The 70,667-nt window shown below is 50.5% G+C and overlaps 1 protein-coding gene across 1 annotated transcript; it reads left to right on the top strand.

Annotated features, from left to right (window-relative positions):
* The first annotated feature begins 2,836 nt into the window (after positions 1-2,836).
* On the top strand, positions 2,837-42,992 carry FAM174B (family with sequence similarity 174 member B). The gene is made up of 3 exons (XM_061159591.1): positions 2,837-3,180; positions 25,624-25,755; positions 41,316-42,992. Exons 1-3 carry the CDS (start codon positions 2,837-2,839, stop codon positions 41,317-41,319), a joined length of 480 nt encoding a protein of 159 aa, XP_061015574.1. The 3' UTR covers positions 41,320-42,992.
* Positions 42,993-70,667: the final 27,675 nt, after the last annotated feature.

A 70,667-nucleotide genomic window follows, 5' to 3' on the forward strand; every position in this document is an offset into this window, starting at 1 on the left:
TCACCTCTTCAGAGCAGTTCTCCCAGGGTCACTTCAGATGCTGTCTCCTGGGCTTGAAGTCCTAAAAATTCCCACTGAATAAAACATAACTCTCAACTTTTAGGTTGTGAATATTTTTTAAGTCGACAGTTGATTCAAAATGTTTAAGGAACTTTGGGGCAGTTTATAAGTAAGTTCTTCATTGTGATGATTTGCACAGTAAGTAATCAGGAAGAAGGAAAAGTTCTAAAGTTTCACTTTACTAAAATAATCTAACATTTATGTACATTCTTGGTGGTAAGTTATGTACATTCTTGGTGTTAAGTTATGTAATTCTTGGTGTTAAACAATTAAGCAAGTCTACCCCAGTCCATGAATTGTGGCAAAAGAAAGATAAGGAGACAAATGTTTTCTCCCTTCTTAGGGACAATTCCAGTGACCTTTCTGAGCTAAGTATGACAATCATCACTTTAGACATTAAAGACTTGGATTCTGTGGGTAAGTTTTCAGCCAAGGCCACTCAGTGGTCAAACCTCTTATCCTGAATAGAGGCTCCAAAACCCAGGACTTCTTTAACTCTCCGTGCAGGGATTTCTGATAAGGACAAAAATCTAAGCCTGTGATATCTGAGGTTTATGTCTTAGAGGGCAGTCCTGTAAAATCATGGACATCAGTGGTTCTTTAAGAAATTTCTTTTCTGAATTCTGTCATGATGATATGATAAAATGCTGGCTCTCTATCAGCACAACATTTTTTGACATGAAGTGGTATTTTAGAGTTGGAAGAGACCTAAAGCTTGTCATCTGTCCAAATTTCTCACCACTGGGGCATGCTGGACTATTCAGTATGCATTTCAAATAGTACCTCCTGGGTGTTGACTTCTGATAACCTGCTTGCTGTTCATCCCAGTAAATCAAAATGTACCACATTATAAGTGACAGGCAGCTTCTTGTGTGTGTGTGTGTGTGTGTGTGTGTGTGTGTTAGTCATTCAGCCATGTTTGACTCTTAGCAACCCCATGGACTGTAGCCCACCAGGCTCCTCCGTCCATGGAATTCTCCAGGCAAGAATACTGGAGTGGGTTGCCATTCCCTGCTCCAGGGGATCTTCCCAACCCAGGGGTTGAACCTGGGTCTCCTGGCAGCTTCTTAGATGCCCCCAATGATCCTTGCTTCCTGATACTCTCACCCTTGTATAGCCCCTTCCCCTTGTGATGAGATCTGTAACTTGCTTCCAACCAACAGAATACAGCAAAGGTGTTGGGATGTCGCTTCTGTGGTCAAGTTTCCTAAGACAACGATTTCGGTCTTGCTAACAGAGTTTCTCCATTGCCTTCTAGACTTACATATTTAAAACATATATTTATTTATAGCTGTGCCTGGGTCTTTGTTGCCGCACACCAGCTTTCTCCAGCTGCAGTGACTGGAGGCTGCTCTCTAGTTCTGGTGCTTAGTTGAACCTTCAGATGAGACTCCAACCACCAGCACCCACCCCCCCCACCCAACACCTTGACTGCACCTTTGTGAGAGACCCTGAAGCAGAGGGCCCTGCTAAGCTATGCTCAGATTCCTGAACCACAGAAACCCTGATAAAATATGTGTATGTGTTTTAAGCTGAGAAGTTTGGGGATTATTTGTTAGGCAACAATAGCTAACTGATACATTGTACTATATTTTATTTACCTGTTCCTTTTTTACAAAATAGGACCAGGAGTGAGCTGTTTAAGATCACTGACTACTTGTCATGTCACCAGAGAGCTTCCGGCCAGGATCCAGCCTCATGCTGAAAGGCGGGACCTGAGGCCTGCAGGATAGTTCCTAGTGATCCAGGAAGGCCTTCTGTGCCCTCCATCAGTTCCCACCTTTGGGCCTCACACTGGAACATCCACAACTATCTTTCTCCACTGAAGTATCATCTAGCTTGCAAACTAGAGGCAGCAAGCCAATTACTCCCTGGGGGCTGAAACTTCAACCTAGGAGGAAGACTATTCTACAGCAAAGGTACAAAGGCAGGAATGGGCTTCTGTGGGGCGCAGATGGTAAAGAGTCCACCTGCAACGCGGGAGACCTGGGTTGGATCCCTGGGTTGAGAAGATGATCCCCTGGAGGAGAGCCTGGCAACCCACTCCCGTATTCTTGCCTGGAGAATCCCATGCACAGAGGAGCCTGGTGGGCTACAGTCCATAGGGTCCCAATCAGTCACGACTGATGCTACTTAGCACGCAGCACAATCTAGTCCAGAAGCAGAGGGGGAAAATGTCTGAAATATCGAAGCCATGAGATAGGAAACTCTTAGGAAAAAAGAAGTTAATTGGGGAGATGCTGAACTATAAACGCACGCAGTGAACAGGGCATTCGGCCGCACACTTCATTCACTTCGGAGGTTTCAGTTTCCGCCTCTGTAGAATGAAGTCTTTGATTTTCTGTCTGGCACAATCTGAGTTGCTGGGAGCAAAATCAACTCTTAAAGAAGGGTAACAGCAATACCTGTCTCCTAAGGGGGCTGATGATATCAAATAGATAAAATGTGCAACGTGCCGCACAGCTCCTGGCGATTGCTACTTCTCCCAGGGTGTCCCAGGTCCCCGGGGGAACAGCGCAGCCCGCACGCGGCCTGGTGGCCTGCCCCGCCCACGTGGGGCCGCGGCCCGTCGAATGACTCGGTGCAACGTGTTGGTGGCGGCGGCGGCCGCGGCCGCGGGCGGCGCGGACTCTTCCGGGCGCCGCAGCTTCCTGCCAAGCACCGCGCAGCCGCCTGGCTCCGCCGCGGGAGGACCCGGGGCAGGCCTCGGCGCCGCTGCGGGACTCGGGGCTCGGCCGCGCGCGCCCAGCCCGGCCCCCGCGCCGCCGCCCGCACCATGCGCGCCCCGCCGCCTCCCGCGCGGCTGCTGCCGCTGCTGCTCCTGCTCGCGCTCCTGGGCGCGCCCGCCGCCCGCGCCAGCAGAGCCCAGTCCGCCGGCCCTCCGCAGCCCGGAGCCGAGCGCCAGCCGCGGCCGCCGCCCGGCCCAGGGCCCGGGAACGCCACCGGCACCGGGTCCGGGGAGGCGGCGGGCGGCGGCGGCGGCTCCAACAGCAGCGGCGACGCCTTGGTGACCCGCATCTCCAGCCTGCTCCGCGACCTGCCCACCCTGAAGGCGGCCGTGATCGTGGCGTGCGCCTTCACCGCCTTCCTCATCGCCTGCCTGCTGCTGCGAGTCTTCAGGTGGGTCCGCCGCCCCTTTGCAGCCCCGCGGGCCAACCCGGCCCGCCGCCCCGCTGTCACCGCGCCCGTGGCATCAGCGCGCACATCAGACGCTCCGGCCCCCGCGGCTGGCTGCGCTTGTGCTACCCTGGCACTCCCGGCCCTGCGCCGCAGGCTTTTTCCCTGTGGCACACTAGGAGTTTTCTCCCGTTTGAACGATCAATGTACCCATATGTGTATATACAGATATGTGATCAGCCACTCAGTCATGTCCTACTCTTTGCGACCCCATGGACTGTAGCCCCCCAGGCTCCTCTGTCCATGGAATTCTCCAGGCAAGAAGACTGGAGTGGCTGGCCATGCCCTCCTCCAGGGGATCTTCCCGACCCAGGGACTGAACCCGTGGCTCTTAGGTCTCCCGCATTGGCAGGTGGATTCTTTACCACTAGCGCCATTCGGGGAGGCCCATGCATATGTACACGTAAAATTATACATATATAAAATATTGAATTCCCTTTAACTTTCTACTAATGCTTAACACTAACAGTAGCGCTTCGAATTCTGACAGCCTTACACAGATCTTATTTTTATACCCATTTCACAGATGAAACATTTTCCAGAGAGGCAAGGTGGCTTATCCAAGTAAACTCAATGGTGGAAGTAGGATCCGAACCCAGGTCCACCTTACCCACCTTGCTACCCCACCCTCTGTTTCCTTTGAGGGTCCCTGATGTGCCACCTGCTTTTTTTCTTTTCTTTGGTTCTGCTACCAAAAAAGCAGTGTCTGTCGGGTGGGCTGATCCCAGGATACCTGTTGGAGGCACACTTTTTTGAGCCAGAGAGTTGGAGCTGGGCTCCAGGACGTTTGGTGGCCCTTGGTGGCCTCAGTGACTTTCTGCCTACCTCTGTGCCTGAATGAACTATCGCAGTGAAGATTCTCAGGGATGTGAGAGATCTTAGAGAGGCTGTTGTAGGTTGCTCAAGTTCAGGGAGAAAGTGTCTGGAGTAGGGCGCTGGAGAGGGCTACAGGCGATGCAGGGAGGGCTGCATTTCCCCCCCATGGCTGGGAAATTCTAGTTTTTCAGGAAATGAACCAAATGTATCCTGTTACTCAGGCAGGCCTCCGGGAAATCTGGGCGTATGTGTGTCAGTTTTTCACAGCCTGTTCCCTCCCCTTCCGAGTTTACACAGAGTGTTTGGGTGTTTGATCAGCTGTTGGAGGTTTGGGGCCAGGGGCTTGCGAGCATTTTCAGGGCAGGAGCAGAAACCAGATCTGCAAAGGCAAGGTCTGGGAGCTGTCCCTTGAGGTTTGCTGTTGATCAGTGTGTGACTTGGAGGCAAGGTGTTTCTTTGTGGGTCCACAGGATTAAATATGCCTGTGGTCCTGAAAAAATGGAGAAGGGGGCACTGTGGGCCCACATTCCCCTCCTCCATCCCCTCTCCTCCCCTCTCCTGGCTCCAGCCACATTGTTCCTCTCTGTGCTGATCCCGTGATCCCCTCTGTGCCCCATCCTTCCCCCTGCCCTCCTTCCTCTGCTTGCAAACTTCAGTGGCTCCCTGTAGCCACTACCTGGGTGTGGCATTCGGGCGCCTTGAAATTAGCCCCAGAGCACCTTGAGGCCATCCACCAGCCCTCTGGACCGCTTGTCACTTCTCTCCTTACACTCCCGGCTGCCGGCTTGTGGATTTTCTGCTCCTGGGCCTGGCCCTGCTGCACGCTTGCCTTGACTGCAGGGCCTGGCTCCCACACCCCTTCCTCTGGGTTGTTTTCTTGCACATCGGAGCCAGGAGGTCATTTCCCTTCCTGGCCACCCCCAGCCCCAACCTTGTTCATCTTCCAGACGGCCCTTCTCACGTCAGGCTGGTGGCTCCCACGCTCAGCAGACGGTCCTGGAGGGTGGGCACGTCCCAGGCATGGCCTGGCCATCATCGGATGTGGCCGTCATCCTTTACTGCCTTCCTGATCTCTCAGTTGCGTTGAGCATGGATGCCCCAGAGCTGCTCTGAGCCTGGGGGTTTGAAGCATTTTGCTCAAAATAGGCCGCCCAGCCCACAAGGCGGTGTACTTTTTCAGAAGGTATTTGAACTATTTTGCCAGTCTGCTCCTTATTACCCAGGAGAGGGGGGAGAACAGTCAGCAGCCTGCGGCCAGATGTGAGGGTGCGCGTCTGAGCTGGAGAGGACGGGCCCTTGCCGGCCAGTGAGCCGAATGCAGAGAGCGGGTCTGACTTCTCAGGAGAGGCCGGTATGGCTTTCTTGTGGGGTTGAGTTTCCAGGGAGGACAGCCGGCACCCCGGTTCTGGTGTGGATGGGGACTTACAGCATCTGACAGCTGGGAAATGCCTTGATGGTAGACAGTCGGGCCCCATGTGCCCCTTGGCGGAGAGGAAAATTGCGTCTCAGTGACAGTGTTAGTTGCTCAGTCGTGTCTGACTCTTTGTGACCCCATGGACTGTAGCCCGCGATGCTCCTATGTCCCTGGGGATTCTCCAGGCAAGAATACTGGCGTGGGCTGCCATGCCCTCCTCCAGGGGATCTTCCCCACCCAGGGATCGAACCTGGATCTCTTGCATTGCAGGCAGATTCTTTACTGTCTGAACCACCAGGGAAGCCCAGGGAGTGCAGTAAGTTATGCAGTAGATTCTAGAACAGTGCAAGCCCAGGGTCTGTTCTGTGACCTTTCCACGGGACCCTGCAGGCTGCCTTCATCAGGCTCCTTGAAGGCCTGTTGCCCTGGCTGGGCACCCTCCTAGCTCCTTTGCCTGCAGTGAACACGTCCTGGCCATTCTGCCCCCCAGTCTCCCTGAGACATCTCACCTGGGCCACACCCCTCCCCCGGGGCGCGCCCCCACCTGCTGGTGCTTCCGGCTCACTTCGCTCTGTCTCCAGAGTCACAGCAGTGCCCTTCAGGCTGGTGTTCCCGCAGCCAACCTTGGCCCCACTCCCGTGCATCCCTTCTGCCCACCCATCCCCGCAGGCACAGGCTCCTTAGTGTACCTACCAGCAAGCTTTTCGCACCTGGGGTCCTGCTCCCTCTCAAGCCTCCATCTCAGCTCTGCCGGCTGCCCCAGCCCTGATGGACGTCCGGGGGTTCTCCAGGGGTGTCTTGTGGCCTTAGGACCGCATGTCACTCTGATGATCATCTGCGTCAAGTCCCCTCTGCCATCAAGACTTCATGACCAGCTCACTGCTGGTTGCCTGCCTGTGCGTCACCTCCTCTGAGAAGCCCCCCAGCCCGGGCCCCCTGGTTCTCCCAGAGCACACTCGAGATTTGAATTTTCTACTCGGGAGTCAAGAGCGTCACTGAAGGTCCCGGGGGAGGGCTCCTAAGAACAAGACTGGCCCGTACTCATCTGTGCCTCTCTAACGCCTCCTGGGGCTCCAAGCTGGCATCTAATACGGATATTTTTAGCAAATGAATGAACCCCTAAGTATTTTGCCTTGTTGGTGCTTCCTAGAATGTCTCTGTGATGAGCTATGTGGCTGGTGCAGGGAGCCTGTGAGATAGGAGTTTGTCTGGATGGGGGCCACCATTTCTATGACGATGGATACGGACAAGAGGGGAAGAGGGTAGTATGTGTTATTGCTTATATAGAACCCCAGCCCACGTGTCCGTTTTCCCTGAATGAGTCACTTTACCAGACAGCAGAAAGAATATGGATCCAAGGAAACTGTTAAACTTAGAAGCAAAGAAAGGTATATACTTTTTATCAAGCAATTCCATTTCTAAGGTACACACATTGTTTACTGCGATATCTATTCTTTACTTCAAATTTTATTACTTCAAAGAGGAAGCAAAGAGGCATGACCATTGAAGTTCAGAGCAGTTCTGTTTAATAGTGAAAATGTTTAAGGAAGCTTGGTATCTAACAGTTGGTTACATAAATTATGGTAGTCTTTATAACGGAATACGGTGCAGCTGAGAAAAATGATGTTGGTATAACACTATATACTGTTAAGTGGAACAGGTTGCTAAAAGCATGTGTAGTATGAGCTCATCAAATAAAGAAATTTGTATATATGAATGTGCAAAGAAATTTTTGTGTGTATACATGTGACTGTGGGAGATACTTAAAAAATTTTTTTTAATTGGAGGATAATTGCTTTACAACGTTTTGTTGGCTTCTGCTGTATGTCAGCATGAATCAGCCTTAGGCATACATACGTCCCCTCCCTCCTGAACCTCGCTCCTACCCCCCACCCACCCCAGCTCTCTAGGTTGTCACAGAGCGCTGGGCTGAGCTGTGTTATACGGCAGTTTCCCACTGGCTGTCTGTTTTACACACGTAAACATAATGTATATGTTTCAGTGCTACTCTCTCAATTCCCACACTCTCCTTCCCCTGCTGTGTGCACACGTCTGTTCTCTATGTCCGCATGGTTCTTTATTATTTATTATGTGCTTATTGTTTATGATGTATTTCTACATTGTCTGAATTTCCTTTCAACGGACATTTATTCATTTTCTCTCTGTGCACTAAACTGTTTGCTGCCCCCTGAAACATGTTCTCCTGAGAGCCTGTGTAAGAGTCTGGGGTGGACCCCTCGCAGTGGGGCTTCTAGGTCCCAGAGGTGCTCTTAACTTGGTTTCCTTGAGGCTGTGTCAGCTTACCCTCCCACCATCAGTATCTGGGGCTCTCAGATCCTCCCATCATATCTGACGCTTAGTATTATCTCACAATGTTTTCCAACAAAAAACAGATTTTTTCCTGGGAGTGAGAACTTTCGGGGTCTGCTGTCTTAGCCCCCCGGGCGTGACTGGGTACCTCTCTGCTTGCTTTTGCAGATCTCCACTTCTTTCTGAGGTTGAGCCACCGTCTCTTCCCATTCATATTCTTTTTGTAATTAAATTTATCTCCCATACGTATTAATCAATCTGATGTCCTATCTGCAGAATCATTTACAGCTTTTTCATGTATTGGAATCATTATGGAAAACTATTTTAAGACTGGAGAGAAACTTGGAGGAGGGAAAGGCAGTTTTAGTACCTGCTGGTGAGGGTACCTTCGTGTGTGTGTGTGTGTGTGTGTATGTGTGTGTGCATATGTGTATGTGCATGTGTATATGTGTATGTGTGCGTGCATGCATATGTGTGCATGTGTGTGCATGTGTATGTGTGTGCATGTGTATGTGTGTGCATGTGTATGTGTGTGCATGTGTGTATATGTGTAGGTGTGTGTATGTGTGCGTGCATATCTGTATGTGTGTATGTATGTATGTGTGTACATGTGTATGTGTGTGTATGTATGTGTGTGCGTGCGTGCATGTATGTGTATGAGTGTGTATACATGTGTATGTGTGTATGTGTGTGCACGTGCGTGTGTATGTATGCGTGTGTACGTGTGTCTATGTGCGTGTGTACATGTGTGTGTATGTGTGTATGTGTATGTGTGTATGTATGTGTGCGTGCGTGTATGAGTGTGTTTGTATGTGTGTGTACGTGTGTATGCGCGTGTGTATGTGTGTATGTGTGTGCATGTATGTGTGTGTATGTGTACATGTGTATGTGCGTGTATGTATGTGTGTGTGCTTGTGCACGCATGTGTGTATGTGTGTATGTGCATGTACATGTGTATGTGTGTGTACGTGTGTATGTGTGTGTATGCGTGTGTATGTGTGTGTACATGTGTCTGTGTATGTGTGTGCATGTGTGCCTGTGCACACGTGTGTATGTGTGTGTGCCTGTGCACACATCTGTGTCTGTGTATGTGTGTGTATGTGCGTGTACATGTGTATGTGTATGCACGTGTGTATGTGTGTGTATGCGTGTGTGTGCATGTGCATGCGTATCTCTGTGTATGTATGTATGCATATGTACATGCGTGTGTATGTGTGTATGTGTGTGCACGTGCGTGTGTATGTATGCGTGTGTACGTGTGTCTATGTGTGTGTGTACATGTGTGTGTATGTGTATGTGTGTATGTATGTATGCGTGCGTGTATGAGTGTGTTTGTATGTGTGTGTGTACGTGCGTGTGTATGTGTGTGCATGTATGTGTGTATGTGTACATGTGTTTGTGCGTGTATGTATGTGTGTGTGCTTGTGCACGCGTGTGTGTATGTGTGTATGTGTGTATGTGCATGTACATGTGTATGTGTGTGTACGTGTGTATGTGTGTGTATGCATGTATGTGTGTGTATACATGTGTCTGTGTATGTGTGTGCATGTGTGCCTGTGCACACGTGTGTATGTGTATGTGTGTGTGTGCGTGTGTGCCTGTGCACACGTCTGTGTATGTGTATGTGTGTGTATGTGCGTGTACATGTGTATGTGTATGCACGTGTGTATGTGTGTGTATGCGTGTGTGTGCATGTGCATGCGTATCTCTGTGTATGTATGTATGCATATGTACATGCGTGTGTATGTGTGTATGCATGTGTGTATGTGTGTGTATGTGTATGTGTGTGTGTGTGTGCAGTTCTGCCTGGCTCACAGTAGACCTGCCCTCCTGGATCTGTTACTGGTTACATGGCTATGAGAGCTGGAAGGAAATCAACAAAGAAGCTGTGTTTAGGAAGTAGAAAACTCCTCTGGGTTTGGATGTCAGGATGCCTCTCATGGGGTTGTGTGGACTCGGGGATGATGTGTGTAAAGCCCAGTAGCTGCTGATCAGAACCATTTACCCTCCCCCGCCCCACGCTCTCTGAGATCAGGCTCTACCCTTTGAGAGCCAGGGGGCATCTGACTTTACTGTGGTGTCTCACAAGCAAGGTGGAGACAAGTCACAGAGTGCCTCTTGAGGCCACGCGCTCCTTCCCTCGTCCTGGGGAGCTCCCGGCTCTCTTGCCAGGCCAGGTTTCCCCCAGATCTCTGCTGGCTGTGTGCCCACCCCGTTATTTCAAAAGCTCTGTAAAATTGTCCTATCTGAAAGGAGGGTTTGTTTTGGTGCTTCCTGGGGGAAGAGGAGGAAGACAAATTCTAGGTGATCTGTTATTGCCCAGCTGTCACACTTGGATCAATGGCAAAGATACACGCCGTCAGAGCCTGAAGACGCTGGAACCGCAGGAGCTTAGTTAATTACTAAGCCAGGTCTTTGAAAAGGAGCCAGAACATTTCCTGCTTCTCCTGGGATCCCCACATCTCCCATTGTTTGTCCCGAGAATGAAAGTTATTTAAGAGAAAATATAGAAGCTTAATACTTTCAGGATTTGGGGGCAAGTATTCTGAAATGTTTTTAGTTATTGCTCATTAGTGTATAAATATTATTTTAATAAATTAGAGTTTGGGGCAGGGCCCTGGTTACAAAGTTAAACCCCTTTTTATGACTCTGGGTTTGTGGTGCTTGTGGAGCACCAGGAGGTCATTTAAAAAAATTTTATTGAAGTATGATTGATTCTCAATGTTGTGTTTAATTACTGCTGTGCGGCAAAGTGACTTAGTTATACACATAGATATTCGTTATCACAGTCTTTTCCATGTGGTTTATCACAGGCTATTGAAAACAGTTCCCTATACTGTACCTTCTTGTTTATCAGAAGGTCCTTTTTAATTGCTTGGCTAAAGTTTTGAATTAAGGGAAGAGTGATAGCTCTGAAACATATCTATCTTAGTTTTTGCTTTGCAAAATGATTTCCTTTTTTCCTTTGTTTTCCGGTTCTGTGGAGATAACACAGACATACCACGCTATGTAAGTTTCCATGGACAGCATAATGACTTGATTATTTACATCATGAAATGATGACCACAATAAACATAGTTAACATCCATCATCTCTGATAGATACCCGAAAAGGAAAGAGATAGTTTTTTTTTCTTGGTAATGAGGAATTTTGTGGTCTACTCTCTTAGAGACTTGCCTGTCTATTACAGAGCAGTGTTAGCTATAGTCGCGGTTCCCGCTCCACCCCCAGGACTTACTGGTCTTCTTGGAAGTTTGTACTATGATTCAGTTCCCATGGGTGTTTAATTTTATACACCACAGTGAAGAAACTGTTAAATAGGTCTAACCCAGTAAAAATCCAGATTAAAAGCAAAGAGGGGAGGGAGCATGCCCTTGATTGAGATCTCCACCAGGTTAAAAAAGGGACTGTCAACCAGAGTGAGGTAAGTTAGAAAGAGAAAAACAAATGTAGTATAGTAATGCGTATATGTGGAATCTGAAAAAAACTGGCAAAGACGATCTTATTTACAGAGCAGAAGCAGAGACACAGATGCAGAGAAGGAAGAAAACAGATGCATGGACACCAAAGGGGGAAAGGGAGGTGGGGGGAATCGGGAGATTGGGGGTTGGCGTATATACACTGTTGATGCTCCGTGTAATAGCCTCTGTTTTACACATGGTATAAACGTCCCTGATGCTGGGAAAGACTGAGGGCAGAAGGAGAAGAGGGCCATCAGAGGATGAGATGGCTGGATGGCATCACCGACACAAGGGACAAACTTCGGGAGGTGGTGAGGGACCTTCGTCACCTGGAGTGCTGCGGTCCGTGGGGTCCCAAAGAGTCAGACGCGACTAGGTGACTGGTCAACAGCAACAGCAAAATAAACCAGATTGCTGACGGGAACCTGCTGTATAGTCAGACCGTACCGAGAGGTCTGCCTAGGGCTCTGTGCTGACCGAAATGAGAAGAAATTAAAAAAACAGGGGGTACAGGTGTACATTTGACTGGTTCGCTTTGCTGTAACAGTGGAAACTAACGCCAACGCGGTAAAACTTTCTTCCAATGAAAATTTAAAAGAAAGAGAGGAAGTCACTGCATGTGGGAGGAACAAGGTCTCTCAGTGTTTCTTTCCTGGGGTGGATTCTGCCTGCTTTGGGGTCGTTTGGCCCCAAATGACCAAATATGTCTATAGACCAAAATATGTCTATTTTATCTCCCAAATTCAAATCATCTGGCAGTTTCTGGGCACGTTTTTGGTTGTCATATTGGGGAGGGGGCATTTTGTGGCCAGAGGTGATGCTGGTGGGCACCCCCAGTGCCCAGGACAGACCCGCTCAACAGAGATGCCAGCCCCAGACGCCAATGGTGCAGGTGGGCGCCTCCTGGTCGTCTCCGTGAGCAGGTCACCTGACTTTTCTGCTTCTGCTTCCCAGGGCTAATTAAAGTGCCTGCTGCTCAGGGCTGTCGGGGTGTCTGCAGTGAGACCGGGTCCATCAAGTCCCTGGCTCACCTTTGAGCAGCCAGGCGTCTCCTATTATATTGAAAAAATGATCCTAAAAGCAGACGTAATTTATGCCCAACCTTTTGGTCTTGCTTCTGCCAGTCAATGAGGATTCAGCCATATAGCCAGGATCGTCAGACAGATGAATCTGCTTCTGGGGCTTTCAGAAATGAAACTGGTGACTCTTTAGCCTGTGTGAGCCTCCCTGGACACTGAGGACCCCACAGAGGGTCTGTCCCCCCCACTACTGAATTTCCCTGGGGAAGGAGTGCCTTATGACTGTCCTTATTAACAGGCCTGTGGGACCCCAGGGCCTGCTGCTGAGTTCTTCTATCAAATCGGAAAGGGATGAAAATCCCTCTTTAATTTGAACCTGAGCCCTCCGGATTAGCTGACTTTGCTCACAAACTCTCATGTCCATGTACCTATTGAGTCTGGGGGTTTTGCAAACACAGGCTCTTCTTGAGGTATGGCGGGCCACCAGTAGGGGTGGGGTGGAGGTCTCCAGTGTCAATGTCTGCAGGAGATTCTGTAAGGAGAGTGTCTCAGGAGGGAAGCCCTCCAGGATTTAAGCAGAGAAGGTTTCATGGGCTGTGAGTGGAATTTTAGTTTTGTGGCTGATGTTTTGGTTCTGTTTACAAAGGGAAATTCTGCAACCATCAGTTTAGAATCATGTTGGCATGGTTTCACTTTAAAAAAATCTGGATTTAATCTAAGGCAATCTGCCAGGAATCCAGACTTCATCCCCAGGGTGCAGGGAGAAGGCAGTCCCTTCTCGTTAGCAGGTGTGGAGCAGAAGAGGGGCTGTAGCAGAGCCTGGACAGGCTCCTCAGGCCTGGGAGGGCCTTGGGGGCTTGTAATCTCTGGGGTGTGGGGTTTCTTTGCACTCAGAACTCCATTGGTGTTGCTTCTTCTACCCATAGCGCAGATGAGGAAACTGAGGCCCAGAAATGGGAAGGGTTTCTCACGCTCACTCAGTGAGTTTGCTGGAAGAGTAAGGCTCTAGACCAGGTGTGCTAATGCTCAGCCTGGTCCTTTCTGGGTCTCCAAGATGTGGTGGGCTTGGCTTTAGCCTGGTCATTTGGGTCTCCCCGAGCCAGCAGACAGCATGGCTGAGTGGATGGAGAGATCCTTCCAGTGTGTTTAATGAGACCAACTGGAGAAGGAAATGGCAACCTGCTCCAGTATTCTTGCCTGGAGAATTCCGTGGACAGAGGTACAACCCATGGGGTCACAAAGAGTTGGACGACTGAGTGACTAACGCTTTCACTTTCACTGGAGGACTAGAAGTGGTGGAAGAAACAGTCAGAGTGAGGGGTTTCTAGTTCAGTTTGGGAGAGGGGACGATGCCTTTGTGTGATTTTACTTGGCAGGTTAAAAACAGTCCAATTCTGTAGGGAGTCATGTGTCAAAAGCAGTACTGAGAAGTTGCAGAAGGACCTATCAAAGCCCCAGGGACTTTGGTGGGGGACACAGTGGTCAGGGAAGGGCATGTGGGGAGAAGTGAGGAGGATTAGGACTTGACGGGGTGGGAGGAGAAATAGAGGCTCTTCCAGGACCAGCTGGCCAAGCAGGTTTTGCGGTGGACAGTGTTTGCGAAAACGATCACTTGGAAGTCATGCTGACAATAATAATAACAGCAACTAATATTAAGCCCACACTGTGTAGCAGGCTCTGTGTCACACACTTTATATGTTTCCTCGTTCCTCGGAGTGTCCTGTCCGAATCCCGTTTGACAGATGAGTAAATCAAGGTGCAGAGTGATGGGGTGTCTTGCTCACGGCCGCGAGGCTGGTGAAGGACAGGAGTCTGATTTCTTTCTTCATGGATTTATTTATGGCTGTGCTGGGTCTTCATTGCGGTGTGTGGGCTTCTCAGTGCTGTGGCTTCTCTTGTTGCTGAGCGTGGACGCTAGACCGTGCGGGCTTCAGTCGTTGCGGGGCACAGGCCTAGTTGCTCCGCGGCGTGTGGCATCTTCCCAGACCAGGGATGGAACCTGGGTCGGTTGTATTGGATGACAGACGCTCAGTCCTTGGACCACCAGGGGAGTCCCAGGGGTCTGGTTTCTGATCCAACATCCTCCTCACCTTAGTGAAGGGGTGGTCTGGCAGGGGAGAAGGCTCGGTGAGAAAGAGGGTGACAGAATTGCCGCAGAAATGCCAGCCACACCACTGGATGTCTCGGCCTGGGGTGGAGAGGTTGGGAGTGCCCTTGAGAAGTGGCTGGCCCTGAGTGGGGCTGGTGGTGGCAAGGGCCGACCCACTGCCGCGTGGCAGGGGCACAGGGATGCTGAGAGGGTCACTGAAGACGTGTGTCACAAGCACAGCGACCCCAGAATTTCCAGGCTGTGTGTGGGCCCCGTGGCCTCACCAGAGAGTCCCTCCTGGTCTTCGTGCTGCTGCCCGTGAACCAGCGGAGCTGCCCTGAGGGGCTTCCTCCCCCTGCCTTTAGCCTCACTGCCCTCGCCTGGCACCTCCCATGTGGGCAGAGTGGACCCAACCCTTTGCAAACACACTTGGGGAGCTGGAGGGAGGAACAGGTCTTGGGACATTTGCTGTTAGCACATTTCACGTGACTCTCAAACAGGTCAGACTGGGGCATGCTTGTTTTTTTTCTTGGACGGATGAGAGGTGGATCTGTCCCCCAGGGACCGAGGGAAGGAACGGGGAGTGGGTGGAGGCGTCACCCTGAGATGTTACGAAGAAGAACCCCAAGCCGTCGTTGAGCTGGTTGGGGTTCGCTGGCCTGTGTTGCCTCTGGTCCTGTGTGAATGGAAGCCCCAGGAACACGGGGCCTTCGGGGCTCCAGGCGGGTGTTGGGCTCAGCTGACGATGGTGTCACTTTGTTAGTCCCTCAGGGACGGTGCCAGGAGAGGCAAGGAACTGCTCGGCTGTACAGGTGACGACCAGCACCTCTTCATGGTGCTGGAGCTGCTGCTGAGCAGATCCCAGACCTCAGGTGACCATGCGTACCAGTCCGCCTCTCTGGGCCCATGATTTTAACTGTATTGTTCTCCATCACTCATGCGTGGCACCCAGGGCCAAGTAAACTGTGGTCAGGAAGCTAAGTCAGAGGCTGCAGACTGATGGCTCACAGGTGTGTTTTTGTGTTTTGTTTTGATCAGCACAGCGTTTTTGTTTTTTCTTAGAGTAGATTTGAAGTGTTTTAGGTGTACAGAAAAGTGATTTAGTTAAACACACACACACATCTATATATTCTTTACCAGATTCTTTTCTGTTATAGGTTATCACAAGGTATGGTAAGTCCCCTATATATGAACCAAGTTGCAAACTTTCTAAAATGCATGCATGCATCTGCATGTCCAGTCACATCAGGCGTGAGCGACCCTGCACCTGGCCCTCCGTCTCCTGTTGCCGACGACGCTTCAGCTCTGCCGTCTCCCAGCTCCGCTCCCTCCTCCATCAGGAACTCTTCTGTCCGGCTCACTCCACGCCAGCCCCTGTAGGCCAGCTGTTGTACTGACTACTGTACTTTTCAAGGTCCTATACTCTAAGATTAAAAATGTTTTCCTTATTTTTTGTGTTAGTTTCTGAAGTATTATTTGTGTGAAGAATATTATAAACCTATTGCAGTACAGGGCTGTCTCGCCGATTGTGTTAGTTGGGTCCTGAGGCTAACTTTGTTGGACTTATGAACAAATTGGACTTACGTGCTCTTGAAATGGAACTTGTTTATGTGTAGAGGACTTACTGTGGTGAATATAATTCCCTGTTGGTAACTGTTTGTTTTCTAAGTCTGTGAATTTATTTCTGTTTTATAAATAAGCTAATCTGTGTCATTCTTTTAGATTCCACATAAACACACAGTGTTTTTAACAACTGAGATAATTGAGAACACTTCAAATTGGGAGTCTTCACATGAATATCCAGATCTGCTTTTTTCAACAGATGGGAATATTTATGGAAACACAAGGCCCCTGTAGCGAGTGAGAATAATGGTGTGCGGGGGTGGAAGGAGCTGGGTAGGTGCGATCCTATCTCATCTGGGTTTGCGAGACCCAGTCTTTGCGTCTTCTTGACCCCAGGGCGGAGCGTTGGCTGCACTGCGCCTGTGCCTTCCGGCTCGGGGCATTTGCGTGATTCCTCTTGCCGGGTGCTGCACTGGCGCAGAGAGCCTGGAGAGGTGGGGAGGGGAGGCCCTGGGTCAGGGGTCGGGCCTGACACCGACACCGACGCTCCTGTACCAGGAAGGCTCTGCAACACCTGCGTTCTGCAGGGCTTGGCCGGAGCCCTGTTAGCGATGGGCTGCCCGAGGACCTAAAGCTCCTGCTGCTTTTGTCTCCTGTGACCGAGGGCCTCAAGTTGCCTCTCTGGAGCAGAGCCAGGTGAGATTCAGATCACCCCGGGCCTGGGCTCGGTTAAGCCGCTTTCGAAGGAAGGTGATGGGCAGAGCTTGGGGGCCGTGCCCCAGGCAGGATGGGGAGGAGGCCAGTGACTGGGAATTGTCCCCCAGTTCCCAGCCTTCCTTGGTGGCTCAGATGGTAAAGAGTCTGCCTGCAGTGCGGGAGACCCAGCTTGGATCCCTGGGTCAGGAAGGTCCCCTGGAGGAGGAAATGGCAACCCACTCCAGTGTTCTTGCCTGGAAGAGCCCTTGGATGGAGGAGCCTGGTAGGCTACAGTCCATGGGGTCGCAGAGAGTCAACACGACTGAGCGACTTCCCTTTTTACTTCCCCAGCCTTGGATTTGCCACTGATCCCGGGGTTGATGCCAGGCTGTTGCCCCTTCTTGGGAGATGTAGCACTATTGTCGCTGTCTCTCCTACACCTGCTTCTTCCCGCCATGGTGGGGCTGGAAAGTGGGTTTGGGGGTCGTGCTCTTTTTCCAAGCTTGCTTGGCTGTCTAGGGAAGGCTCAGTTATGTCACGTCCCGAGGGAGAAGTTGTAGGGTAGAGGTCAGAGGTTAGGCACTTCCCTGGTGGGCCAGTGGTTAAGAATCTGCCTGCCACTGTGGTTAACGCGAGTTCGATCCCTGGTCTGGTGACTAAAATCCCACATGCACATAAGTCCGCGTGCCACAACCACTGAAGCCTGTGCGATTGCCCTGCAACAGAGACCCAGTGCAGCCAAAAACATTAAAAACAGGAAAGGCCTGTGTCCTCAGGGCCTCGGAAGCTCCGGCCCAGCATGAAGGCGGGCAGCTGACTCTCAGCAGCTGCTCGATTCAGCCTCTCCCTTACACATTCTGTTTTCATCTTCTTTATTAATTTTCCAAATGTCAAAGGTGGCGTGTTCCTTGGAACAAGTAGTGTGGTTTCAGCAGAAAGCTGGCCCTTGGGCCATAGAGCTGTTGACTTTACTGGGCTTCACAGCGGGCACAGCTCGGGTGGAGGAGAGGCCAGAGATGCTGGGTTTGGCTCTTCCTGTCAGCAGGTGAGCGGCAGGCAGCCTCTGGGTGGGATGGGGCCGTGTGGGGCGTCACGGGCCATGGGCCTCTCCAGGGAAAGGGTCTCCTGCCTGAGAGGCAGGCCTGACACACCCCTGGCCTGTTTAAATCTTTACCTGAATTACTGCCTTTGAATTTTATTTACTTGTTTTTGTGTTTTAAAAATAGCTCATATATTCACATGGCTTGAAATTCATGAGGAGCCAGGGTGCACAGTGACCAGGCTCCTTCCCAGCCCTGTCCCTGGGCCACCCAGCTTCCTTCTCCGGATGCTGTCAGCTTCTTGTGACTCTTTTGAGAGAGATTTTATAAATACAGAAATGAATGAATGTGGTAGATATGCATGCATACAGATATATCTATCTTTCCTGTTATTTTTTAGTATTTATGTATGTGGCTCTGTCAGGTCTTAACTGTGGCACACAGGCTCTTCCTTGCATCCTGTGGGATGTTTTGGCAGTGCGCGGATTCTCTAGTTATGGCACACGGGCTCCAGAGTGTGTGGGCTCCAGCAGTTGCAGAACAGGGGCTTCAGTTGTTCCGAGGTTCATAGGATCTTAGTGCCCCGACCAGGGATCGAACCTGCGTCCCCTACATTGCAAGGCGGATTCTTAACCACAGAACCACCAGGGAAGTCCCTCTCTTTCTCCTGTTTTTAATGACAGCTTCGTAAGATGTCACATGCCTTGCAGCTCACCCATTTAAAGTGCCCAGATCATGGTTTTGTAGTGCGTTCACGGAGTTGTGCGCCATCTCCTCGGTCAGTGGTAGAAGATCGTTCCAGAAAGAAATGCGAGCTCGTTTGCACTCACTCCCTGTCTCCCTCCCACCCCCCACCATGGTGAGATCTGCTCCTGGAAACCCAGCTGCACTTGGCAGGTGGCCAACGTGGATGCGAAATTCAGGTTCAAGGTGAGGACTTGGCCGGAGGCTCCCAGACAGAGGAGTTGGAAGGACTGAGGTGGAGTCAAGGCTCTGGACGCTCGGCCTGTGGATCCGATAGCTGTGCCCCCAGACTGAACTTCTGACAGTAGACGAGCCCATTCGGCTTTGCGTTCTTCTGTGTGTCTTCGCAGGGGAGGCTGGGCGAGCAGGCCCCTGTCCATGCTGGTCCTCTGGGCTCCCCTTGTGTCCCAGCCTCCAGGGCGCATGGGGAGACCAGCTTCTGAGCAGCTGTCCAGCAAGCCTTTGAGTAAACAAACCCTCTGGCTGTAGGATTACATTTCAGAGGAAAGGAATTGGGACTTCTCCTCTGTCTTGTTAGAAATGTGTGTTTCGGCCCCAGTGGAAGGGTCCTTTGTCTCTTCTAGAGCTTCTCTGGTCTTGCTGGGTCCTGTGGAGCACAACACAGGCATTTGTTTAAAACCACCGTTCGCTGTCTCTCTCTGGAGGCCTCCTGGTCTCGCAGGACCTGGCACTGGAAGAGAAAAATTATGGCCACAGAGGGGTGTGCTGTTTGGGTGTGCTGTTGAGCATGGGCCAGCCATGTCATTTCTCACTTCCCTTCCTTGTTCCCTGAATCTCACCCCTGTTGGGCAGGGGGTGCTGTGGCTGTTGTGGCAAGCTGCCCTCCTGCTGGTCTTCCCCCCTCCCCGCGGCTGCCCCCAGGTCCAGAGGAAGCAGGTCCATAACTAGAGACACCAGATAGGAACCCAAGTCTGACTCTGGCCCGGGCCTCTGTCTAGAACCAGATGCTCCCTCTCGAGCTGTGTCCCAGAGGCCGACCCACTGCCCTTTGGGGACTCTCAGGGAACTTCAGCTTCCCTGTAGCCACGTCCCCTTTGCCCTTTCCTCAGACCAGGGTGCTGGTGAATAGCCCCGTGGGAAGGGGCTGTTGGTCATCTTGGAAAACCAGTTGACTGGTAGGCCCTGAACGAAAACTTGGATGGCATCGTCACCAAGATCCTTCATATGTATGTTTCTTTGCCTCTAGAGCCAGAAACAAGGGTCCTGGGGTTTTAAAGGGCTTGACAAAATGGGAAAATTCTACTTACAGGCGGGTTTGTTGTTAAAATGTGGGAGAATCAGAAGACGGTGTTTATCATCACAGCTATGCCTACATTCCTTTGAGACCCGGTGACGGTCAGAGTTCCTTGGTTGTGTGTGACCGAAAGCCCTGGCTGGACGGGCTTTGGTGACAGTGAGGGTAGTTTGTTGGTGTCAGGAGGGCTGGCGTCGTAGGAGATTTGGAGCAGGGTCTCTCCCTCCAGTCTCTCCTGTTCCATGTTGGTTTATTTTCCTTTTCTTTAAAACAAACAAACAAACAAACTTTTATTTGCATTTTTTTTTGTGGCATTTATTCCCAGGCCGTTAAGTTTTTATTTCTTGAGTTTCTTCCAGGGTATCTTTTTCTCCGGTATGACCCCCTCTTCTGGTTTAGGAACATTCTGCTCTTTTTCAGTGTGGATCCTCTCTGAATGGCAGGGAGAGCTCAGGCTGATCCGACCCTGAGTTCTGTCAAGTCCTGCTCTGCGTCTTGGGGGCTTGGTTCGCCTGGACCTGCTCCATGATCAGAGAATCTACATCTAAGCGTGTAAATTCAGCACCACTCTCTGCATTTCTGAGCTTGTGCTGTCAAAATTCAGCACTCTTTTTGCACCAGCGACCCTTCATCCAGCCCCACTGTTTGGCCCGTGCACGCCTGCCAGCTCTACCATTGTGTCACTGGAATGACACACATCTCGCCTTTGAAGTCACATCCGTCACATTCATGGTGGTTTTCCAGATGTGCATACTCTTCACGGCCTAAGCAGCTTCACGGGTGTTCTTAAAGTGAACGTGAAGATTTGAACCTCTTGATTTGCATGATTTTGTGGGGTTTTCTGGGTCAGGTGAATAGCAAACCATTTTTAGAGGTCACCTCAGAGACTGCTTACCGGAAAAGGATATTTTCCATTTCTAGAAGGTGGCGAGGTGGCTCTTACTTGGGTGATCCCCTGCCTCCTTTCCTGCCTGCCTAGCAAAGGTCACTGGCTCCGATTAGTCACATACTCCCTCCAACCTTCCAGTCATGGCCTTGGGGTTGCAATACACTGATTTTGACTCAGACTTGTTTTTAAGTCCACTCCTGGAACTGGGGGTGTGGCCAGTGGTCAGGCCTCCTCATCCCCTAGGGACCATGGGGCAGGGGGATTCACAAAGGATACAGATGCCCAAAGGAGGGAGGAGATGGAGGATGGCCTGTCCCAAACCAACTCATGTCTGGAGGGAGTCAGCATTAGAAAGAGTTTATTATAAGCAGTCTGCCCCGATCGCTTTGAAATAGGAATGTGTGAGCTGTGTTAAGCAACAAGTTGCAGAAAAATGTATACCAAGGGCAGAGCGTTTCCTGGTGTTAAAGTTAAGTGGAGGCGGACTCTAGTGGAGTGTGGAGTGAGCTTGCAGAAAGAGTGAGTGGAGAACTGGAGCCTTCCTCTTGGCCGGCGTGAGGTGGTTCAAGGTGACCTTCCAGGGAGGTTTGTGCTGCGGCAGCCCTTGGTTCTCTGTCTTGGGGACGTCGACCTCTCTGAGCAACACAGAGATAACATTTCTGCCTTATGTGTGTGCGTGTGTGCTAGGTCCCTTCAGTCCTATCCGACTCTGTGTGACACCATGGATTGCAGTCCACCAGGCTCCTCTGTCCATGGGATTCTCCAGGCAAGAATACTGGAGTGGGTTTCTATGCCCTCCTCCAGAGGATCCTCCCAATCCAGGGACTGAACCCGTGTCTCTTGTGTCTAACCTGCATTGGCTGATGGGTTCCTTACCACTAGCATCACGTGGGAAGCCCGTTGCCTCATAGGATGATTTATGTTTTGCGCGTGATCTTAATGTTAATTGGTTAGCGGGCACTCAGGAGGAGCTCACCCTCTTAGGGAAAAAACGAGTTAGACCAGAGATTCCCAACCCTAACTGGCTCATGCCTGTTAGGAACCTGGTTGCACAGCAAGAGATGAGCAGTGGGTGAAATCAAAACTACTTTGCCCCTCCCCACTTCCATGGAAAAATTGTCTTCCATGAAGCTGGTCCCTGGTGCCAAAAAGGTTGGCGATGGCTGTGTTAGAGCATTCTGAAGAGACAGCAGGCCTCGGCGCGGTTGTATACGCTCTCAGCGAGTCTGTTTTCCCTTATCTCACGTCTTCCTCCCCGAGGCAGGATGACTCCATTCTCTGACTCCAGGACAGTGAGGCTCAAGAGTCAGAGGGTCTGCAGGAAATGCCGATCGACCCTGTGCATGCATTTCCCTGCTTCTGACTCACACAAGGTAAGGAAACAGCCCACTTTTCAATCTGAGAAGCACACGAGCCACCCCCACCCCTGCCCCATCCCTGCCGACTCCAGCTGTATGCCATGGTCTCCCTCCAGAGCTCTCTTCTGCCAGCCTCACAGCTCCTGCCACAGGTGAAGCTGAGTCTCTTTCAACCTCTCCCAACCCTGGTTTCCCCTTGTTAACAGACCCAGTAGCAAAACAGCAGGAATTACTCCTCTTTTGTGAAGGGTGTCGTGTCTCAGAGAGTTGTTGGGAATGCAGTGTCTTCATTGTTTCAGAACTGGTGTTTGATGTGTGTGAGGGTTCCTGCAGAGGGTTATTAGATGGGGTTCTGCAGAGAAATGGAACCAAGAGAGTGTGTGTGTGTTGTGTATGTGTGTGTGTGTGTACACAAACAGGCCAGAAATCTAAGACGAGCTAAGATTTCAATTCTGAAGGCAGGAAAAAAAAAAAAGTGTGATGTCCCAGCCCCCAAGCAGAGGAATTCTCTCTTCCTTGTGTGAGGTCAGTCCTTCTTGTCTATTCAGGCCTTTGACTCACTGGGTGAGGCCCAGCTGCACTGGGGAGGGCAATATGGTTTGCTCAGTCTACCGATTCCAGGGTTAATCTCAACCAGAATCACTCTCAAGGACACATTCAGAAATAGTGCTTAAGTGTTTATTGAGGTACCCTGTGGCCCAGTCAAGTCAATGCATAAAATTAACTGTCACACTTTTGGTGTAATCTTGAGGTTTAAAATTATCTTCTCAGGTGACCTGGTTTGGAGTGGCTGGTGTTAAAGTAAGTAGGCCATGGTGTTCTAGAGGCTGGGTTGTGTTCCAGCTTCTCCCATGGGTAAGCGTTCAGGGGTCTTATTTTAAGCTCAGTAGGTTAATTTTCTCATCACAAGCAGTCAGGAAGAAGGAAGGTGATTCTGTGGGTGATGGGGATTCATTCCCGTGAAGCAGGGCTGAAGTCAGAGCCCCCAGAACCTTCTTCCAGGGTCAGCAGCCAGTCCTGCTCCAGAACCAGTGATTAAGTCAGGTTTCAGGTTCCAAGTGCAGCCTGAGGTTTACTGTCCAGATTTTGCATTCTGTCAGCCTCATGATGTTTGAAACATGGTTCCCAACAGTGGTGACTTCATCCAGAAATCACCTGGGTGATTTCTCTCTGGGCATCTATGGGAGCCTTCTTGAGCCGTCGGGTCCACAGGCCGTCTCCTGGTCTAGTGTTCCGGAGGCTTTGGCAGGCGTGTGTGCCCAGCGGGCAGCCCTGCTCTGCACACAGCTACCAGAAGGGCAGGTCTTTTGCAAAGTCAGGTGATCCTCCCAACAGCTGTGACCCATCAGGGCGGAGATAGGAGACTTCCGGAGAAAGGAGTGGTGTGTGGTTCAGCATACTTTCGGGGCTTGACCCTAGTCTAGAGGGCTCGGGGGTGGGTGGTTTTCCTTGTGGCTTTGTCGTGGGTTGCCTGGGGTGTATGGAGCCATTTCTGGGCTTAAATGTCTCCATCCGGTGTTGGAGGTTAAATTGGGCAGGGTTTGTAACTCCTCTGAGGCAGAATAAAAAGATCTATTTTACTCCATTGCCAGGAGGTGGAGGGAAAACAAGAATCTTGATGGTGAGAATCTGGACTAGCGGGGTTTATCACGTTAGCATTTAAGCTCCCACACAAATCTGCTTCCAAAATACTGCTGTCCTGTGGCCCTCTTATCTCTTAACCACCTGGCTTGGTGTTTGCACCTTGCTGCATCATGCTTGAAATCCATGTGGTTTCACACACACACACACACACACACACACACACACACACTGCCTGTGATGGAAGCAGGATGACAGATTGCTTTGTAATGAGGCTAGAGGGTTGTCAGGCTGTATACCTGATGCCCCAAAGTCTCTACCCAGAGAACCACGGGCAGCAAATACTGTCGGCTATGCAGGCTTTATGTCAAAGGCGTAGATAAATATATATATTTTCTATGTAAATAATCCTTTCACAAATCATGTTTTTGACGAATAATACTAGGCAAGAAAAGAGCTTCCCTGGGCTTCCCTGGTGGCTCAGACAGTGAAGAATCTGCCTGTAATGCTGGAGACTCTGGTTCGATCTCTGGGTTGGGAAGATCCCCTGGAGGAGGGCATGGCAACCCTCTCCAGTCTTCTTGCCTGGAGAATTCCATGGACAGAGGAGCCTGGCGGGCTACAGTCCATGCGGTTGCAAAGAGCTGGACACAACCGAGGGACTAACCACTCTCTTTCTTCAAGAAAAGAGCAAGTTGCTGTTCCTAAGAAATTCTTACTTGAAGGTGAACTTCTGTCTTCACTGTTTTGCAAACTTCTTGAGGAGTTTTGTGCGCTGGGGACAAAGAGACCCTGCATGTATCTTTGACATGGTCTCTATGCACATATGGCTTACGGCCTGTGGGAAGGTTTAGAGAATGTGATTCTTCAGTGCCCTATTTGTGATTTGGGGGTGGTGGTGGTTTGACTGGTTTCTCATAGACAGTTTCAATTTTTTTTTTTAAAGAGGGACATCAGAAGATACTAGGCATTTGGGATAAAATTCAAAATAGTGGGGAAATAAATGCCTAGAGCATCAGTAGTCATAAAACAATATTGTTCCCTGTGGCATCATAAACTCTCAGCATGGCCTAATCAATGCTGCATGCTTCATATAGAAGGTCTGACACTAGAGACCGAAAAGCTTGCTCAGCAATTTCCCAGGGGCCCCTGGTGACTGTCTACCATTCCAGAGGTAAAAGCCTAGGGTTACAGCTCCTGATGCTCGTAAATCCTTGTGATGGAAGCAGTACTGATGTGTCCAAGTCCTTGTCATATGAGAGAGGCCACAGCGCGTTTAGCTCCTCTTTGTTGATTCGTTTTTTAAAATTTATTTGTTTGGCTGTGCTGGGTCTTAGTTGTGGCACACAGGATCTTTTAGCTGGGGCATGTGGGCCCTAGTTTCCCTACCAGGGGTTGAACCCCACCGCCCCTGCACTGGGAGTGCAGAGTTTTGGCCACCGGACCACAAGGGGAGTCACTCCCTGTTGATTCACTTCACCTGCAGTCCTGTTTGCCGAGAGCCTGCTGCGTGGGCTTATTGAATGCCTTGTCTCACTTCATCCTCCCTGGGCTGTGAGGCACAGACCCTGTCCTCAGCCCGTTTTGTTTATGAGGACGCTGAGGCCTCGGGAGATTGACTGACTGGCCTGTGACCACACAGGTAGAAGGTGGCCCAGCCTGGGTTCTGATTGCCCGGGCCGGCCCGTGGACAGCGCACACCGTGGTACCAGGCTGTGATGGCTGTGCCTGGAGCAGTGACCTGCGACACAGCAGGGCTGGGACAAGGGCGCGGGGTCGGGGGCAGAGGGCACAGGGCCTGGCCTGCCCAGGGCTGGCCCAGGGCCTGGCTGAGCTCCATCCATGGTGAGCCTTCTGCTCTTTGGAGCGTCGTGGGTTTTCTTTGCTTTACTTTGCCTTTTGAAAACCTTGCATTTGGGTGTTATGGATCCTGATCCCAGGGCTTTACGGCGCTCAGGGCACCTGTTTGCTTTGTGGGTGAGGACCAACGAGGGATGCTGAGGTCAGGATCCTGCCCGAGGTCCCATGGTCGGAAGTGGAGGAGCTGGGTGGGGTTTTGCCAGATCTCCTGGGAGCTGGGCTGGGGGTGGCAGTGTGGCTGACTTCAGTGGGCATCGCCGGGGTCTCAGGAATGTGCTTATCCTTGTCCAGGTCTGGGAAGAGGCTGAAGAAGACCCGCAAGTATGACATCATCACCACTCCCGCCGAGCGAGTGGAAATGGCCCCGCTGAACGAAGAGGATGATGAGGACGAGGACTCCACAGTATTTGACATCAAATACAGGTACTGGGGGGCTTCCCTGGCAGCTTGGTGGTGAAAGAATCCACTTGCCAAGCAAGAGATGCAAGTTCGATCCCTGGGTAGGGAAGATCCCCTGGAGAGGGAAATGGCAACCCACTCCAGTTTTCTTGCCTGGGAAATCCCACGGACGGAGGAGCCTGGCGGGCTACAGTCCATGGGGTCGCAAAGAGGCGGACACGACTCAGTGACTGAACAACAACAAGAGAAGCTGGTTGGGGACAGGGGCTTCCTCCTGCGCTCACAGACTCAGGAAGGTGGTGTGGTCCCCCTTTGAAGACACTGAGTGGCCAGGAGTATAATCTTGTTTTTTGGCTGTCTTTGACCTTGGGGCATTCTGCTTATGTGGGGAGAAGTGCTCTGATCCCTTCTGGGAATGCACAGCACCCAGTAAGCCAGCAGGGAAGTGGGTATTCCTAGCTCTTTCCAGATGCTAACACTTTAAAGTGAAAGTGAAAGTGTGATCCGCTCAGTCCTGTCCAAGTCTTTGCAGCCCCATGGACTGTAGCCCACCAGGCTCCTCTGTCCATGGGATTCTCCAGGCAAGGATCCTGGAGTGGGTTGCCATTTCCTTCTCCGGGGGATCCTCCCGACCCAGGGGTTGAACCCAGGACTCCCTCATTGGGAGGAGCCAGCTTCACCGGAGCAAAAGGGAGGCTGGATTTCAGACCGTGAGCTTGCCTTGCACAGGCTGGCGGGGGTCTGGTGCACGCAGCCTCATGTGCCTCACACCCTGCACATGAATGGAAACCGCTCTTTCAGGCTTGCTTAGCAGATGACAGAGCGTGTGGGGTCGGGGCTACTCCTTGGATGGAACTGACTGCTGAGTTCCAAAGGCAGGCGTGTTTCTTTAAGGTGGCCTATGGAAAAGTCAGAATGACTGTGTGACTTCAGGATTGTCTTTTGGGTTTTGGCTCCTTTTGGGGTGTACTGCTTTTGGGTCCATGGGATTCTCAGTGTGAAAGCTGGATGACTGGAGTTTATTTATTTACTTATGGCTGTCTTTGGCCCTCACTGTGGCATATGGGCTCTCCAGAGTGTGGGCGTGACTCTATAGTGGGGCCACAGGGCTCTCCGCAGCTCATGGGCTCCAGAGCACCCAGGCTCAGTGGCTAGAATGTGTGGGCCTTGCTGCCCCGAGCTATGTGGGATCCCAGCTCCCCAACCAGCAATCAGACCTGTATCCCCTGCAGTGGAAAATGGACTCCCCACCACTGGACTGCCAGGGAGGTTCTGGTGAACATAGTTTAGAGATGAGGGCATGGAGACCCAGAGAGGGGCCCTGGGTTGGCCAAGGTCTCAGGTCTTAGTGGCAAAGATGAGACCCAAATGCAGGCTGGGCCCAATCTGGAGAGTCCACCCTCCCCCACAGGGTTCTTAGAGAAACAGAATCAATAGGATATGTGCATACAGGAGGAGGTTTGTTACAAAGGTCCAGGTCTGAAGGCCTGGGAGCCAGGAGAGCCCGTGGTATGAGTTCCAGTGGGAGCGCGGGAGAAGACCAGTGTCTTGGCTCAACACCGGCACAGAGCAATCTCCCCTTATCCTGCCTTTTGCGCTCTTCAGGCCTCCAACAGGTTGGATGAGACCTACCCACGCTGGGGAGGGCAATCTGCTTTACTGACTTGACCCAGACAATTGTTAATCTCGGCAAGAACACCCTCCCGGATACACCCAGACTACTGTTGGACCGAATATCTGGGAACCGTGTCACCCAGTCAGGTTGACCCCTAAGAGTCACATCCCACACAGATTTCCCATAACTGAGAAAGTCAGTCGGTCAGTTCAGCCCCTCAGTCCTGTCTGACTCTTTGTGACCCTGTGGACAGAAGCATGCCAGGCCTCTCTGTCCATCGCCAGCTCCTGGAGCTCACTCTAACTCATGTCCATCGAGTCAGTGATGCCATCCAACCCTCTCATCCTCTGTTGTTCCCTTCTCCTCCTGCCTTCAATCTTTCCCAGAATCAGGGTATTTCCCAATAAGTTAGCTCTTCACATCAGGTGACCAAAGTATTGGAGCTTCAGCTTTAGCATCAGTCCTTCCAATGAACACCCAGGACTGATCTCCTTTAGGATGGACTGGTTGGATCTCCTTGCAGTCCAAGGGGCTCTCAAGAATCTTCTTCAATACCACAGTTCAAAAGCATCAATTCTTTGGTGCTCAGCTTTCTTTATGGTCCAACTCTCACAACCATACATGACCACTGGAAAAACCATAGCTTTGACTAGATGGACCTTTGTTGGCAAAGTAATGTCTCTGCTTTTTAATATGCTGTCTAGCTTGGTCATAGTTTTCCTTCCAGGGAGCAAATATAGGCTGTCCATATCTCTCCTGAATTGTCCTTTTCTAGCATGACCTTGGGTGTACTTGGCTATAAATGAGTTAGACTCGAGAAAGCAGTGTTTGGGATTTTGATGAGAGCTGTGTTGACTCTGTAGATTGATTTAAAGAGAATCAGCCCTTTATACTAAGTGGACTACATCAGACAGAGAAGGACATATTATATGATATCGCTTATATGTGAAATTAACAAATACAACAAGATAGTGAATATAACAAAATAAAAAGAGGCAGACTCACAGGTACAGAGAACAAACTAGTGGTTACCAGTGAGGAGAGGGCAATGGGGAGGGGCAAGATAGGGGCCGGGGATTAAGACGTACAACCTACTAGGTATGAAAGTAGCCACAGAGATATATTGCACCACACGGGGAATATAGCCAGTACTTTATAATAACTATAAGTGGAGTATAACCTTTAAAAGTTTTTCCTTTAAAAATTTTGAATCATTATATTGCATACCTGTAACCTACATAATGCTGTATATCAACTATACCTCAATAAAAAAAAAAAGATAAAGAGAATCAGGCCCTTTATGTTCTCTCTTCTCATCCATGAGTGTGGAATGACTTCCCATTGATTTAGGTATTTTAAGAAATGTCTTTCAAAAATTTCTCCATTAATGTATTATGAATTTTTGCTAGATATATTCCAAGGTGTTTTACATTCTGATATATACATATATTTTACTTTCAAATGCTATTTTATTTATACTCATGTCTGAAAAAAAATGTACTATTGTGTTCACGTACATACTGATATCGGAAAAAGAGTTATTAATGAATCACACATAAATTTTATGGAGAATGCACAACATTAAGACATGGGTTGGTTATATATAGAGGAACAAACCATTAACTATGATTTGCATTTTAGGTAAATAATGACCCCCTTTGAGAAGAATCAAAGCAATTACTAATGTGCATCTGTACTGTAGAATACTATGTACATAAGAAGTGGTTATACTGATTTTATTGCTAAGTCATTTTATCTATCTCACATTCAAGTCACAGAAATAAAATGAAATGTGAAGACAGCGCTGTCTTCACTGAGTCACAATGGAAAGCTGCGTCCTGCAGGCCTGCTGGGGTTATTGTACAATAGGGAGCCCTGGATGGCTTTAGTGGATCACGGACTGTTTTGATTCTGAGCCATGGAATGGGATCTCATTTGTATTTGGTGTCTGAGCTGACTCCTTGGGGGCTGCGATGAACGGAGTGATTTTTGTGGTAGCCCCAGGTCTGACTGCATAAGAAAAGGTTGAGGAAAGAAATAGAATAGTCTGTCTGGACAGTCTTACTGTAGGCTTGTTCCTGAGTGTAGGTGGGAAGAGTGTCTGGATGTAAGTACTACTGTGGTCTGAACACGGCTGGGTGGAAGTCGTGTCCGATGGCATGAGGAGGAGGAACATACTGAGCCCACTGTCAGACCACGAGCCTTCCCCAGTGAATCTCAGTGCTTCAGACAATGGAGCCAGCTCCTTTCCTAGAAACAGTTCGTGCTATATTGGCATTGCTCCTGGCTAGAACAGTCACCAGCAGAGGCAAATGATGCTAAATGATGGATAATTTTGCAAAGGCAAACTTTTTTTTTCAGTTTTCTTGTGCTGTTGATTGACATACAGCACTGTATAAGTTGAAGGAATACATATGACGTACATGTGTTGGGACATGATTGCCAACAATAAGTGTAGTTGACATCTAGCACCTAACGTAGTTAGAAAAACTTTTTCCCTTGTGATGAGAACTTATGGGATCCGCTTTCTAGGCAGCTTTCAGACCCGTCATACAGCAGTGTTCCGTGTAGTCGTCATGTTCTGCATTGCCTCCCTGGGATGTATTCGTCTCCTACCTGGAAGCTTGAACCTTTTTTACCGCCTTCGCCCTATTCTCCTATCCCCAGGGCCCTGATTCTGATAACTGCAAATCTCATCTCCTTTTCTATGAGTTTGGTTTCTCTCAATTCGGCATATAAGTGAGGTCACACAATATTTGTCTTTCTCAGTCTGACTTACTTCACTTAATGTGATGCCCTCATGGTCTGTCCGTGGCATTGTAAATGGCAGGATTCCTTTCTGTTTGGTGCTGAGGAGTGTTCCATTTTGTGTGTGTGTGTGTATACCACACTTCATTTATTCGTCTGTAAGTGGACACTTAGGCAGATGATTCCATGGAACCACCTGGTAGGTGTTAAGGTAGCAGATGATCCTTTTGCTATTTGAGAGTCTGAGTCTGCCCCCTGGTCTGTTGGCATGCTCTGGAGTGTATTCTTTGGCCACTGTAGTCATGCCATCCCCGCCCCCCACCCCCGTTCCCTAAATCACAGAGCAGTGGCATGGGGCCCTTTCACCCGTGGTGATTTTTAATACAGGAATCACTTAAGGTCCCCCAGGCGCCTCTTGCCTCTCCTCCACCCCCATTCTGGGCAGAAAGTCGGGGCCCAGCAAGTCCATTCGTGTTAGTCTTTCATCCCTGATCATTCAGCGTAATGGCCCCCGTGTCCCACCGGATCAGTCTCTGCGCCCGCGTTTCTGCTTCTGGGGCAGCAGGCTTCTCTCTTTGTCCCTTTGGGGACAGCTTCAAAGACAAGTACCTCTGCAAGCCACTGCCACGTGATTCATGACCTCAATCTGAGCCTCCTTTATAAAATGTCGCTGTCTAACTTTCTGTTCATGGTGTCTAGAAATGCAGTTGATTTTTTAAAAATAGTGATTTTAAAAATATCCAGCAGCCTCATTAAACTCTTATCAATTCTAGTAGTGTAACGGTGGATTCTTTTGAGTTTTCTGTGTCAATATATCACGTGAGACTAATAGGAGTGCCTCCCTTTCCCTCAAGTCCTTCATCATTTTACCCTTTTTTTTTCCAAGCCTTTTAATACTCATTCTTGGTCTCAAAGTCCTTGTAAAATAGAAGTGATGGTATTAGGCATCCTGGCTTATTCTTGATCTTAACGGGTATGCTTTCAGTATTGACACTGACAGCAGTGTTTGCTATTGTAAATACTATACAAACCATTTAGGGTTTGTAGGTTTTTTCCCAAGAAGCTTCCCTCTATTCATAGTTTGCTAGTGTTGATTTTATTATACGTATTTCCTAGCTCTATTGAGAATATTATACTTTTTCCTTTAATCTGTTAAGGTGGTGAACTTATAATTATTGATTTTCCCCCTAATATTAAATCAATTTTGCATTCCTGAGATAAAAGGAGTTTGGTCCTGGTCATGTTTTTCTTCACGTTGCCACCTTCAGTTTGCTGATATTTTGCTTAGGACTTTCTTGTTTCTCTTAGAGACTGAGATTGGTTTGTAATTTTCCTATTTTGTCATATCCTCGTCAGGCTTTGCCCAAAGAAAGGCAATGCCAAAGAATGTTCAAACTACCGCACAATGGCACTCATCTCACACGCTAGCAAAGTAATGCTCAAAATTCTCCAAGCCAGGCTTCAACAGTATGTGAACCATGAACTTCCAGATGTTGAAGCTGGTTTTAGAAAAGGCAGAGGAACCTGAGATCAATCTGCCAACATCTGTTGGATCATAGAAAAAGCAAGAGAGTTCCAGAAAAACATATACTTCTGTGTTATTGACCACACGAAAGCCTTGGACTGTGTGGATCACAACAAACTATGGAAAATTCTTCAAGAGATAGGAATACCAAACCACCTGACCTGCCTCCTGAGAAATCTGTATGCAGGTCAGGAAGCAACAGTTAGAACTGGACATGGAACAACAGACTGGTTCCAAATTGGGTAAGAAATATGTCAAGGCTGTATTTTGTCACCCTGCCTATTTAACATATACGCAGAGTACATCATGAGAAACGCTGGGCTGGATGAAGCACAAGCTGGAATCAAGATTGCTGGGAGAAATATCAATAACCTCAGATACACAGATGACACCACCCTTATGGCAGAAAACAAAGAACTAAAGAGCTTCTTGATGAAAGTGAAAGAGGAGAGTGAAAAAGTTGGCTTAAAACCCAACATTCAGAAAACTTAGATCATGGCATCTGGTCCCATCACTTCATGGCAAATAGGTGGGGAAACAATGGAAACAGTGAGAGACTTTATTTTGGGGGGCTCCAAAATCACTGTAGATGGTGACTGCAGCCCTGAAATTAAAAGACACTTGCTCCTTGGAAGAAAAGCTATGACCAAGCTAGCCAGCATATTAAAAAGCAAAGATATTACTTTGTCGACAAAGGTCCATCAAGTCAAAACTATGGTGCTTCCTTCGTAGCTCAGTCAGTAAAGAATCTGCCTGCAGTGCAGGAGACCCAGGTTTGATCCCTGGGTCGGGAAGAACCCTGGAGAAGGAAATGGCAACCCACTCCAGTGTTCTTGCCTGGAGAATCCCATGGACAGAGGAGCCTGGCTGGTTACAGTCCATGGGGTCGCAAGCATCAGACATGACTTAGTGGCTAAACCACTTACGCCTGCATTACATGGTTTTTCCAGTGGTCATGTATGGATGTGAGAGCTGGACTATAAAGAAAGCTGAGCGTGAAAGAATTGATGCTTTTGAACTGTGGTGTTGGAGAAGTCTCTTGAGAGTCCCTTGGACTACAAGGAGATCAAATCAGTCAATCATAAAGGAAATCAGCCCTGAATATTCATTGGAAGGACTGATGCTGAAGCTCCAATACTTTGGCTACCTGATGTGAAGAACTGACTCATTGGAAAATACCTTCATGCTGGGAAAGATTGAAGATGGGAGGAGAAGGGGACAACAGAGGATGAGATGGTTGGATGGCATCACCAACTCAATGGACATGAGTTTCAGCAAGCTTTGGGAGTTGGTGATGGATAGGGAAACCTGGCATGCTGCAGCCCATGGGGTCACAAAGAGTTGGGCATGACTCAGTGACTGAACTGAACTGTCAGGCTTTGATAGAAGTTTTACTAGCTTCATAAAACAAATTGGGGCAGTTCCTTATTTTCCTTTTCTCTGAGATAGTATCAAATTAGAATTATTTGTTTCTAAATGTTTAGTAGAATTTGCTAAAACTGTCTGGGCCTGGATGCTTTCTTTGTTTGAATACTGGAAAACACTATTGATGTCTAATTCTTTGAATAGTTACAGGACTATTTAGTCTTTATTTCTTCTTAGGGCAATTAAAAAAAAATTATTTATTTGGCTGTGCCCAGTCTTGTTGGGGCATGCAGGATCTTTACTTGGGGCATGTAGGATCTAGTTCCCTGACGAGGGACGGAACCTGGGCCCCCTGGATTGGGAGTACGGAGTCTTAACCACTGGACCACAGGGAGGTCCTGTTCTTGGGGCAGTTTTGATGGGTTTTATTTTTCTGAGATTTTGTCCTTGTCATACAAGTTTTCAAATGTATCGTCCTCAGGTTACTTACAACGTTCTCTTTTTATCATCTTTGTATTTTTTGTCCCATGTGTAGTCATGGTCCCCTTTTCATTCTTTCTCGTTGTTGTTTTAAAGTATTTGTTTATTTGGCTCTGCCAGGTTTTAGCTGTGGCACATGTAATCTTTATTTGTAGCACGTGGGATCTGGTTCTCTGACCAGGGATGGAACCCGGGCCTTCTGCCTTGGGAGCATGGAGTCTTAGCCACTGCACCACCAGGGAAGTCTCCCCTTTGCATTCTTAATACTGCTTGAAAGTGAAGTCGCTCAGTCACGTCCGACTCTTCGTGACCCCATGGACTGCAGCCCACCAGGCTCCTCCGTCCATGGGATTCTCCAGGCAAGGGCACTGGAGTGGGTGCCATTGCCTTCTCATTAGGTCTGGAGTTGCTCAGTTGTGTCCGGCTCTTCATGACCCCATGGACTGCAGCCCACCAGGCTCCTCCATCCTTGGGGGTTTTCCAGGCAAGAGCACTGGAGTGGGTGCCATTTCCTTCTCCAATAATAATATTGCTTATGTTTACCTTGTCTCCTTTTTCTTGTTCAGTCTTGCTGTACATTTAATTTTATCCATCTGTACAAAGAACCAACTTTTGGTTTCTTTGATCCTTTTTATTATATTATCATTTTCGATTTCAGTTGATTTCTGCTTCTCTTCCTTAACTTTCTTTGAGTGCATTCTGTTCTGTTTTTCCCTAACTTCTTCTGTTGGCTGTTTAGCTCCTTTATTTTCAGCTGCCTTGATGTTAGCAGTATTCTGTAATCTTATCTACTTCAGCTGCCTCCCTCAGGCTGTCCTTATCAGTGCCAGGCACTACCCTGCCTTCTTGTTTGTTGTAAAGGACAATGGGCTTCAAGTGGTTCTTGTGAGAAGGTGGTGCCATTTGTAAGAATGTGAGTGAACTTGGGGCTGAGTCACCCGTCACGAGACCACTCTAGTCCTTGGGCTCAAAGACCTTCGGTTGTTGAAAAAGACAAAGACTGGGTCATAGCTTTTCTTATTACAGATGTAATGTATGGTATGGAGATTACAGATTTAAAAAAAGGGAAAATAAAATGACGTTTAATCTCACTACTTAACGATAACCACTAGAGTGTGTGTGAGTACGTACCTGTGGAATCCTCTTTTTTTTTTTTTTTTTTTAACAGAAATAGGACTGTGTTACACATGCAGCTTTGGAACGGTTTTCCACCTGAACGGCATGTCACAAACCGCTTTTCAGGTCAATACATTTGAAAGGACAAGGATTTTAAGGCCGTTTTTATGTAGGCTTTAGTGTTTTTGAGACCTTCTCTGTCTGCACGTGATGGTCTGCTCACTGGTCCTCGTCTTTCCTGTTTAGACAGAGCTCAGCTTAATTTTTTGGTTCGCCCTGGGAAACAGACTACATTTAAATCGGATGTGGCTGAATCATGACCTTGGTTGGTTTTATGAATGAGTGCAATAAGGAAAAGCGTGGTTTTGGCGCCCGGCAGTGAGGTGGTACCCTGCGTTGTATTACACCTTTAGCTCGCGGATAACGTGTCCTGACTTGGAGCCCGTGAGCATCAGCCAGGAAGTGGGGCGGAGAAAAGGCAGACAGGGCAAGGCTTCCGTGGGCAGCCTCCTCAAAGGCTCGCATGGCACCGAGATGTTACAACGTGTGAGGTTAGGCTCCCACGTTTAGGGCCAGATGTGGGGAGGGGCAGGGGCTTCCCAGGCGGTGCAGTGGTAGAGAACCTGCCTGCCACTGCAGGAGACATAAGAGACACAGGTTCAACCCCAGGGTCAGGAAGATCCCCTGGAGAAGGAAGTAGCTAGCCACCCCAGTATTCTTGTGTGGAGAATTCCAGAGACAGAGGGGCCTGGTGGGCTACAGTCCATGGGGTCGCAGAGAATCAGACATGACTGAGCGACTAAGCCCACGTACGTGCACATGTGGGGAGGGAGAAGAGTCTTTGGAGATGAGTTTCCAACTCTGTACTTTAAAAGGCTAATTGGAAGAGAGAAATGATGGCTCAGTGGACTGCAGAGAACCCTGGGGCTTTGAAATGGTTCCTTATTTCAAAAGGCGTTTGCATCCTGGTTGCATGCATTTGAGCTTGGTTGGCCTCGCGTATACTGGTAGCTGATGCTATGGGCCTCTGTACCTCCCCGGTTTATTACTGAAGCTTTATGTGACATCCTCTGGGCAACCCCAGGGGCGAGGCGGATGCTACTCTTTCTCCACCTGGTAGGCGGCACCAGCAGCTGTGACCAGCGCAGCCCAAAGGCGCTCCGCTTGGAGAACACACACCGGTTCCCGGGGCCAGGAGGGAGGGTTCAGTTCCTCCGCATCTTAAGTCTGGAAAAGATGTGACCCGTGGGAGTGCAGATGTGCGTTCCAGAGATGCCTGCCACCCACCCTCTCCTGGATAGGGCTACCGGAGGGAATATAATTAGAAACGCACGAGATGTCCCCTGCACCTCTGGGGGCTGTGCCTAGCATCATCTTATCTTTGGAACAAAGCGCATTCAGTGGCTGTTTGCAGCCAGAGGCCCCTGGAGGCTGTGGTAGGAGAGGGGGGAAACAGATTTGATTTGCTTATCCTCGACTGAGGCCTGGGACCTGGGTCCCCATGGCCACCCTAGGGTAGTGACAACTAAGTCCCTGCTCAGTGCCCTCAGGGCAAAGACTTCTAGAATCCTTGAGCTGGGAAGGCCCACTGGCTCGCTCCACGAGCCCTCATCTCCTGAGGACGAGGAATGAGGCTGTTGGCATGTCAGCGTGGGCACAGCTGCAGAGGCAATGGGTACCCTGAGCTGCTGGGGCCTTGGAGGAATCCGAGGGGACCCGAGGACCTGCAGGCTCCACAACGGTGCTAGGGCATCCTTGTTGTTCTTGAGTCTCTCAGTCATGTCGACTCTTTCGAGACCCCTTGGACTGTAGCCCAGCAGGCTCCCCTGTCCATGGGATTTTCCAGGCAAGCATACTGGGGTGGGTTGCCATTTCCTTCTGCAGGGGAGTCTTTCTGAATCAGGAATCAAACATGCATCTTCTGCCTTGGCAGATGGATTCCCCCAGAGTGTCCTACCTGGACTTGAAACAGCCTCGGAGGCCATTCCCAAAGCAGTCTGACTAGCTCTCTGCCAGCCCTCCTGCTTGCAGAACACTGCAGAGCTTACCTGTTGTATGTAAATGAGTGTCTCCTGAGGCATTTTTTGTTTCTTTGAATTGCAATGCTGGCATTCTGGGGGCAGTTCTCAGCCAAGGTATTGTGCCCCTTAAAACTGGTTGAGTTTTATGTCTACGAGGAGGGAGACTGTGCAAACAGGAATTTGTGTGGTGATGAAAATTTACTGCTCAGTGACTCTTTTATTGAAGTATAGTTGATTTACACTGTGGCGTTTGTTTCAAGTGTACAGCCAAAGTGATTCAGTTATGCATATACTTGTATCTATTCTGTCTCAGATTCTTTTCCCTTATAGGTTACTACAAACCTTGAATATAGTTCCCTGTGCTGTCCAGCAGATCCTTGTTGTTGTCTGTTTTATATATACCTTTGTGCTCAGTTCTGTCTGACTCTCTGCGGCCCCATGGACAGTAGTCTGCCAGGCTCCTCTGTCTATGGAGTTGTCCAGGCTGGAATACTGGAGTGGGTTGCCATTGCCTTCTCCAGGGGATCTTCTGTCGACCCAGGGATCGAACCCACGCCTCTTAACGTCTGCTGCACTGGCAGGTGGGTTGTTTACCACTAGCGCCACCTGGGAACCCCTGTTTTATATACAGTGAAAGTGAAAGTGAAGTCGTGTCTGACTCTTTGCGACCCCGTGGACTGTAGTCTACCAGGCTTCTCCGTCCATGGGATTCTCCAGGCAAGGATACTGGAGTGGGTTGCCATTTCCTTCTCCAGGGGATCTTCCTGACCCAGGGATTGAACCCGGGTCTCCTGCATTGCAGGCAGACACTATAACCTCTGAGCCACCAGGGAAGCCCTTATATATAGTAGTGTGCATATATTAATCCCAGACTCCTGATTGTTCCCTCCTTCCTTTCCCTTTTGATAACCATAAGTTTGTTTTCTGTGTCTGTGGATCAGTTTCTGTTTTGTATATAAATTCATTTGTATCATTTTCTTAGATTCCACTTTTGAGTGATATTGTATGGCGTCTGTCTTTCCCTTTCTGACTTACTTCACCTCGTAGGATAATCTCTAGGCCCGCCCATGTTTAAGTGAGTCTGATTTAGTGCGCTGCTTACGTGCATATACAGATTACAGTGCTGTGTGAGAATCAGGCATGAAAAAGGGGGGGAAGGGAAAGAACACACATAATCCTAACTAGCAGAGCTTTTGTAGAAACTTGCCGTATTGTTCGGTGGTTCTTTTCTGTGGTTCGGCGCGGTGGCATGAAAGCAGGGGGATTGCCCGGGGCCCCTGGCACGGGGTGCTGGGGTCCTCCCATCTGGCCGTCTCCGGAGCACTCAGTACCGGCAGCCCAGCTTCCCCCTCAGCTTCTCCATCTTCTGTTCCTGTGGCTGCCGTGCCGTCTTTCGGAGGCATCCTGGTTCCCAGACAGCTGTTCCCCTGTGGAGGGCTCTCTGTACCCACAGATGAGCTTCCTGTGAAGCAGGGGACAGGGACAGGTTGGGGAATGTCTCTCTCTTTTTCTGGGATGGCTATAACCCAGTGTTGTCATACAGGGTAGTTACCAATCTGAAGGGAATAAACATTGCTCATGGTGCCTAAACACGCCTTCACTTCACCTGGAGTGTCCAGGGAGGGTGGGGATGGGGTCAGAATGGACCGCCTTTCTGGTTGGTCTTAATGACAAAGCAAGGATGTCAGTAGTGGTTTGGCTCTTCTGGAGGAGGGAAAGGACCCAGAGAGCCCTCTTGGAAATCTCTGCGCATCACCTTGTACGTGTGCCCAGATCACGGTGAGCACAGGTTCTGGGCTGAGATGGGGAGACGGCAGGAACATGGACTCTTACAAGAGGACCTGGCCCACACCTCCGGGAAGAAAGAACAGAGCTCTATGGGCTGCCAGGAGGGGCTCATCTCCCTGGCACCTCTTACCAGTGGAGATGAAGCTTACAGGGGGTTAGGGAGGACCAGGGAGCGAACGCAGAGCTGATTAACGGGCAGGGAGGAGCGTGAGGGCATTGGTGGAAGAAATAATAGCATGTCGAGGGGTGCAGGTTTGAGCAGATGTAGGACTAACCAGGTGGCGCCAACCAGAAGGAACCCACCTGCCAATGCAGGAGACGTTAGAGATGCAGGTTCGATCCCTGGGTCGGGAAGATCCCCTGGAAGAGGGCACGGCAACCCACTCTGGTATTCTTGCCTGGAGAATCCCACGGACAGAGGAGCTTGAGTCACAAAGAGTTGGGCACGACGGAAGGCACCTTAAGCACACAGAGCTAGCCAGATGACCCACAGCTGTGAGCCCAGGACCCTCCCCAGGGGAGCACCCCAGAGCTTCACGGCCTCAGGGAAACAGCGGGGTGGGAAGAAGAGAGTGGGGACTTTTCCGCCAGTCTCCTCAGCCCAATCCCCATGTTGGTTTTCCCCAGAACTTCCCAAGTCCCGGTAGCACCGGAGTCTGTAGGACAGCTGACCACAGTGCTCAGACTTGAGATCCAGAGCCGGTGACCTCCGGGGTGCTGGTGCGTGCCTCCAGAGCTCCCCGCGGGGTGGGTGAGCGGATCTGTTCCCTTTGTCTGGGAGCAGCCCCCCAAGGTTTAGTTCCGCTGAGGGAGCCTGAGGAATGAGATGTGCTTGATTCCTCGTGGGCTCCCCTCCTCCTGATCCAGTTCCACTGGCTCTGTGTGTATGTACACACGTGGGTGTTTATTCCTAGAAGCACGAGGGATCAATAGCCGCACATGGTGTATGTGGGGCAGGGGGATGGAGTGCAGGCAGAGAACCTATCAGAGAATCAGGGGGTGGGCCCTCAGGGCATCCGGAAGATGCAGTTCAACTAAATGGCATTTTGGGGATGCCAGTGAAAGGGAATTTTCAGCGTGTTGGCGATATGTGAAGTTCACATCTCTGCTGACAGAGTGCTGACGGTCTGCTTCTTCCAGATTCAGCAGGTTCGCTGGTGTATGCTTGTTTACCTGCAGGTCTGCTCAGGGATAGCTCTTGGGAACTGGGTCCCTTTACTCTGGTCCGATTCTTGTTTTCTGAAACCTTTGTGGCTCTGTCTCCAGTGTCCTGGCCCCTGCCCCTCACGGTCAATGCTGAACTTGCAGCCGGATGCAGTGGAGGGCCCGATGGTGGGGGTCAGGGCCGCTGGGAGGTCCTCAGGCTGCGTCTGTAGAGCGGGGGTGAGTGCCTGGGCTCTGCGGATTATGGATGTCAGTCAGTGGGAGTGAGCCGCCCACTCCCCAACCCAGAGAAGGGGGCATGTAGGTGATCCAAGAAAGCCAGCCTTCACAGCGTGGACATGGCCGTGGGGATTTATCTTTTCTCTTCTCTACTCTGTTGAGTAGGGGACCCTAGTGGTCAATATGAGGATACCCATTTTTGTTTTAAATTGGAAATAACTTCAAAGTTTAAAAAAGTTGCAAAACAGAGTATAGGGAACACCCAGATACACTTTACCTAGATTTTCCTATTTTAATATTTTGCCTCATTCACCTTATGGTGGCTCTGTGTGTTCAGATTATTTTTTTCTGAAGCATTTGAAATAAGTTACATTTATCATGTCCCTTTCCCCCCAAATAAAGTGTGGATTTCCTAAAAATAGGGTGTCCATATCTTTCAGTAATTAGCTACCTGATATTTATATTTGGGATCATATAACATCAAAACTGTGGTTTTTCTTGAAGTCATATATGGATGTGAGAGTTGGATCATAAAGAAGGCTGAGTGCTGAAGAATTGATGCTTTCAAGTTGTGCTGCTGGAGAAGACTCTTGAGAGTCCCTTGGACAACAAGGAGATCAAACCAGTTACTCCTAAAGGAAATAAAGCCTGAATATTCATTGGAAGGACTGATGCTGAAGCTGAAGCTCCAAAATTTTGGCCACCTGATTCAAAGAGCCAACTCACTGGAAAAGACCTTGATGCTGAGAAAGACTGAAGGCAGGAGAGAAGAAGGTGACAGAAGATGAGATGGTTGGATGGCATCACTGACTCAATGGACATGCGCCTGAGCCAACTCTGGGAGACTGTGAAGGACAGGGAAGCTGATGTGTTGCAGTCCATGGGGTTGCAAAGAGTCAGACACAACCTAGCCACTGAACAACAACAACATCATGCAGAGAAGTTTGTTATTTTATAAGTTCTATTAAGTCCCTACTATTTTTTCATGTGATTATGTCATTGTTGCTGTTTAGCTGCTCAGTCATGTCCGACTCTTTTGTGACCCCATGGACTGTAGCCTACCAGGCTCCTCCGTCCATGGCATTTTCCAGGCAAGAATACTGGAGTGGGTTGCCAGTTCCTTCTCCAAGCACTGGTATAAATACCCGCAGGAGTGCTAGGAAGGAGGGTTACAAGGAGAAGAGGGGTTGTGTACAGAGGTCTGTGTGGGGACCTAGGAAAGGATGCTGAGCTGGGAGCTGAGCGGAGGGAAGGCCCTACCTGGAGGAGTGGGTGTGCATTGCAGGCAGCACGTTCAAAGGTCCTGGGGTTGAGGAGGGTGGAGTTTTCAAGAACTGAAAAGACAGCTTTTCAGTGTGATGGGAATAGAGGTGGGGGTGACAGCTCAGGAGGCGCTGCTAGAGGGGCATGAAGGGGGGTGCCACCTGCCCTGCCAGGCTGACAGCTGATAATGTGGCCTGGGGGATGGCCGTGGTTAGGGAGGGCTCACAGTGGGTGTGCGGCTCTGCCAGAGGCCACTGACCTGTTCCTCCTCTTCTTTTAGGTAAAACCTGTGCACCAGCGTGTTGGCGTCCTGTGGCAAGCTGGTCAGCTGAGGCTGGGGGTGTGAAGGATCTGGAAGCTGTCCCACCCGAGGTGTTGAAACCAAAACAAACACTATTTGTGCAACTGTGGCGCACTCCTGTGTGTGTGTGTGTGCAACATCGGCTCTGCGTGTCACTGCAGGAGACACCACCCTCTGGACGCCCCTTTAAAACGTCACCCCTTCCTTCCCTCCCCCCAGAGGGCTTTTGCCTTGCTGAGGGGCAGAAACAGGCTGATTTTTAAAATAACTTTAAAGCAACTCTGTCGACAAAAGTGAGAGAGATCAGAAGTGGGTTTCCGACAGTCCACTCTCCTGGATCAGCGAGGTTTTAGGTGTGGTTTTTCTGGGCTTGCTGGAGCTCTGGCCTTTCGTTGGTGGTGACTGCGTCCAAGTTTTAGAGCGCGGGGCGTAGAGCTGCTCAGCTCATAGCAGGTGTAAACAAGTCCTTGTGGTTCCTTTTCTTTCTTTTCCAAAGGGCTCAGCAGAATTGGCCAATGGCTAGCTCACAAAGAATTCTGAATATCAGGGAGAGACCTATACCTGTGTTTGCTGTGAGTGTGTGTGTGTGTGTGTGTGTGTGTGTGTGTGTGTATACACGTGAGATCATTTCTCCATCTCCAAAGAGAAGAGAAAGTGCTCGTCCCCTTCAGTTAGTAATATCTGTTTTTTCTCCACCCTGTCACCGTTTTACGTTGTTGGTCTTAGAAATGGAATTAAAAAAAAAATCACTGTGATAATTTAAATGAATGGTGATCTAGTTGGCTGATAAAAAACCCTCTGCCAGGGACTGTGTTTGCTGTTGGTCCAGGCCAGGGTGGTCCAGGAGCCTACCCGGCCGCAGGTGGGGCCGGGGGTCCGGGTGGCGGGCTATCACATAGCTCCAGCGCTCAACACTTGCCGGCTTCTGGAAGCGGGGCCTCCGGCTGACTTCTCAGGACGCTAGAGGCCTCCCGCTTCCCAGTGTCCTTCTGGCTAAAGTCTCTGGGCAGTGCCTTGGGGGCCTGGGGACTCTGTTCTTTCTGGAAGGATGTTTTTTAAATTTTTCTATCTCCTCTTTCCTGGCGTTCTGCAGGGCTCCCATATTTGCCTGTATATTGGCTCCTCCACTGCTTGGGATTAAAAACTCCAGCTTTTTCCCACTTGCCTCCTCTATTCAAATTCTTCAAATTCTTCCCGAGAAGGGGGCTGCCCTGCTCTGGGGTCCCCTGGCCCCCAACCCCACTGGGCCCATCAGGCTGACCCGTTGGCCTGTGGGGGACAGAGGACGATGCTTGGGGATGGCCAACCTGAAGATGGGGGCACGCTGCCCCTTGGCGCCTCCCAGGACCGCACTGCTTTCGCTGACCTTCCTTCTCCCTTTCTCCACCCTGTTTGCCGGAGGACTGGGCCGGGTTTATCTCCGCCGTCCACTGTGTCCTCGCAGGGGGTGACTCACCTGGGAGCTGTGTACCCTTTGAACTGGAGCCATGGCCCCCACTCGCCTTTGTATCCTCGGAGAAGCTGGAATTTTCTGCCTGATGCGTAAACACCAGGTGCTTGCCACCGGGCCTGGCAGAGGCAGCCCCCAAGGATGACCTTCTGGATGCCAGAGCTCTGGCACCATGGGCTCTTAAATAAAAACTCTTCTGGCGCCAACTGTGTGCATTGATTGCCTTGGATGTTTTCTGAGCTGGGAGTCCAGCAGGGTGCCTGGGGCTGGGAGGGGCAGAGATGGTGGACCACGGGCAGGTCCCTGGTCCTGGGAGTTTAGAAAAAAATCCCAGGGGCACGGCACACTGCCCCGCTTTGTCCACTGTGCACCCCTCGCTGGTGGAGAGGCGGCAAGGTGAGGCAGGCAGGCCAACCTTTGTGTCGACAGGAGCTGGGGGGGAGTGGGGTCCGGGGCAGTGGGGAGAAGGGAGGGTGGGGTGGGGAGAGGAGGCTACGGGGGGACCCTTTCATTACCTGCATTATCCAGCCCCTCCTCCATGAAGATAAGTTCTGTTTCTTAAAAGCAGAGTGAATTGGGCCTTGGAAAAGCAAAGTTGGGGTGGAGGGAATGTCAGACCTGGTAGGTTGTCTTCCTTCCTCTTTCTGTTCTTTTCCTGGGCACTTCAGAGGGGCCGACTTCATGGTGAAAGGGGCCCATGGTCCAAAAGGATCCCACACCCCCAGCATCTCTGCTTTCCTCCCTCAGTGGAAGCTTAGATGTCCTTAAATGGGGGTACCCCGATCCTGAAGACCCAGTTCCCATTCTTTAACAAGTGCATGAAATTGAAAGTGTTAGTCCATCAGTCCAACTCTTTGTGATCCTGTGGACTATAGCCCGCCAAGGTCCTCTGTCTGTGGAACTCTCCAGGCATGAATACTGGAGTGGGTTGCCATTCCCTTCTCCAGGGGATCTGCCTGACCCAGGGATTGAACCTGGGGTCTCCTGCATTGCAGGCAGATTCTTTACCAGGCTTTATCTGAGCCACCAGGGAAGCCCCATCACATGTCCAGCATCAGCTCCGAAAGGTGTGAATGCTGTAGAGACACAATCTAGTGTGGTGTCTTCTGAATTCACTTAAAAAATAGGACTGGAAGTTATGAGAAAAACATTTCAGACTGATTTAAAAAGCAAATTTTGATTAAAAGTGAATTTATTATAAAAGCAATGTTTTTATGGGGGACATTATGGAAGACAATTATAAAGAAGATAAAATATCTTATCAGATAACTCTGAATGGCATTTTGGTGTTTTCCCCTTCTCTCCCTCCCTCCTTCCCTCCCTCCCTTCCTTTCTCTCTTCCTTCCTCTCTTCCTTCCTTTGGTCATTTATCTGCATCTATCATTTGCAAGCATTTAGCAAAGACCCACTTATGCAGGGCTCTGTAACTGGAAGGCTCGGGAAGTTGAGTCTGAAGGGAAGGCCAGACATGGTGACCTAGAGGGATTACAGGGTGACAAGGTGTGGCAGGGATGGGGGTGGATGGGGGCCTCGGAAGCCTCGACAAGGGAAGGAGCCAGCTCTGCTTACACTTCTATGCCTTTTCAACTGTTCTCTACACATTTGGGTCATATGACCTGATTTTTTCACTTAACCATCATGAGCATTTCCCCATGTCCACAAATATTTAAAACTTTTAAAAAGAGATTTGGCATTGTATTTTGGAGAACTGCACCACCGAGGGACTCCATCTCTAACTGATACCCACAAAAGTAGAGGACAGGAAGGGCCCCTTGGCCAAATCCAAAGAGTGAGGCCCCTGGGGTCTGAACTGCACCCCAAAGAGCTAGTTTCTTTTTCTCCTCCTCCTCTTTCCTCCCTTTTAGGCCCCTTCCGGTATTTCAGCCTGGAGCCTAGGGAAGGGTGAGGTTGACCTGAGTTGGCTCGTCACGGTGTAGCATCATCTCTGCTGCTGCCCAGGCCCGGCTGTGTGTGGTTCTGACCCTCGGCTGTCTGCACCCGGGTCGAGCAGCTCGGGGACCGTCCGTGTGTCACTGAGCGGAGCTCACAAAGGGCAGCCGCTGCCCTGGCTCCGGACCTGCGCGCCGCAGACGCATCAGAGCCCTACCTGGCTTCCCACAGCCGTCGTGGGCGTGGCCTCAGCACGTGTTCCTGGTGGTTCGGTGCGCAGCGGGGTGGTTCCGGAGCACTGGCCCCCGCTGCCCTGTCCTGGAAGCGGCCGTCGAGGGAGGTCTGGGTTCAGTCTTACGTGTTCTCAGAAGGTCTGGGCACCACCGACATGGGATGCCGCCTCCGTCGCGCACTGCTATGTACTACATCAGAGGTTTCTGCTGAAAGTTTTGCAGCTTACCCCTGCGGCGCTGATGGTCATCCTTGGGACGAGGTCCTAGGATCGGCCTGGGACGGATCCGATCCCAAAGTTCGCACCCCGGGATGGAGCGCCGCGGAGCGAGACGACGCGGGGATGTGTGGGGCTGGGGTTCAGGTTGGGGTCACAGAGTCCAGCACTGTCGGTCCACACTTGAGGAGACTCGGGCTCCGGAGCTGGCGGGAGCTTCAGCCCTCCGCCCCAACGGGGGGTAAGTTCCCGCCCAGCCCGAAGCATCTGTACCCAGAACCCTAAGCAAGACCCAGCTGGAGGCCGCCGCCTTCTCCGCCTAGCGGCTCTCGGCGCCCCGCCAGGGGCGGCGCGGGGTGCTGGGGGCTGTGGCCCTGCACCCCCGGACTCGAGAGGCTGTGGCGACTGCCCTCGGGGCCGAGGGTGGATTCGGGCCACCCTATAAATGCACACACACACACACAAACACACCTCAGATTGACAACGCGGTGCCTCTGAGGGAGACCGCCGTCAGGGCGTTCTTGAAGGCAGTCAGGCGCCAAGACTCAGTCTGAAAGCCCCGAACCTCACCTGGCCGGCCCAAAGAGCACCGCGGCCGGTGCTGGCAGCCTGACACCCCGACACGCTGCCCCCCCCCCCCCCCCCCAACTCCCCGGCCGACCTCAGCGTCCGCTCCTGCCCCCCGCCCCGTTTGCATCCAGCCAGCCTCCTCCGTGATTCCTGGATGAGCCACACGCCCTCCCTTTCCAGTTCAGATCCAGTTCAAGGTCTGCTTCTCTGTGGTGACATCACCCACCTTGCTGGGTGGCCGGGGTGGCGCTCTGCAGAGGCGTCTGTTCTCCGAGGTGGCCCGGGCCCTGTAGGCATCTAAGATAGGGGGATCTCAGAGGCCAACGCCCTTTGCGCGCTGTCCTCGGTCGCCTGCAGGTTTGAGACCATGGGGTCGTTTTGGCCTCCTGGTTTCTGCCTTCTGCACATCTGCTGTATTTATTTACCAGGTCGCCCTGGGTGTGAGAAGCCATTAAGACTTCGTCATATAAAATATTCAGGGGCAGCGCTTTGACTTTCTGGAGGAACGGGGCGGGGTGGGGGGGTCGGGTGTTCTGGGGAGGGCTGACCCTGTGTGTCACAGGCACACGTGCACACACTTCTACAGGGGGCTTCAGACGTTTGCTGCTTTTAAACCTTCTTTCCTCTTGCCACTGGAGTGTCCCCTGGGCCCCCGGTCAGCGTCCAACCTCGCATGGAGTCTTGCCGACACTCCTCTCTTCGCCCACCCTCTCTTGACTGTATTCTCCCCCCACCCTGCCTCCCTGATTCCTTCCCCTCAATCAAAAGCATCGACCCTCCCCTGGCTTGTTGGGGGCACTTAGTCTACCCTCTTCACTGAGCCTTGGGATGGTCTCCCTCAGGCTCTGGGGAACCTCACCTCTTTCTTCCATGAGTCCTGATCATACCCTTCCTTGCTGCCCCTGCCCCAAGCAATCCGCACTCTTTGTCTCAAAAGGGGCCGTTACTCTGATGTTGCCCCCACGTACTTGTTGACATAACCGCAAGGTCAGCCAGCACTCACTAGTCAGCTTCTCCCTCATGATGCTCTAGCTTCCGGGTGGCCGTGGACTTGAATGCTTTGTGTATGTGTGTGTGCCAAGTCTGGGCACTTGGTCGGGGGGGCAGTGATCACTTTTGATAGTGACAATGATGGTCGTCTGAGGACCTGGGCGATCAGTGACCTTGGAAATAGTTTTAGAGTGAAGGATGATGTCAACCAGCATTTCACTTTAAGAGTACTCTGAAAGCCCAGCCACGATCCAGTCACCTGAAAAGTCTCACACAAAAGGAGGAGACAAAAGAAGAGGAAAATGAAGTGAGCTAAGAGGAGGGGCCCCCGTATTTTGTAAAGGAAGGGGGGAGTACATCACTGCAGTAGTCACTGCGTTCAGTACTTCACTGGCCGTCCCAAGTCTCTGGGCCTTATGGGAGATGCTGTGATTTCATTCATTTGCCCTACTCTGCCAGGCACTGTTCTAGGAACTGGGAACACCCGGGCGGACAAGACAGACGTAGCTTCTGCTGCCGTGGAATTTATGCTAAGCAAAAGACAAATACCAGCAGCTAAAAATTCTGCCATCCTGCTGAAAGCACGAAGGGGTGATGGTGGACAGGCGGTGGTCAGCCAGCCCTGAATTGAACTTGAAGGGACAGAAGGGGACTCTGGTTGGAGGAGGGAGGATTCAGAGGGAGGCTCAAGGGAGGAATGGCTACAAGGTGGGCTGTGTCCAGAGACCATCACGGGGGCTACTTTCCTGCCAGAGAGCCTGATTTCCCCGTGTCAGACATCTTCTCTCCAAGGGCAGGGCTACCTTGCTCCTGAGAGTGCCTCATGACCCTTTGCAGAGAGGAATGTGGGAGAAGAGGGGATGGGTGCCGATGGCTCCAGTTTGGATTCTTTCAACTGTCACCTGGGCAGGATGAGCCCACCAGAAGTTATCTAGCCGATTTCCTAGACAACCTGCAAGGCATCTAGATCCAGTTTCATCCCAGAAAAGGGCCCAGCGAGGGCCCGCTGCAGTGAGGGGAGGGTGTCAGGTTGGGTCTGCCCCCAGGCTCAGACATTTCAGCATCTCTGACAGGTGACTCCCGTGAGTCTCTAGGCAGCGGGACCCACCAGAATTTCCTGGTGGGGAAGAAGTTCCAGGATGGCTGTCTCTTTGTAGGAAAAGTTAGAAGCTTAGGATGATGCTGTCTTCTTCTTCCGGAGAAGACTTCTCTGCTGCGGACACGTACCTGCTGGCCGTGACAGACGGGACTACCATAATCCAAGTTCACAGTCGGAGGTGCCCAAACCAACTCGATGACAGGAAGCTGAGCTGCAAGCATGTGGAGGGCTGGCTCATTCTGGTTCCACCTTACGCTCAGAGGGTAGCCCTTCTGCGGGGTCAGGGTTGAAGGAGGTGAGGGAGGGCTCACTGGGCTCCCTGGCTTTGGGCCGTGGCTTTTGTCTACAAACCCACTGGATGCACAGCTCCGTTTCTGAGCAGATTTATCTGGATCCACCAGTGCCCTCAAGGCAAAAGCAGCTTCGAGAGCTGGGTTTACTGTTCTGGGTTCTCTATGACTCTGCCCAGTAAATTCCCCACTATCTTGTTATCTCTTTGATGCCTTTAAGAAGATTGTCCATTTTATAATATTCTAGCTTTTGCTTTTTTTTTTAAAGTAACTGTCTCCAGGGGATCGTTTCAAAGGCCTAGTGGGCCATTTCCACCAATGGAAGTCTTAAGTTACTTGTCTTGGTACCATCCTGCCATGGGGCTCCTGGCCAGCTTCAGAGATGCCCACCCTGGGAGGAGAGCGTTCCGCAGAGCTGTGGTGGGGGACGGGCAGAGGGAGGTGGCTGGGCCCTGGGTCTTTGGGGCAGACAAAACTCAGACAGACAGCCTCAGGTCAGGGGCAGAGGCCCGCTCACCTTCCCGGGAGGGTTTGCAGGGTCCCGCCGCTGGGCCACCCAAGGAAGCCTCTCACACTGGCCTCTTCATTCATTGGCTATTGAGTCCTTATTTTTCTCAGGGACTTCGGGATAGGAACAACCAGAAGGAAAGAAGAAGAGTCAGGCATGCTGGGCGGGCCTGCAGACTCAGAGGGCCAGAGAGGAGGGATCAAATTGCCTGCAGATATAAGGCACCCACAGATTTTTAGGGGACTCCCACCTAAGCCTTTAGGTAGGGTATTCTGTTTTGTTTTGTTTTTTTCCCTGAACTTAGGCAATATTATGAGAGACCCAAGTGGAAATCAAATTACATTCACATTTGTTCAAATTCACTCCAATGATTTCCCCATACATATGTATTCTACCCATTCATTTATCTATTTAATGTTACGATGCTCAGCGTGTGTCTCTGACCCAGGGTCTGCTTCTGCCTTGTCTCACGCGCACCTGGGCCAGTGGTCCCTTATTTGACAGAGGATGTGTTGTATTTACGCCTCTCTTACTACCAATATCAAATAAGGAGGAAGAGAGAGTTAGTGAGGAGGCCAAGTCCAGAGGGTCTAGATGACTGCCAGGTCAGGAGGCTGGGGGTGAGCCCGAGGAGACACAGGGACAAAAACTAAAGACAGGAATATTTTCTCTTTTGTGTCAAGCGCTGCACGCTCTCTGCAATGTAAGTCATCTCCACAAAAACCCACCCTTCCTGCCAATTTGCAAAATCCCCCATTTCCGAGGACATGGATGGGGTTTCCTGAGGAATGCACTGTCTTTTATCGGAATATTCTCCTAGTCCAGGACCTTTGTGTGGCTTCTGCCAGGTTTTCACTGTTACAATGAATGCTTTGAAAAACCTTGCACGAGCCTCTGACGATTGCATTTTCTGATCATTTTGAAGGATAGATTCCTGAAAAGGGGACCTCAGGGCAAAAGCTTTCGGTGTATTTTATACCATTGCTTTTGTTTTTCCTACAGAGTTTATACCAGCTTGCATGCCGAGAAGCTACAGATGGTAACATGAGTCTCACCTGGGCACCGTTGTTAATGTACCTTGTCCTGATTCCGTGATTCCTCACCGGACTCTCCAGTGTACGTGTGTCCTGGAAACAGCCCAGGAGGAGAGAGGAGTCAGGATTGTTGGAAGGGCTTATAGACCTCAGAGGATCAGAGAGGAGGGTGCAGATACTAGGGAGGTATGTCTACAGCCCATGCTAATGGCCCCTGGGAGGAGGTGGTTTTTGTTTTTTATTTTAATGATTAGTTTGGCCTTGGAGTTGATCAGTTTTGGATACCAAAGAAAACCAGGCTTCTGAGCCTGTGAAGCCAAGTCAGAGGTCCTCCTGCCTCCTCTGGTCCTCCTGTGGCCTCTAGGGAGAAGGAGGCTCTTAGGTAGTGAGCCAGCCGGCCCTCCCGGTAACCTCCCTGGGCAGCTTGGCTGGCAGGGAGGGACCCTCCTCAGTGTCATAGTTGCACAGGTCTTGATTCATTCATTTCACAAATATTTACTGAGCATTTACTATGCATCAAGCCCTAATGTGAGCATGGGGGGCGGTAGGGGGGACACACCAGCCGACAAAACAGAGGGAAGCAGCCCTGCCGGTCCAGATTTCATATTCTCAGACACGTTTTTCTGCTTGAGGGTCAGCTTAAAAATCTTTCACTCTCAGAGCTGGACTTCCCTCTCCCTGTGCTTCAGAGCCCTCCCCTTCCCCATGAGGCTGGCTTGGTCCTGGATGAAGGATGGCTCCCCCAGGGCTTGTATTGTCCCAGCTTAGTGTGTGTGCATTTTCTCTAGCTTCTATCCTTAGCCTTTGGGGACTGGGGGGACCCCTTTGCCTAGTTTAGACTTGAGGGTGGGGGGGGGGCAAGTTTCAGGGAAACCAGAGCTTAGCATTGGCACCAGCAGGCTTTCAGTGGAGTGAGGGGGAAAAATGCAGGGCTCCAGGGCCTTGGGGGTGGCCTGGGCATGGGTCAGATGCAGCTTGTGGCATATTCCCTGGGCGGCCCAGACTCAGTACAAGTTCATTCAGCCTCGTGTTGTGACCTGAGATGCTGGCACCACTGGGGTTTAGATGTCTTCAGAAGGCAGCAATTGAAGAAAAGACTTGATCCAGCCCTAAGTGTCTTCTGGACGCATTCATTTGCATTCTCTCTTGTGTCACATCACATGCATTGAGAAATGGGATGGGCCCCGTATTTGCATGATCGCAGTCTAGCACGTCTCCCAGCGTGTGAGTGACTGAGCTCCTGTGAGCCCTGCCTGTCACTGGCAGGGTGGGGGCGTGGCCTGCTGGCTGGCCCCTTCCCGCCCATCCGTGTCATCTGCGACCTGCGGGGTCCTGTGACCACCTGCGCTCCGGGCCAGGGGTCAACAGAGGGCCAAAACACACCTGTGCTTTCCTGCCACGTTCCGCAAAGGGGCTTCTCACGGTCCCTTGGCCTTAGACAGCAGCTTGAGGAAGCAAACGTGAAACACAGCTCCTTCCCCATTGTCCCCAGTCAGACCAGTCCCACCAGACATTTCTTGGTCTCTTCTGTAGACTTGGCCAAGACTTCAGCAAGGCTGGGGAGGGGGGAGGGTGGCAGGCTGAGCCACACAGAGTTCTCAGAAACCGTCACCAGGGCCCTTCCCCCCAGCCCCCCATAACCATTTCTCCTCCCTCAATCCTGTCCTGTGAGGAGAAGTCCTCCACTGTAAGTCTAAGCTGGCATATCCCAGCCCCTAGGGGCGCTCGATGCTGTGAGATGCTGAGATGCTGTCCACTCACAGAGCAGCCCACCCCCACCCCCCAGGGGCCGGTAAGGTGCATCATCACCTGCTAAACCCGGATGTGGGCCCTCGGGTAGCCCTTCTGTCTGAAGTGATGTGGGCGACTGCTGCGGGCAGGGCAGGTGCTCCATCCACCCCCCACCCCGCATCCCCGCCTCCCACGCCCGTCAGGAGACAGCTTCCTGGGAGGATGGGGGAGCCCCCTCGGGTCTGGTAAAACTCCCGAATCCCAGAGTCAGGGGCGGGCGGGTGAGGCCAGGGGGGACCCGTGCCTTCCTCAAGGCAGGCACACCTCTACTCAAGAGGACTGTCTGGTCTCCTGCATCCGCCTCCGTGAGTAAATGGAATGGTTAGGCAGGGTCCCCAGGGTCCCCTCATCGTTCCCGGTGTGGGCATATTTGGGGGGATATTTTAACGGGGCCCAGGGAGGGGCTATCCCACCAGGTTCTATGGCATGCTGACACATGCTTTTAAAAACTGTGTTGCTTTAAAAGTATAAACTCTGGAAGCATCCTAGAGGGCGTCTTAACAGCTGACGGAGGGCGAGCGTCTCTCCCAAGCTGGGAGAGACCACCGCTTGCTTCCCTACTGGTCATGGATGATGCTGGGCTGAGAACGGCAGTTTTCTTCCTAAGACACAATTCTCCTCCAAAGGCGCGTTCTAAGCATGGAGAGGAAACACACCAGCCCATCCTGTAGAATTTCTTGGTTTTTCTCTTTTATTCGTGTCCTGTCAGCACCGTGTCAGTGTGTTCCAGGGCCGACAGAAGGGGCCTGGCGGGAATCGGTGGGGTCTCGCTATTTGATCGCTTTGTTAGAGCCCAGTAAAGGGCGCTGTTGTTTCCAGGAGGCCCCTGAAAACACGCACGTGGGTCACAACGTCAGGACCGGCGTGTGGCTGAGCATTCTGAATGCCTGGTTCTGGCCCCGGCACTGCCCGAGACTCCGCACAGTCCTGTTAACGGCTTCAGTCAGAATCAAACAAGGTGTGTGCCCTGAGCCGGGACCAGCGGGGTCAAGAGGAGGGAAAGGGCGGAGTCCTACAATAAACTGTTGATACTTAGCTCTGATATGGCAGCCACGCTGGGGCCCAGGGCAGCGGCTTCCTGCCTTCTGTCTCCAGTCCAGGGAGCTGGCTGTGGAAATGAAAAACAGCCCACCCGATGAGAAGCCTCTTAGCCGAGAATGGGCTTCCAAACCAGCCTTCAGACCGGAGGCGCACCCCAGGCAAAGGCTGACACCTCCCATAGGTGCAGGAGAGAGTGTGTGAATGTGTAACCCTTCATTTAAATCACCGCTCAGGAGCCTCTGTCCCTAGGCTGCCAACACCCCTGCTTATTCATGAGGAATCAGGTGTCTAGTCACTTAGCGGACTGATAAAGGAAGACTCAGGCCTTTGAGGTTATGTTAGGGTAGGCCAAACTGCTATAACAAATAGACCCAAACTATGAGGGCTCCAACACAAAAGACGTTTATTTCTTTCTCGCATGCTAGTCCAGTGCGGTAGCCGGGCATGGCTGGCATGGGCGAGGGGAGAGGACGCTCTCTGCTCTAGAAATTCCCTAAGGGACCCAGGCCGACGGTGGCTCTGCCGCATCTGACGGGGGGCTTCCCAGGTCGCCACCACAGTCAGCACCCCTCCAGGCACGTGAGGAGGGACATGTGGAGGGGTCATGGCGGCCTGGAGGAGGTTCACCCCCTGTCCACTCACTTGGCAGAGAACGCAGCCCCCCGGGTCCCACCTGCCATCGTCACTGGGAAACGGAGCAGTAGCTGGTGAGCCGCGTATACGTAGCAGCCCCGGAAGAGGGGCTGGATTTGGGTGGGAGCAGAGATATTTACAGGTCTGGGGGTCACAAGAGATCTCGTGTCTCCTTGTCCAGTGGCTGGTCCACTACGAGCACTAATCTTGCTGCTGGGAGTGCTCTGGGCCCCCAGGGTCATGCCTGTGTGGGTTTTCTGATCAAAGGCTCCAAGGACCATGACAAGCACCAGACTCGGGGAAGAAAACAGGAGGGGTCTCGTCTTTCAGACGCTTTTTAAATTTTTTTTTTTTTTGGATCACTTGACTTAGTGACACAGAGGAGGGAGAAAATAAATCCAGAGAGGCTGCTTGCGTGGGGAAGCCCATTCTTTGCGGTCCTGGGGGATGGTGCAGTCCCCATGCCTTGGTTATCATCGGGCCCCCAAGGAATGTGCTAGGTCACTGATGATGTCAGAGGACCCCTGGGAATGGCAGAGGCTTGAATCGTCACTGCTGCTTCTGTATGGATGGCTACTATTTTCTGTGATGCTGGGGGTGGGGGTGGGGAAGGCAACATGCATCCTAACTGCCTGCCTCATGAAGAGGCCTTTAGCCTGGCTGACCCCACTTCTTCATGTTCCTTCTGCCTACACCCCCAGCCCCTCATCCCATTAACTTTCTTACACAAATCCTTCAGCTCTGGCCTTTGCGGGAGGAGGTCTCTGATTATTTTGGGACTTGCACATTTCTACCACTGCCTTTGAACCCACAGTTGCAGAGGGACCCTGCTCAACTCTCACTGTCTTGGTCTGCATCTTGGGCACTTGTGGGCAACTTCTTGTGTTGCTTGGACTGTCATGTCCATGGTTTCAACGCTCACCATGTCTTCCAAGTGACATTGTAAGCTCCTTGAGTGCTGGGGAAATCTGTCTCGTCTTTGACTGTTGGGAATTTGTCTCGTCTTTGGAGGCTTCCTGGGGCTTGAATGTGGTGTGGTGAGCATTCTGTGGATGCTTGGAGCGATGGTGGTTGTTAAGACCTTGGGGGAGAGTCTAACAGTGACTTGAGCTGGAGACGTAAATGAATTCAGTTCTTGGATGGCGGGCGGCTGACAAAAATCCCTCTAACTAGGCTGGTCCCTGGTGTCCAGGAGCCAAAGACGAGACTCAGCAAGAGGAGAGGACAAAAAGGATGGGCTCCCAATTTCGCTCAGCAAACTCAGCTCTGGTGGGATCGGACCCTGGTGTGCAGCAAGCACTCCGGGGCTCGGAGATGTTGGGGTGACGCCAGGGTGCTGGCCCTCTGAGGGATGTTACCAGAAACATCCTCAATGGACAGGACGACAGATTCCTAGAGATGGGGGGTGGGGTGGGGTGATGCCAAGCCAGGGTGATGAGAAAGGGCTGCAGCTGGAACAGAGGTCTGTGCTGGGGAAGGAGCTTCACCCACCCTTTCTGCTTAATCCCCACAGGGACCTCTCAGACAATGCTCCTTGCCCCAAGAGAGGAGAGGATGCTGCAGGAAGGGGGCATCACTTGTTTCCTGTGTCCAAAGTGCAAGGGTGTCGGGGTCTCACGCTTCTCAAGCTGGAATTTAAAGGTGTCCAGGTACCCCTAAATTCCATTCGCTTAGGAAGTGGGTGACAAGCTCAGTTCTATTTGAGAGTCAGGGTCCGGGAGCCCAGGACTCCCTGAGTGATCCTCTCCTGGGATGAATAGTATTTCTTCATCAGGGAACAGAAAGGGTGCTTCTGCTGGGCATACTGGCCTGGGATGTGCATGTGGGCTGTACCTCCAGGCAGGGTGTGTCCCTTGGAAATTTCCCCTTCTCCCGGGGTCTTCCCCACAGGGCCTGGTCCACCACCCACCGCCCAACCTGGGGGCTGTGAGATTTTTGCCTCCTCAACCTAAAAAGTGACAGGAAGTATGCAGGGGTGAGTGTTGGAGAAACACGAAATTCTGGAATGACATCTGTACTGCATGCTGTCTGCCGAGGCAGCTCATCCCGTGCCTTTTCTACGGTCCAGATTCCAGGAGCAAATTTTCAGCGTCTCATCCACCTCGCCTGGCAGCTCTGCCAGGGCCCCAGGGGTCCCCTGCGACACACCCCGGGAAACAGGGAAGGAGGGCAGCCCCATCCCCAGTCCCTTCTAGTCCTGGTTCTTTCTGACACCTGTGCCGAGGCTGCCGGGGTGCCTGGGGGCGCACGGGATAGATAACACCCATCTCCGAGGGCAGCACTTCTTAAACTGCCAGCTGCCAACCGAGAATGTGCCTGAAATAATTCAGTAGGTGCCGACAATGTGAAATAACCATAGAAAACAGAGTGAACTGCACATAGGTTAAGTCTTGCTCGGTGAAACTTCTGTTTCATCTTTAGGTGCACCAACGGGTGTTTCTTACGGGAGCCCACATAAGAGGTTATTGCTTTTGCAGTAGTCCTGGTTTAAAAAAAAAAAAAATCTGACCGACTCTCCCAGAGTATCTCAGTTGGTCCTGGTTACTCCTAGAGTTATGCAGAGTGAGAGGGAAGCCCAGAGTGAGAGAGGGGAAGAAAAAAAGCTTCCAAAAGAAGGGGTGGACTTTCTTATTGGCTTCCGGGCCTCAATGTGAAATACCTGCCCTGCCCCCGGAGCGTCTAAGGTCCTGTGTGGGCCTGGGGGGCCACCATGAGTCTTGCGAGACCCCTTCTTGGGGCAGGCCTTGCCAAGACTACCTGGGGAGGAGTGGCCGCCCTTCGGGAATTTAATCAAAAGACGTTCAGCAGCTGTGAGAGTGTAAATTACATGTCCTGGGACTTTCCTTCATCCTGGGAATCCCTGTGAATTTCTGATATGTGCAGACTGCAAGAAGAGAAGCCCCTTCTCCCTGGGGTCTTCCCCACAGGGCGTGGCCCTCCACCCCTCCCTCCCTGTTGAGCACCGGCCCCGCGCCCCCTCCTCCAGGCAGAGGCAGATTGGAAAAGACAGTCTTCGAGGCCACTGGGGCTCTCTTCCTGGTGGGTCAACCCCACAGTGGCCCAGGGAGATCCAGTGAAGGGGCTGGGGGTGGCAACGGTCCTGGGGCGGAGGGAGTCTTCCAGAATGGGAGCTCTTGGTTGAAGTCTTAAGTGTGACAGGTGTGGCTCTCTACAGGATACAGGAGTGAAAAAGAAAAAGCAAGGGAGAGAGAGAACAGAGGTGGTCCTCAAGGGTCCTAAGAGTCAAAAAAGAAAATGAGAAGGGCCTAACCGGTGGCGAGGGAGGGTCCCTGAGCATAGGCATTCTCGCGGGAAGCAGGGCTTTGCTATTATTTTTCCAAGCTGCAGCATCTCTAGAAGATCCGTAGTCATAATTTCCCCCAAGCCACAGGCTATAAACCAGGGCTAAGACATATTGCCTAGGTCATTCCCACAACTGTGTTCTTCCTCCAAGTCTTCAAGTCGGGGCTGGGAGTTTGTTTTTTCTTCCCATTTCCCTTCTTTTTCGTTTGCTCCTGTTTTTGAGCTGGAAGAAGTCTCTGCAGGACCAGTGTTTACAAGGAGTCGGGGGAGGGGGAGTGGCCCCCTTCTGCTCAGATCACCTCCGAGGGCTTGGTTCAGGAAGCCAGACTGGGGCAGGGCTTGTCTACTTGTCCATGTGAGGCATACCTGCTCTGGCAAGAGCCCTTCCAGAGATTAGTACCTCTCCTGGCTCATGACCTCCCACCTTCACAGTGGTTCCTGGGGTTTCTCCACACCCCAGGATGCAACGACAAGCCTGTATCCTTCAACTTGAGGATGTTCAGAGTCATGTCCTTAGAATGCATGACCACCATGTACTCTGCACTCCCAAATCTTCTCCAAACATCCCCTTTCAAATCTGAAAGACAGACTGAGCCAGAGAGAAAAACACAAAGCCCTAAGAAATAGCCTCTTCCAGCGAAGCCCAGAGTCCCTGGATTGGAAGGGGCTCTGCTCCGTCTTGTTCCCATTTGCTCCCGGGGCTGCGGGCGCAGTCTCTCGGAGGCCGCCCTTGAGTCAGGTAGGAGCAGACGTGACCATCGAGACTCGATCTTCTTCTGGCTCTTAAGGGCCATCATTGCTTCCTGTGGGTGAACAGTTTAACTGGGGGATTTTGAGGAAAGTTAAAAGAGAAAGGAGCGTTGGTCAACTGGCCCTGCCCACAGCCTTCTGCAGTTTCCATGGGCTCGTTTGCATCTCCCTTGAAGACTGTCCGCTGGTCTGGCTTGGACCTCTGTCTTACTATTTTCTCCCCCTATTTCACAGTATTTCCCTAAGCCCTCACTCCTTCTGGGGGTTCAGATTGTGCTCTGCACATGTCATTGCCTCCCTGTGACCACGGTCACTCCACCTGTCTCAGCGTCATCACCCTTTCCACCCAGCCTGGGCAGGGGGATCCTCTTTCCTTTCACAGTGGTTTCCAGACGGAACACCAAGCTCCGGATTTACTGAGCCCTCTTGTTTTGGCTTAACTTTGAATTTTTTTTTTTTTAAAGCAACTTCTTCTGGTTACAAAAGAATGTATACTTTTGGCAGAAAATATGAAAAAGGCAAAAAAGTTTAACGGGGGAAAAAAGATCATCATTCTGTCCTCAAACATAGTCACCCTGTACATCTGGGGGGATTAGCTGTCTTTTTTTCCTGTGTATGTATCCGTGATAGGTGATGATTTATCACACTGGTATCATGCTGTCAACGGAGCTGCTCAGTCTACGCAGCTAAGATTATAAGTATTTTCCCAGTCAGGGTTCTCCCTGAACCTGACGTTTATGGACCACACAGTGGTCTCTTGAATGAGGGAGTATCCCAAGTCCGTTGTTCAGAAGCTTCTGAGAAGTGCTCATTTACACGCTCTTCGGCAGTGTGCAAAAGTGCTTGTGTCACTTCATCTGCCAATGTGGTGTCTGAGAAACACACACACGCCCAGGTGGATCTGGGGAGGAGGGTGCCCATGAAGGGGAAACGGTGGCGGGGAGCCGGCATGGGGGAGAGCCTTTGGGTCTGAAGCCTGGCCAGGCAGGAGGGGAAAGGATTTGGTAGGACAGTCTTAGACTGCCCTCTGACTTTGAGAACGTTTCCGACAGGGATGGGGATCCCCAGCCCAAGTTTCTAGCAGGCGGGTTTCCGAGACTCAGGCAGGAGAGAACTGCTCCAGGAGCCTCCTGGCTCTCCAGCCTTGGTTAGGGACCCTTCAGGAGCAACGAGGGTGTGGGAGGCTGGAGCTGTTCCCCGGGGAAGGCTGTCCCACCCTCGGCCACCCCGTCTCACCCAGTCCTCTGTGAATACCGTCAAAGTGTGGAATGATTGATTAGCTGCAAAAATGGTCCCGTTTTGCTGATGTGCCTTTTTCTGATTAACCAGAGATCAACCATGTATCACGCGTTTAGTTACTGCCTTGTGTTTCTTCTAACACGTCCTGTGGCTGGCTTTCCAGTTTGTCCCTGACTCTTTCCCTTACCAATGCAGAGAAGTATTTGAGGGATATTAAGCCTACTGTTCATTTCTCGCAAATATTTTTAACCACTATCCCTTACATTTTGTGCAGGGTGTTTTTGATATTGTGTTTAAATAACTCATCCTTCTGTTACAATCACCACTTTCATTTGCTTCCTGCCCAGAAAGTGTTCACTCAGTTTCTGATGTTTTGGATTTTTTTTTACTAATTTTTTTTTGGATTTTCTGTTTTTTTAAACTAGTGTTTTTTTTTTTTTTTTTTTTTTTTACCAAAACTCTAGAGGTTTTTGGATTTTTTTTTTTTTTTTTTACTAATATACTGGGATTTCATTTGGGGGTATGGTATGAGGGGGGGATAAAATTTGATTCCCCCCTTTTCCCAATTCAACCATTCCTTTTTTTTTTTTTTAATGGAAGTACAGTTGATTTACAGTGTTGTGTAAGTTTCTAGTTTACAACAAGGTAGTTCAGATGTGTGTGTGTATATATATTCCCTTTCAGATCCTTTTCCGTACTAGGTGTTGATATATGTAGATATTGAATGTCGTTCCCTTGCTAGACAGTGTTGCTGCTTCTGCTGCTCACTTGTGTCCAACTCTTTGCAACCCCGTGCACTGTAGCCTGTCCGTCTCCTCTGTCCATGGAATTTTCCAGGCAAGAACACAGGCGCAGGTTGCCGTTTCCTACTCTAGGGGATCTTCCCATCCCAGGGATTGAAACGGCGCCTCTTATTATAAATCTCCTGCATTGGCAGGCAGATTCTTTACCACTAGCACCACCTGGGAAGCCCCCTGTTAATCTCAAACTCCTAATTTATGCCCCCGCCCCCAACTATTGCTTTTTGGTGATTCCTCAGATTTTTTTTTAGATATATAATAGATTTCAGAACTTCATTGATTGGTCTTCATAGTCTTACACCAGCACCACACTGTTTTAATTTACTTTATCAATAATAATGTAGTTAAATCTCTTAGGGGAGTATTTCCTTGACCTCTTGATACTCTTTAAGCAATTCTTAGCTATTTTCATCTTTGTTTTTCCTTTCAGATAAGCTTTAGAATCTTTTACCAAGTTAAAAAAAAATCCCACTGGAATTTAATTAGGATTGTATTTCACCCTAAAAACTAGTTCAACAAGGATTAATGGCATCAATATATCTAATGTTTCAATCCAAGTTTGTATCTTCCAATTAATTTTTTTCTATTAATCTCTATAAGAAGTTTGTGTTTTAATATGTCTTGGATATTTCTCATTAGTATTATACATTTTTTGATATTCTTATGAATGCAAATCCTCCCCATATAGTCTGGTAGTTGTTGGAATATAGGAGAAGTATTGATTTGGGAGATTTTGGCATATTTATACCTTATCACTTCCTTAATATCATATTAATACTAAGAATTTTCAAGTTGATGCTTTTCTATTATCTTGGTTCATATCATTCTGTAGTCTATGGATATTAAACATTCTGTGTCTTCCTTTCTAAGGTAGAGTTTGAAGACAAGCTGGCATGTTATCTTGTTGCCTTGAGGGTTGAGTTTTCAAGTTATAGGGTTGACTATTTTGAAACTTCAGATAACTTTACAAGATAACATGAGATTTGGGGGTTTATTGAATGAGGGCAGGGTTTGAACAAAGCAGTTTTGGAATGCCAAATCAACTGGCCTATATTTCAGGGTGGTCCCCATCCTTTTCTCAACTGAACGGTCTGTCATCCCTGATGAATCCCATGCATGCGGGCACTTCTTGATGCTGGTTAACATGCAGAACAATCAAAGCAGGTTTGAGACCTTCTGAGAAAGTCGAGAATCCTAACAGGTCCACAGGTTGGAAGAGCATGAGGTTGAGGAAGCTTGCACAGGCCAGTAGGAACAGTGTCACCCTTCAGACAAGCCAACAGGCAAAAGCACCTCTAAACAAACACTCGAAACTTTTTCAGAGTCCTTGTCATTGTGCCTTTCCGTCAGGTGCCCTAGGAGACGTTTCCCAGCTGCTGGCTTCTGAACTCTGAGAGGCAGGTGGGGAAATTAAAGGAAGTAACAGGCAGGCTCAATTGCTTCAGTCATGTCTGACTCCTTGCGACCCTATGGACTGTAGCCCGCCAGCCTCCTCTGTCCACGGGATTTTCCAGGCAAGGATACTGGAGTGGGTTGCCATTTTCTCCTCCGGGGGATGTTTCTGGCTCAGGGACTGTCTCCTGCATTGCAGGTGGATTCTTTACTCATTGAGCCACCTGGCAAGTCTAGAGGAGGTAAATGTCTGGTTAAAAAAAAAATAATCTGTGGCTATATTTAAACAGTTCCCCTTTAAGGCAAAGTGTGGATGCTCTGTGCATGTATTGTTTGCATATGGAGGAGGAGGTTCACAGAGGCTCTGAGCATCTTTAGGACCCCAGTCATTAAGGGCTGAGCTCTCACTTGATTACTGCCAGCTGCCAAAGTGTTTTCTGACCAACAAAGAGCTTTAAACACTTTTTCTTAGTCCTCTGGTGTTGGCTTTAGACCCATAATGGACTTGTTAGTTAAAATTGGGAAGCAAAGGGAAACCTGATGTTGGATTACAAGTCAACGAGAGCGTGAGCGTGAAGATAATTCTACAGGTGCTTTGCAGGTTCACCTTTGCCAGAATCTCTAGGTTGCCTGCATCTCATCAAAATCCTTAGTTTGAAGAATATTCTGAAGTGCTCTCACATCAAGAGTCGCCTTGAAAACCAGGACGTTTTCAAGAGGACGATGAACATGGGTTTCAGGGAGGCCGGAGTAAAAGCATTCTTCTGCTGTGATATGTTTTATGTGGAATGTGCGTGATCGCTGTTACCATTTAGAAACAAAACCTAGAAATTGCCAACTCTGCCAGTAAATACTGGCAGAAAATTCACACAATTAAAAAAAAAAAAAAACAAAACAAAAACTGTGGTCTAGTTTTGAAGCTGTGACATGTAGTTAAATTTCAATCTTAGCTTTTAATTTTTGATTCCACCACACCAAACACAATGCGTGTTTATTCACATTTGTTGATGTGTGCATTTTCGTCTGCCTCGAATCATTCTGAACAGGTGTAACCTGATGCCCCCTTAGCCTAGAGACACATTTCTGAAATCACTTAATTGAGGTAAGATGCTCCATTAACTCTGAGCAAGGTAAGTTTCCGGTATCCTTCAAGAAAGGCATGTTTTCAAAAAGTCACCCCAGTAAAATAAAAGTGTGGGAATATAGCCAAGTTATGGGGATAGAATTTGTAATAGCTGCTGGGGAGTTAGTTACAGGGCCAGTTGTCTATTAATGGCCGTGAAATCATGTCATGTACATGGAGGAGAGTTCAACTATTCCTACCCCTCCACAGTGGAGGACCTGTGCCTGGTTCATCTCGAAGTGGTCTTAAGTCACTAATAAATGTGAATGGTTATGAGACTACATTCTTATGTACCTGTACTAGAGTTTTTTATCTGACAGATGACAGTTTCTATACGTCTTGCTTTGTTACTAAAGTACAGGACAGGCTTCCTACATACATCAGTGCAGGAATCTGAATTGGTCTCATTTAGCACATTTCAAAGTGTTTCTTGTCAATGGAGTCAATACAAGCTAAAGCCTTATGTTATTTGTAAAAGATTTTTCCTTGGGATGATAAATAAGCCAATTGGATTCTAGACCATTTTTGCTTCAATCCCTTCTTCTTTTATACAGCATGAGCTGAAGACAGCAGTATGTGGATTTAACTAAGAATTATAACAGCGTTTTCAGAAACATAAAAAAATTTACAGTTGTAAAGCTTGGAAATAACTGCTTACTGTAGAAGTGTCAAATGATCTGAAATGATGTGTAATTAAAAAGTTAGTGCTCAGATTCACCTGCACCCCACCCTTACCTCTTCCCAATACATCTCCCCTCCCTGGATCTGATGGGCAAATTCTGGTTCTCCATCAAGCATTTATTTTACCTGAGTTTTTTCTTAGGACAAAGAGATATTTGTAATAATAATTCAATAAGATTTTGGATGTGGTATTTGACCAGAAAGATTTATTTTGGCCGGGGGCTAGTCACATGGATCACAGCTTTGTCTAACTCAATGAACCTATGAGCCATGCTGTGTAGGGCCATCCAAGGCAGATGGGTCATGGTGGAGAGGTCTTCAACAGTTATTACAAAACAGCCACAAGGAGTTAATTAGAAGGAGCAGAGAGGGCTGATAGGCAGTTAGGTGAGAAATCCCTGCCTGAGATGTTTATTAGTGCTGGTGAGGGTCTGTTCCAAGGGAATAGGTGGCCACTACAGTTTGGCATATTCAGGCTTCTAATCGTCCCAAGCAAATATCACAGAAGGTTAAGGAAGAGTGGTACTGCTGCTGCTAAGCTGCTTTAGTCGTGTCCGACTCTGTGCAACACTATGGACTGCGGCCCACCAGGCTCCTCTGTCCATGGGATTCTCCAGGCAAGCGTACTAGAGTGGGCAGCCATGCCCTCCTCCAGGGTATCTTCCCGACCCCTTGATTGAACCTGCATCTCTTGCATTGCAGGCAGATTCTGTACCATCTGAGCCACCAGGGAAGGCCAAAGAAGAGTGACAAACAGATGCAAACGTGATACAATTTATGATGTGGCCCTAGAGTAGAGGTTAGGTTTTATTTATTAATATTTTTTCAGACTTATTTCATTTACCAAGTTGAATACTATCAGTACTATTTATGGGTAAGTGGGTCAAGGGATTTTCTGTTTAGATTAACAGTCTTTATCTAGAAGAACAGCCCATGGGAAAATATTCCCTTTTCCAGCTCTAAATAAGGAAGGCCCATTGCCTATGCTAAAAAAAAAAAATCTTGGAATTTAGGTTTTGATAGTTAACTCTTTAGTGGAAGATATAGAATACATAAGAGATCGCCAAAGGGTGACCATATTCCCCAAGCAGACAGAATGGACCACACATACAGAAGGAATGTTAATATAACCCTCTTCAATATTTTTTTAAATTTAAAGAAGCTAATATTTTCTTTAAAAAAAACCCACTTGAGCATCCTTCTTAGTTATGCAGAAACAGCGAGAGACCAAGTAGTCATTTTTTAAAAATGGATTTTCATTGTTGTAGATCCTTCTGTGACTTGCTTTGAATCTCCTGAATGCAAAACCAATTAGATGAAGACATGGATTATATGTGTAGGAGCTAGGGTCTTCTGAGGAAGACTCCCACCCCCAATTCCTGATGTTCAAAAATCCTGCACTCCGTTGGGGGTAGGTGAGGGTGCGCCAAAACTCAGGAGTAAGACACTCCCTTGAGAAAAGACTGCTGATAAAGGCTCAACAATAAGCAAGGTGCAAAGAGCGTGACCGGGGGAGAAGGTGAGATTCTAGCACATTGTGGTGATGATGGGAGGAAGCAACCCTTTGGCCCAACCAGCCAGGTGCATTGGACGTGCTTTGGAAAATGACTGAGTGTGCGTGTTGTGTTTGTGTGTGTGTGTTGCCTGTGTGTGCACAAAGGTGGAAAATCCTAGAAGGAACTTAACCTCTAGGGAACGGGACCATTTTCCTCTTAAGAAGCCTGCGTCCTGCTCTGGGGCCAACCAACCAGGCCCGGCATGCAGGGTCTGTACAGGGTCGATGTTCAACAGCGACACCTTACGGCCATAAGACCCAACAGCCCGAGCGAGCTAGACATTCTCTCCTCTTTCCTGCGAACATTTGCAAGAGCCAACACAGTCCTCTTGTAGAAGCCCAGTCAATCAGAGAAGAGCAGAGCAGGGAGAATCAATTCCTATAAGCCGAACTTTCTGACTTTCTCTTTTCTCGTCAGCCTAGGTGCTTCTCAAGGAATCTCCCCAGAGAAAGGGTGTTGAGTGAGAAGTGAAGACAGCCTTCAGACCTGTATGAGCTTTGTGCATCTCGAGAGGTGAACTGACTGGGGCCCAGACAGGCTACACAAGAGATTCGGCTAAAGGGTTACTTGGGGGCAGACACACATTTAGACCTGCCTCGGGGAGTGTCACCTGCCAGCTGGGAATTAACCTACACGATGATCCACAAAAGAGGTGGGTCTGCTTTGGGCCGTGTAGCCGCGGGGTCAGGACTGTACCTGACACCAACAAATGGGTGTCAGGAGTGCACACTGGATGTGGTGATGGGATTGGACTCTCTGGAGGGATTTCCGAGCACCTGTTCCGTGACCCGGAGGGACGGGAAGCAGACCCAAGCCAGCACGGCCTCTCAGGGTCTGCTACAAAGCGCTTTTCGAGTTTCCATTTCTGGAACCAGGCTCAAAATCACTTGGGCCTTTTTGGAAATAAGTGACAGAAACGTGGAACAGAGGAGGGTTAAAAAAATACAAACAGCCGTCGAGGGACCCAGCCTCCATGCGTGCACAAGGCCGTTGACTGTTCTTGTGTTGGGTGGCCGCCACGCTTCTGTGTGTTTAGCCTGAAACCCGTGGATACAGGTGGGTGAGGAGATCTTGCTGGGGCCCCTGGGAGCCCCAGGAACCACTGAAACCCTCAAGGGATCTTTTGAGTTACCTGCAGGGAGGCCCTGTTATCTCACATTTTGGAACCATCATCAGACGCTGAGCAGTGCTCCCAAGTCATTGAATATAGCTGGGAGAAGAGGGAACTCGGGTTTCCTGGAGCACCTCTTCTCACTAACCTGCATGCTGATTCTCAGATCCTGTCCATTGTGTTTGTTTCCCTCCGGGTGCCAAGAAAAGCTCACATGAGTGGGGGTGATTGATCAGTGTCTGTCCTGTTCCTCTAGATGACTGGTCTCCTGAGGGCAGAGGTCCAGTCTGTCTGCTCATCACTATCCTTGGAAGGGCTGGAGGGGCCGCAGAAATTTGGAGGAGGTCAGTCTCCAGGTGTGGGGAGGGGAGGTGGTATCTCGGGGATATCAGAATCCATGTGTCTCGGGGTGGAGGTGCTGCTCAGTCAGGGGTGGGCCATGTGCTCAATGACAACTTCCAAACTTATCTCTGGAAATGATAAGCTCCCACACCCTGCCCCGTGGGCCGGCGTAGGTATCTGCTGTTTTTAGATTGCAGTATTTCACGGCTTCTCTTGTCAAGATTGACCTGGGCTGGAGACAGATGGAGGGGAAGGAAGGTGGGACCTCCTAGCCCCAGGAGGGTTAGGACAGGTCGGGGGAACCTTTGCCATGGCTTAACAAGGTCACCCAAGTGGGTGGTTTGGTCTCTGGTTGGGAGGAGAGGAGGCTGAGGAGGAGAAGAGCAAAGAAATAAAAAAAAAAAAAAAGGAGAAACTGACACTCCCTTGGGAGGTCCTGGATTGGAAGGGCTGGCCCCAACAGAAACCACCCCCCCCCCCCAGCCTTCCCAGTGCCACCAGCCCCATCATTAATACACCCAGGGGAGAGTCATTAAAACAGATGCTCCCCCTGGCCCATCAGGAAAGGAGCCTTGTTTGCTAATCCCTCTGAAGTCAGTTCCAGGAAGGAAGAATCAGTCAGTGTGGATCAACCAAATTTATGATCCCAAACACCTGGTAAACCGAAAAAAAAAAAAAAAAAAAAAAAAAACCCACAAAGAAGGAGCCAAAGCGTAAAGGAAAAGTAACCGGGTCTCGGTGTTGCTGAGTTGAATCGGGGGTGGGGGGCATCACTGTCTTCTCTGTGATGCTGTATCTGGTGAGTCCCTTGTCCTGTATTGGATAAGGAGGGAGGGAGGGCTCGGGCCCAGGCTGAGGACTGCGTAATTGGCACTGTTGTGTGTCTGTTTCTCCTGTCATGCCTTGGAGCCTGCTGCGGTGGGTTGGTGGGGGGTGTGTCTGTCGTTTGTTCATTTTGCATCTGCCGGGCAGGTACCTGCCCCCGTGGGAAGCGTGAGGTCGGTGCTCCGGGAATGAAAGTGCTTTCCAAACGGAGTCCTTCCAGTGCTGCCGCCTGGTTTCTATCCAGGCAAATATGGCACAAATGACCGCAATATAGTCAGCGGGCCTCTGTGTTGACTCCTACTTGCGTCCTCGACATGTAGGAGGTGGGGAAAAACAATCGAGCTGGGTTGGAGAATAATGGGTGATATGAATTGGAGGGGGCACTTCCAGTTCCCTGAGTCCAAAGACCTCATTTTATGGCTGAGGCCCCTGTGGCCTGGATGGCCCTCTACATGTCCGTTGCTGGGCACCAGCCTTTCTGATGGAGAAGGAAATGGCACCCCCACTCCAGGACTCTTGCCTGGAAAATCCCATGGATGGAGGAGCCTGGTAGGCTACAGTCCATGGGGTCAGGAAGAGTCGGACACGACTGAGCGACTTCACTTTCACTTTCACGCACTGGAGAAGGAAATGGCAACCCACTCCAGTGTTCTTGCCTGGAGAATCCTAGGGACGGGGGAGCCTGGTGGCTGCCGTCTACGGGGTCGCACAGAGTCAGACACAACTGAAGCGACTTAGCAGCAGCAGCGGCGGCCTTTCTGAGTCTGCGTCCAGCGTGCCACCACACTGACACCCAGAGTGGTCTCATTGGTCACAGCCTATGATGGCTTGCATGCAGTGGGGCCAAAGAGGGTTTGAAGTGCAGGGCTCCACGTGTAAGGGACTTGAGACCCAGCTTTGGCAGGGGCAGTTGTCTCTGGTGGCGTGAACAGAGAGAGGCGACGTAGGAGTGCTCACTTCACAACTCCCAAGAAACAACCCTGGACTGGGAAAGAGGCCCCAGATGTTGTGCTGGACTTCTCCCTTCCCATCATCATTTGATGCAGCTGCTCCCCGCTCCCAGCCCTGCTGACACAGGCTGCTCCCTCATCCAGGTGGTATCAGGGACCACCTGACCTGCCTCCTGCAAAACCTGTATGCAGATCAAGAATCAAAATTAGAACCGGACTGGAACAGACTGGTTCCAAATCGGGCAAGGAGTATGTCAAGGCTGTATATTGTCACGCTGCTTATTTAACTTATATGCAGAGTACATCATGAGAAACGCTGGGCTGGATGAAGCATAAGCTGGAATCAAGATTGCCGGGAGAAATATCAATAACCTCAGATATGCAGATGATACCACCCTTATGGCAGAAAGTGAAGAACTAAAAAGCCTCTTGATGAAAGTGAAAGAGGAGAGTGAAGAAGTAGGCTTAAAACTCAACATTCGGAAAACTGAGATCATGGCATCTGGTCCCACCACTTCATGGCAAATAGATGGGGATAAAATGGAAACATTGACAGACTATTTTCTTGGGCTCCAAAATCACTGCAGATGATGACTGCAGCCATGAAATTAAAAGACGCCTGCTCCTTGGAAGAGAAGTTATGACCAACCTAGACAGCATATTAAAAAGCAGAGACATTACTTTGCCAACAAAGGTCCATCTGGTCAAAGCTAAGACTAGACTCCTGGTTTTTCCAGGAGTATGGATGTGAAAGTTGTACCATAAAGAAAGCTGAGCACCGAAGAATTGATGCTTTTGAACTGTGGTATTGGAGAAGACTCTTGAGAGTCTGTCCCTTGGACTACAAGGAGATCTAACCAGTCCATCCTAAAGGAAATCAGGCCTGAATATTCATTGGAAAGACTGATGTTGAAGCTGAAACTCCAATACTTTGGCCACCTGATGCAAAAAACTGACTCACTGAAAAAGAACTTGATGCTGGGAAAGACTGAGGGCAGGAGGAGAAGGGGACGACAGAGGATGAGATGGATGGCATCACCAAACTGGATGGACATGAGTTTGAGCAAGCTCTGGGAGTTGGTGATGGGCAGGGAAGCCTGGTGGGCTACTGTCCTTGGGGTTGCAAAGAGTCAGACATGACTGAGTGGCTGAACTGAACTGAACTGAGGGAGGGCCAGAATGCTGGCTTCCTAACTACCATCCACAGGTGCTATTCCAGAGGCAGAGGCCAAAGGCTCTGGGGTCCTTGGGCAGGACCTCCCATGTCCACTGAATAGAAATGGGGGAAGTAGCCAGATACAGGTTCTGAGAGCACTGGCCCTGAGGTCTGGTCTAAGGTAGACTTGACTTTGTGCATCGTGAGGAATAGCAGTAGACCGATGATGTTTCTTGTGGGGAAACAGGATTGGCCTTATTTCTGGGTACTGACACTTTTCTGCAGGGATCCTTGTCCCTCCCAGCAACCTCCCAAGGAGGGAGGCCTGAACCCCGTCATGTGGACCGTGTGGGGCTTCTGCCCCCTGCACGGGGCCAACAGAAATCCAAGTGGCACGGTGGTTCCTCAAGGACAAGCCAGTGGAGGGGTGCTCCAGGGAGCACCCAGCTGTTCCTTGTGAGCTGCCAGCCCCTCTATGCCGGGGGCGGGGGTGGGGCAGCGGTGCTTGGACCTCCGCCTAAGGGAGATTCGAATTTAGCAGCTGAGAAAGGCCAGTCTTCCTTCAGGACACCCAGGTCCACTGAGAGCATTCTTTAATGCCTGCAGAGATGAGGCTGGGGTGGCGGGGAGCTGGAAGGAAGGAAAGGGCTAAGTCGTGTGCCTTGCAGGGGCCCCGCCCACATCCTGCCATGGGATTTCTGGGTTACTGCATCAAAGATGTAGCCGTTCTTTCTGACCCCACTGCCCAGCACTCCTGCAGGGAAACCTTTGGGGCTGTGCTTCCTAGTGATGGCTGACCTCTCCTCCCTGCGTTGTGTAATGGGATCCAGTTCCCAATAACCAGATGTCACCCTTGACCACAACACAGTCAGTGAACAGGTGGTGTCAATGCCCGCTCCCCAGACAGATGCCCGCACCTCTCGGGTACTACCCGCTTCCCAGTGACGCTGCCCTCAGTGGTTCCCACCTGGCCTCCTGGGGGCTCCAGGCTCAACCCTTCCAGTCCTTTCTATGTGCTACTGACAAGAGATTCTCCCCTGACCTCACTGGTCTCGTTTCTTCCTGGCTCACAAAACCGTCAGCATCTTCCCATTACCTGCAAATGAACGTGCCAGCTTTTACGTGGGGTGAGGACTGCCTCTGTGTCCCTCTCTCTTTTCCAGCAGACACCTTCCCTCTCTTCCCAAACATTTTCCCAAGTTGTTCCTGACCCCTTGGGAACAACAGCCCCGTTCCCCTCTCTCCCTCAAAAGCCTCGGGTTTCACCCCGATTTCAGCTTGAATGCCCCCCTGCTACTGTTCAGCTCTGCCCGCTGCCCCGTCCTGTTGCCTGTCATCGTCTGTCTTTCTCCCCAATGACAGTCAATTCCTTGAGGGCATGGACTGTGTTTTCTGTTTTTCTGAAGTTCCAGCCTTGAACAAAGGGCCCAAGACTGTGTGCACTGGCCCTGTGGGCTGGTGTGCGTAAGATGCTCCCACGACCTCCAGGGCCGGGCCTGGGGAATGAGAGCTTCAGCGGGAAAGGGGCAATGGCAGCTCCATAACTCATGTCAAGGGTGGCCTGGAAAGAACCTGGGCTGGGCTGAAAGCAGCGGGGAGGAAGGGAGGGAGGAAGGAAGGGTCGAACAGGGGGCTCCTTGTGTTCTTGAAGGAGAAGCAGGAATTCCCCCCTTGCCCGTCAACAGGGAAGACCAACACCCTCGCCCCCTCCCTTCAGTCCTTCTGCTCTTCTCAGAACAGCCCTAGGGGACACGGCTGCTCTGGGCAGACAGCCTGGCTGGTGGTCAGACGCCTCGGGGGTGGGAATCATGAGGGCAACACAAGGAGCCCCTGTTTCAGGGGAAAGAGCATGCCATCAGACGCAGAGCCAACCTTCACCCCCCAGCCAGGGGCGGAGAGGAGCATGTGGGTCTAGATGTGGACAGGCTGCCTAGAAGCTTCTGGCTGGGGTGGCGAAGGCCCTTGCCGGTCCCATCCTGCCCACGGTGGGGCGGGGTGGGGGGAGGGGGCTGCAGCTTCCTTCTGTCCAAGCTCAGACCCCACCGAGTGATTCTCAGGGTCCTGCCCTCTTTAAGCTGGAGCCCCGCATCATCTCGGGCGTCCCTAAAGCCCGGCTGTTTGGGTCGAGGGTGACGACCTGCCCTCCCTGCCGGATTCTCCGGGTCGGGGGCAGCCTCAGTTACAGAAAGGGTGTCTGGGTGGAGAAACGGGGGTGAGATCTGGAGGATCCGGTCGTCTGCCTGCTGGTGAGGGGGCGGAGGGCGGAGGCCGGTCCAGGGCCTGCCGGGGCTGCAGCACCCGCTGGTCGCTGTCGCAGGGGCGCTGGGGGTGCAGCCCGTGACTGCCCCCCTCCCCACAT

Source organism: Dama dama, chromosome 13 (genome assembly GCF_033118175.1).
Source record: "Dama dama isolate Ldn47 chromosome 13, ASM3311817v1, whole genome shotgun sequence".
NCBI classification, from domain to species: Eukaryota; Metazoa; Chordata; class Mammalia; order Artiodactyla; family Cervidae; genus Dama; species Dama dama.

Bases quoted from the DNA above. Each gene is read 5' to 3' on its own strand.
- FAM174B (XM_061159591.1), top strand. From the start codon at position 2,837: ATGCGCGCCCCGCCGCCTCCCGCGCGGCTGCTGCCGCTGCTGCTCCTG. The intron at 3,181-25,623 runs GTGGGTCCGCCG...ATCCTTGTCCAG, and splicing joins CTGCTGCTGCGAGTCTTCAG to GTCTGGGAAGAGGCTGAAGA.